This window comes from Quercus lobata, chromosome 2 (genome assembly GCF_001633185.2).
Source record: "Quercus lobata isolate SW786 chromosome 2, ValleyOak3.0 Primary Assembly, whole genome shotgun sequence".
NCBI lineage: Eukaryota > Viridiplantae > Streptophyta > Magnoliopsida > Fagales > Fagaceae > Quercus > Quercus lobata.
Window position 1 is genome coordinate 22,118,496 of NC_044905.1, and position 72,089 is coordinate 22,190,584.

Genomic DNA, 72,089 nt, shown 5'->3' on the forward strand with positions numbered 1-72,089 from the left:
AGTGAAAATAAAATATTGTTCCGTAAAGGAGAAAATGGCAGAAATAGACAAGAAAGATATGCCTAAAGTATATATTATGCAAGAAATATTGAACAAGCAATCTTAGAAATCATTCTATAGATATACATACGGATAGTGTATATATATATAGAAAAAAAAAAAAAAAAACCACGATTCTTAAATGTTTTAAAATCCAAATGGTACATTGGCACTTGCCTGCTTCTAGGGAATTTGAAATTACTCCAATTTGATCACATCCAAATGTTGAAGAAACAACAAGATAACAAACATTATGAGTGATTATTATTTATTGTTTATTTAAATGAATCACTTTTTTTTTTTTTTTTTTTTTGAAATAAAATTTAAATTGATATGAAAAGAAAAAATTGAGGTTCTCATTAGAAATTATATATAAAAAGAAGTGTCGATCAGTTTGTGCACAAGCCCTGTAAAAATGCTCGTAATGTTTTCTGAGATCTAATCAACAACTTTCAGGTAAAAATGCTCATAACATTAACTCAATGGCCGGCCTTTACAACCCAATCACAAAGACATCTAACCAACACCTCTCACACCATAAGTCCCTCATTCAAGGCCATTCAATTACCAAACAAAATTACTAATGCATAGGTGCAAACAGAATCTTAAAATCAAGATCAAATGTCGTACACTCACTCACAGAAGTCAAACAGGTTAACAAATCCAAGACAACAAGCACTATGTTGGGCTTTGTGGAGCTTAGTTGTGTTTGATCCAGATTATGACCCAACCCGAAATAAAATTGTTACGGTTTTTTAATGGGAGATTAGGGTTTGGCGTGTTGTTTTTACAGAGAAAAAAATTTTACTTCCGCATCTTGTAATTTTTCCCTATTTTTGCATCTCACAAATCTGGGAATTTCGTGTTTATTCCCTTCACACCACTCCTAAAGCTTTTTATTTTATTAATAAATTGAAGTAATACCTTGTTTTAATAACTTCCCACACAAATATTATTTAAAATAATAATTGTGGGGGATGATTTTGTTTCACGCCCCGCAAACTGTAAGTTTTGTTCTCAGTACCAAGTGTGGGGTTTGGGATTTTTGGGGTCCTTTGACCCTGTGACACCCTAGTCCCACATCGGCAAGAGATGTGCCCTACTCATGGTTTATAAGCCCTTGGAGCAACCATGAGTGTACCACATGTGTGTGAGTGGTACACCATGCCTTGGCGCCAAGAGCTTATAAGGCATGTGTGGGGCGCTTCTTCAACCGATGTGGGACTAGGGTGTCACAGGGTCAAAACACCCCAAAAATTCCAAACACCACACTCGGGGCCGAGGACAAAACCGTGCGGGCTTGGCTCCCCAAAGCGGACAAAGAGCGTGCGCGGGAAAAATCCCCCACAATAATAATAATAATAATAATAATAATACCAAACAAAGAGTCTTGGATGTTGGAAAACTATGTTTTTTGGCTAATAACTGCAAATGGTTTTAGTGTAGAGAATAGATCTGTAGTAATAAATAAGATTAAAAAATAGGATATTTTCAAAAAATTATGATTATTTAAGATGTCTGCAAGGATACATTCCAATGTCAAGGCAGGATTTTACCAACAACCTTGGAATTTAGCACATCCTTAACATGCCAAATCTTTTTGAAGGTTGTGGCTTGTCATTCCTAACATTTGTATCCAGAGGAAAATAATCAAACCCAATCACGAATGACATCCATATTTTAAGCACAAATGCTCTGATATTAGGGGCAGAAAATCCATTGTTTGCAATTTATTTGCACATTGCAACAATCATGCGATATGTTGCCATGTCCCCAAATCCTTTTCCCTTTTCTTTTTGATTTTCTTCCTTTTTGTTTGGGGGTAAGATATCCATTCTATTGTTAAGTAGATAATTTTCAGATATCCTACAGAGTCAGCAATAATGGCGTGTGATAACTGGTAACAACATGAAAATCTGGCATTATGACATATCTTGAGAAACCATTCATGTTGCTGCCACTTCTCACTCAATTCCTTCTTCGTATTCTTTTTTGGTGAATCTAAATGTATGCTTTAAAAAAAATTTGGGTGTATGCACTATCCATGCTTTTAATAGTAAGATTTTGAGAGTTGAGAAATAGCCCTGTGCTCCTAAAGTTTTATTTTTAGAAAAATTTGAAGTAATTGCTCAAAAAACTTGTCTTAGTAAATTCTCACACAAACATTAATAAAAAATAAAAAAATACTGAACAAAGTCTTGGAACACTAGGATTTTTGGCTACTGTAAGAAAGGGCTGAAGCAAAGTGTATAGAATTTTTTAAAGAGATGTAATGGATTGGCTAAAACCTGATTCAAACAGCTTGGTCTCTATGGTAAGATATGATGTAAAGAAAAAAAAAAATTACTAATCCAAACACAGCACTGAAGTGATAAGAGGAAATGATGTAAAGAAACTAAAACATCAGATTTTCAACAACCAAACATGATTTATATTTGACTAAAACAAATTAGTTGACAGAAGACTGAGGAGAGGCACTATTTTCAACACTGAGTAGACCAATACAAAACTCCATCTGTCCATCATCACATCCCACTATGCAAAATCTCAAACACCAATCAAAATTCACCACCCAAAAAATCTATATTACAACGAGGAACAAATCTAAATCACAATAAAAGGGAAAAAAAAGGTTTAAAGGAAAGAAAAGCAATCTAAATCAGCTAAAATTTTGTAAGGGATTACATAGAGAGAGAGAGATAGCACATGCTTTGTGCTCCTAAAGTTTTATTTTAAAAAAAATTTGAAGTAATTGCTCAAAAAACTTGTCTTAGTAAATTCTCACACAAACATTAATAAAAAATAAAAAATACTGAACAAAGTCTTGGAACACTAGGATTTTTGGCTACTGTAAGAAAGGGCCGAAGCAAAGCATATAGAATTTTTTAAAGAGCTGTAACGGATTGGCTAAAACCTGATTCAAACAGCTTGGTCTCTTTGGTAAGATATGATGTAAAGAAAAAAAAAAATACTAATCCAAACACAGCACTGAAGTGATAAGAGGAAATGATGTAAAGAAACTAAAACATCAGATTTTCAACAACCAAACATGATTTATATTTGACTAAAACAAATTATTTGACAGAAGACTGAGGAGAGGCACTATTTTCAACACTGAGCAGACCAATACAAAACTCCATCTGTCCATCATCACATCCCACTATGCAAAATCTCAAACACCAATCAAAATTCACCACCCAAAAAATCTATATTACAACGAGGAACAAATCTAAATCACAATAAAAGGGGAAAAAAAAGGTTTAAAGGAAAGAAAAGCAATCTAAATCAGCTAAAATTTTGTAAGGGATTACATAGAGAGAGAGAGATAGTACATGCTTTGTGTTGAGCCAAAACACTGAAAGGAAAGAAAAACAACCTAACCGGAGTTGAAATCTTGTAAGGGATGAAACAAATTAGGAAGAAAAAAAAAATAGAGGGAGAAGATTACCTGTTGTGCTGAGCCAAAATACCAATGAACCACAGAGAATCCTCTTTTATCATCTACTCCCACTTTCACTCTCTCAATGTCGAAAAAACCACAAACAACCCCATAACAAGTAGGTAGAAACCCATCTTGCACTCTCTGCTCCCATCATTTCAATCCTCTGCCTCACCAACTCACTGTCCTTTCTCTTGCTCTCCTAGACAGATCAGGAGAAGGTGCATGATTTCTTCTCATCCTCTCAGTCCTTTTTCTCTCTCTCAAGTCTCAGCGCCTCCGGCCCTCTGCAGCTCAACCTGTCTGTAGCAGAAAACCCGCACAAGGCACAATGCAATAGATAATATATGTGGAAAGACAAAAATCCCCTGCTTAACTCTCAATCTCCACAACACAAAAAACTTTCAGCCTGTCCATTATGCTTTCCAAAGTCGTTTTATTACATCATAAACAAATGCCCAAACTCCCACTTTTTATATATAGTAGGATAAGATTAGCAAGTTTGATCTTATTTTGACAAAGCCATACGGATACTGAGGACTGTTTTACCAACACCAAACCTCCATACAAAGTATAAGTCACAGTGGAAGCATAGCTGGGTATAAAATAATGAATTCAGGCCAAATGCCCACCTTGAATTGCACACTATATACATTGAATCAGATATTCCTCTGAAAGATGATCTTTCAGCTACTATCTTGAAATATCAGGTTGAGTTAAACTTTGTGGAATATATCTGTCCAGTTAAATGATTTGTTACAATTTCTAGCTGGATCAAACTTTGCACCAGTTTGGTGATTTACTAAATGATCATGACAAAATTTGAGCATGATCTATTGCTCTATCATTTTCAGAGAGTCAGGACAGCCCATCAGCCAACCCAACAATGGTTTCCATTTCAAAAGTTGATAATCATAATATTCTAGGTAGTTTTCACCAGAAATCTCCACATGAGCACAACCCTTCCTTGAAATAGTGAAACCGGTTCCGGTCCCTAACCACTATTTCTCGATTATAAATCTTAGAGATAAATTTAGTAGCAGAATGACAATCACTACAGACTCGTAAATTCTTCACTATCCGAATAGGAGTTCCTGGTTGTGTGTTGAGAAGGGCAAATGCAATTGCCAGCTTTTCACTGTGCCTATTTAAAGCATCTTCCTTATCTTCTTCATCAATATCTTGTAATACCTCTGATGTAGTAGGAGCATATCCAGCCCTCTTCAACTCCCTCCCCATTTCATCCACCATCTCATAAATTTCCTTGGACTGACCATGTGATTTATCTCCAGCTACAAATTCATAAATTTTGTTATCTAGCTCAATCATAGTGCTCCCAGGGATCTTTTTCATCCCCCTCTTGTCCATTAACTCTCTAATTTTGGTTTTCTTCTCCCAATGGGACATTTTTGCATAAATGTTAGAAAGTAATACATAATTTGATTCATGCATAGGCTCATTTCTGATTAGCTGTTTAGTAATGCTCTCTCCAAGCTTAAGCTCACCATGAGCACGACAAGCACTTATCAAGGTTCGCAAAACTATTGGGTTTGGCTTGATGTGCATATTTTGAACAAACTCCAGTGCCTCTTTGACAAGTCCAGCCCTGCAAAACATATCCACCATACATCCATAGTGTTCTATCTTAGGTACAATTTTAAATCTTTTGATCATCAGGTCAAAATATTTTCTGCCATTTTCAACTAATCCAGAGTGACTACAAGCAGAAAGCAACCCAATAAAGGCCACATCATCAGGAGCCACCCCAGTTCCTATCATCTCTTCAAATAAGGAAACAGCTTCTAGACCACGACCATGCATCGCCAGACCAACAATCACAGAAGTCCAAGTAACAATTGTTCTCCCACCCATGTCTCTAAACAATTTCAGAGCTTTATCCACATCACCGCACTTCGCAAACATATCAATGAGTGCATTACAAAGCTCCACATTCTTTTGAACCCCTTCTTTTTCAATATATGACTCCACCCACTTCCCAAGCTCAAATGCACCTAAATCTGTACACGCAGAGAGCACCAACACCATCGTGATCTCATCCGGGCGAACTCCCGCCATCTGCATTTTCCTAAACAAACCAATCGCATCTGAGGACCACCCCAATCGGACATACCCTCCAATCATCGCACTCCAAGAAACAGAGTCTAATTTTGGCATTTCATCAAACACCTTCCGAGCATAATTAATCCCACCATTGCAACAACAGTACATGTGAACCATAGTATTCTGAACATGAACATCATCATCAAATCCAAATTTCACAACAGACCCATGAACTGATTTACCTAAATTCAAGCTCCCAAGGCCAGCACAGGCCTTGAGTACAAATGGGTACGTGAACTTGTTAGGCAAAACTCCATAACCAAGCATGACACGGTAAAAACACAAAGCTCTGTCCCGTGAATGAGTAGTTTGAGCATAAGCTCTAACGACGGTATTGAAGAGAAACGTATCGTAAAGCCGGGTATCAGAACGAGGTGAGAATATAAAGGATGAGGCATAGTCAATGGCTTCAAGATCAGAGGATGTGGAGGCGAACTTGGTGAGGACTAGAGGGTTATTTTGGAGACCCAATTTGAGAATGTAGTTGTGGGTCTGGAAAAGCTTTGGGAGTGTGTTGCAGGAGTGAAGGAGGGCCAAGCAGCTCTGCTCTGCTTCTCTATTGCCTGTGGTGGTGGAGTTGGGTGGGTTATGGAGTGAAGTGGTGACTGTTGCTGTAGTGATTGTGCGGAACAGCTTTGGTGTTCTTGTGGCTGGGGATTGCATCTAGTCTTATGAATTAGGAATAGGATTAGATTGTTATCTGGGGAGGGCGGGAGAGGTGACCGTTTAACGGCTTTTGCACACATGTTATGGTGCTGCTATCCTCCAAAATCCAAATATCAAGGTTATTGATTATGGTTTGTTTGTGTTTGTTTTTGTTTTTGCTTTTGCTTTGTTTTATTTGGTTTGGTTTTGTTTTGTTTTTTCCTTGTTTTTTTTTTTTGCCTCAATCTCTTTTTTTTTTTTTTTTGAAGAGTTGCCTCAATCTCTTTTATCTTTCTATATAAGTTTTGATAAATCATCTTCTATCTTTTTTCCTTGTTTTGTTGATAAATCATTTTCTTCTTCTATTTTTAATGCTTCTAGGAAATCAAACATCAATAAATATGTTATCAATTAAATGTAAAGTCTTTTTGTATAATGCTCGCTCCATAAGTATAAGTTCTTGTGGGTTGGGAGAGGGTTAAGGTTCAAGTTTTTAGAAAGAAGTTTCATACACATACATTTAAATTAGGTTAGAGTATAATTTTTATCTCAAACAAAATTAAAATTAAAATTTTTGTAGTTTAAAATTATGCATAAAAAATAAGTTAATGAATCTAATAGTAAATAAAATCTAATTGATACAAAATTTAACATGCATGTTAAAAAAAAAAAAAAATCATGCTTTCCATTTATTTTCAAAATATATAGTCATGTTAATTTTTTGAGTAAAAGTTATAATCATTGGCTATAACCAAAATTTGTTCTTTTTTAAAAGGGTGTCTAATGGTTTTTTGAAGGGTAATTCCAAAATATTGATTAAAGGTTTGTCATTAGAACTTTGAAAATGATTTTTTTTTTTTTTTTTTTTTTGCATTTAACATTATTTTTGAAATATTTTAGTTAGTTGTCATGTTTGCAAAACTATGTAGCAAACTAATATCTCGAGTCTTAGAAACTCGACTTTCACCTTTGAACTCGAGTTTCTAAAACTCAAGTTGCATGTAATGGTAGTCTAATGTGGAAAAAAATCCACGTGAAAATCGAGTTTTAAAACTCGATTTCCGTTCTTCTTCATTTTCTTCTCCCGGTCCATTCTTCTTCTCTGTTTTTCTTGGTTCTTCTTTTGCGGGTTCCTTTCTTTTTTGTGCTTGGGTTCTTCGTGTTCTTCCATGGGTTTCTTTCTTCTTCGTGTTCTTTCTATTCCCATGGGGACTGTTCTTCTTCTTCCTCCGTGGGTCTCTTCGTCTTCTTTTCTTCTTCAATTTCAGATCTTCTTCAGATTCTTCTTCTTCTTATTCTATGGAACTCGAGTTCCATGTGGCAAAAACATCTCCATATCAGCAATCAGAACTCGAGGTTTTAAGGCTCGATTTCTTTACTAAACTCAAGCCTTAAAGGCTCGAGATGCTATTCTCCTCAATTCTTTTCAATGCCTGCTAACTAATGATATAATGTGGCAAACTCATGCTACTCTGCAAATTACCCCTTTGAAAATGAGTGGTCCCAAGGTGTGTAGTCTATTATCTCATAAGCACTAGATACTTACATAAATGAATATTTCAATCATCTCTTTATGATCAGTGAGTCGGTGACACATTAGTTTGTAAGTTCAAAGTAAATCTTATGTACCCCTAGCAGTGGAGATCGTTATACTTATACACAGTGTGTACAAGTCACGCATTGCCATACGATTACTATCGTGTGGTGGTAATTGTTTTAGTACAATAATAATAAAAAATTAGATAAATTGTAAATTACATCCCTAAAATTTGAGGATATTTAAATTTTATATCATAAAGTTTCAGAATTTATATTTTACTTTGACTTTTTAGAATTTGAACTTTACCTCCTAAATTTTATGAGTGTTTGAATCTTATTTCCTTAAAATTTGGGGGTGTTTGAATTTTTGAAACTTAGAAGTGTAAAATTCAAACACACCTAAAATTTAAGAGGGTAAAATTCAAATTTTAAAAGTTTAAGAAGTAAAATCTAAACACGCCCAATTTTAGAAATGTAATTTACAATTTACTCATAAAAATTCTATTTTGAAAACATATTTTTATAGGGGTTGTGTACAAATAGAAGATGTGTAAAAAGATTTAGCGTTAATGAATGATTTTCCATACATACACGTCAATACCTGTCAGCGTCCTAATTTATTTTTCGACGTGGCTGGTCTTATTTTGGGCACGTCACCAGCCAGCCATTACCTTTTCCACTTTGTTAGTTACAAAGAAGCGACAACAGCGTCGCTCCAATTTGATTTGGGATGTCTTCTTCTACTCTGATTCTGAATTAGAAATTTTTGGAATTTTGGATCAAACTGAAAAAATAAAATAAAAAATATGAGAACTCGAGCTTCTTCGATCGCTTCGTCGTTTTTCTCTACAACGCTTTCTCGCCGAACCTTCATTCACCACCGCATCAATGTCCTTCGCTTCTACTCCCATACCCGTCCAGGTCTCTCTCTCTCTTACGTATCTAATGCATGAGAAATGAATTTCATTTTTAGCATTTTCAATTTCATCACTTTTTTTTTTTGATTAGTTGAGGTAGTTAATTCTGTTTCATAAAGTAGAGAAGAGCAATTTCATGAAGAGAAAGAGAATGGAATTCTTCTATGTATTTAGTACTGGTGTTGAGTTTCTTCATGAGGCATAGTTTGATGGATGAATTGGTATATGGTTGACCTTCACTTGCTACTGTGTTTGATTGAATTCTTTGCCAGAATGCCTTTTACTGCATGGTAATGCTGATTAATTACACAAACTTGAGTGCTTCACTGCTCTCTCTCAAACTTGTGGCTTGTTCTTGATGACTAATGTCTACGGTATTATCTATCCAGAAAATGAAAGGAAAATAAAAAAGAGAGAGAATTGTTTATGATCATAGATGCCAAAATCTGAGTATTACTCGCAAGAATGAAAGAAAATTGCACATTGAAAGGGCAAAACTTAGGTTCCCCAATTTAATTCAAACACCTGATTGTATTGACCGATAGAGCACAAGAAGTGCTATCTTTTTCAAGGACAAATGAATTCAATGCAGCTATGTTTTTGAATTTGATTGGAGAGCCTAATGTATTACACCTAAGGTACTGTATCTAAGATTTATCCATGTTAAATTTTTTTTTTTTTTAAATAATAAAATTATAAAAAGTTCTTGTAGATAAGCCGGAGTATTTTAAATTTCTCCCAATTAGAAATTGCCAACTACAATTACTATATATGACTTATCGATCTTAAAAGTGTACTTAGAATTAATTTTTTCATTGTGTAAATATACACATTAAGATTATGACATGAAAGTTTCTCCCTTCAGGGCCACTTACACAGTACAAGAATCTTGTTGAGCAAGGGAAGCTACAACATGATCCTTACCAGGAAAGGGTCGCTTCAGAATTACAGAAGTTACTTGGGAGGTTGGAGGAGTATGAGAAAGATATGGAGGAATATCATGTATGATATTTTCTGATATTATAATACATTGGATGATAGTCTCAGTTGTCATTTTTCCAGAAACAACAGACTGTTTACACTGAGTTTTGAATGATTGTGCATCTTCTTTTTGAACTTTATAGGTAAACCTAGCTAACTGGGAAAAGAGTAGGGAGAATGAGCGGCGAAGGCTTTTGATGGAGGAAGCCAAGGTAAAGCAGCAGGGGGGCGAGGGGGGCATATGGACGTCAATAAACAAGCATCGAATTGAACTTCTTCAAAGATGGACATTCCGGTGAGGCACACTACTCATTAAAATTCTTATCCAGACATGGCTTGGACTAATTACCACTTTGGTGATTGCTATTTCCCATGAGCTTCTCTCTCTCAGTTGAATCCCATGAACGTCTCCTTGGACCTAAATTGAACAGGCACATTAGAATGAATAACAATGAAATGCTGTGATCTAGAACTAGTAGTCGAACATTTTTGAGTAAATTAAGGTCACATAGCACAACTTTGTTCATCCCAAAATTGTTTAGGTTAGACTCTATTTTATTTTCTAATGGAGCATCTACAAGGCCCATTAGATGAATCTGTTTTTTGAACATAATGCAGTATAGTAGTACTTAACAAATTAGATAAGGGCTATCAACATTATTGACAAATCAGATGATATCAGAACATAGATGAGATCAGTTATTGAAAGTTTAAATGAACTCATTGATGACTAGTGTTGCAAAGGCTGGAAGACTTGTATAAAAAAGAAACTGCGAAGTGGCATGTCAATAAAACTATGTAGCCTTCTTAAGTCCCTCTAAATTTATTAAAAAGATGGAAGCCCAAACATCATAATAATTTTTCTAACTGAGTATATTGAAAGGTCAAAGCAAAAGATGGAAAAAGAAAGAAAAAAAATTTGTGGATTAAGTATTGCAGGTGGTTGCATGTGTGACTATGATGATAAATTTTATTTTCTTCAGTAGTATTAATATAAAAACTTTTGATGGGAGTAGTAGTGCCTAACAGGCATATTTGGTGTCATTTTTTTTTTTAAATGCTATTTTTTTACAGTGGCAACAGTAGATTTTTAGATTGTTGCAATCTGATATTGATAGCTTTATGAAACAGCATTTTCCAATTGTTATCAAAGAAATTTGTAAATGTTGTCATATTCCTGTAGGATCATTTAAAGTTAACTAGTTAAGTTAGATACCTCTTATGAAACATGGCATAATTACTACAGCTACCAGAATCACAATACCACCCATCCCTCTATTGCCACAAACTGATTCCTGCTATCAGCTGTACCACGATACTACCATCTTTAAAACCACCTTCACCCCCTCCCCAGTCATCAAAACTCCTATTTCACTATACTGCATTCTCAATTTTCCACCATAGTTGTATCCACCATTCTACAACCCATTTTGAACGATCCCTACCTGTCCACCACCATTACTATCTTGCTGCCAAGATTGCCACAAGTGGTGTCACTCTCCCCCATCAGGCAATCACCACTACTATTCCACAGGCTCTCATCACTCGCATTGCACCAACAAGCTTGTTTTTATCATCATTGCCACTACTGCTTTACTGTCACCTTTTGACCTCTTCTTTATGTGACTCCAACCTCATACCATGCACATACAACATTCATTAAAAAAAGTTCTGAAATTTATTAAGTCCACAAGATTAAATGGCCGTATATAAATCTATATGAAAAGTCTTATTTTTATGGGCTAGGAAGTCAGTTTTTTAAGTACCAGTAACTTTATAGGAATTTTCTGTTATGGGGTTGTTTGAATTTGGCTTTAGATTTTGAGTTCATTAAATTTTATTGGGTAAATTACACCAACCTTCTTTGAGGTTGCACGAAATGACATTCCTCTCTCTGTATAAAGGAGACAAATAAGTCCATGCTCTCTTGAATCCTTGATGCAGAAACAAGTAGGGTAGAAATAGAAAATAATGGGGAAATAGGGGAATGAGACACAAACCCAAGGCATTACCACCAAGCTATAGAGAAATCTCTAATTCATTAAATTTTCATTTAAATTGCTTTCCCTGCCGTGCTGCACATGATTGGGAAGTAGACTCTATTGCCTAGTTAGTGGACAATTTGTATGAGATAAAGTTCCGGCAAGGGGAGGAAGATAGATTGACATGGATCCCTTCACAGTAACAAGTATGAAGAATTATTACAATGTGTTAAGGGGCAAGACAGGGATTTTCTGTGGAAAAGCATTTGGAAATCATGTACCACTGAAGGTGGCTTTCTTTTCATGGTCTGTGGTGCTAGTGTGGATTCTGACGGCTGATGATATAAGTAAGCGGGGTGTAATTATTTTTGAGTGGTGCTTCATATATAAAACTCATGGAGAGAGTGTGAATAATCTATTTCTACACTGTGCCATGGCTAGGGAGTTGCGGTCTATGATGTTTTGCTTGTTTGGTGTTTCCTAGCTCACGCCTAACTCTGTGCAGTAGATGTTGTCTTGTTGTATCGGGAGGTTTGGTAGAAGTAATGGGGGGTACTGGGAAAGTCGACCCTTTGTGACCCATGTGGTGTTTATGGTGAGAAAGGAATCCTTGTTCCTTTGATGGGCAGGAGTTAAGTGTGGTGAAGTTGAAATATTTATTGCTGAAGTATTTATATGAACAGAATTTGCTGTATCCCATGTCCTCTATCGTAGGTATTTCATAGTGCTTGGATTCTTTGAGTCTTCACTAATCCTGTAGTACATTTTGTTTCTTATTTTTAAAACTTTTTTTCACCGTTTGTAGCTATGCCATGCCCTATGTACACATCCCGTGTACTGGGTAGTGTAACTAGCATGTGTCTGTGTCCCCTTTTAATTTTGTAACTACTACCTTTTCTATAATTGAGAGAGAGAGAGAGAGAGAGAAAGAGAGGAGAGTATATTCAGTCAGTTAAGTATAAAGTACAGAGTTAACCATAGCTAAGAAAAAATAAAAAAATTTGAGCAAAAATATTTTTTGTTTTATTTTTTTTATTAGAGAAGTTATAGTGTGAGAGGGCATGAACTTATGTATCACCTTTATGCAAACGTCAAGGGGTGAGTCATTTCTTCCATATTTTGAGGACTGTTATTTTGTGAATTTTAAAGAAAATTCTTAAGGGTGGTTGGCCGTTGGTGTAATTTAAACCAATTTTATTTTACAGTTTATGCAGGCAAATGATGCAATTGGTGAGGTCTGCTCACCTCCCTTTCATTGTTTTTTTTGTTTAAAGAGGGTTGGGGGGTGGGGTGATTTAATATCAGTTGTATTGAAATTATGGTTTAAACTGGCATATGAAAATTTATTTAGCTATTTTTCTTTTTCAATAAATATATTTCTTTCTCTTCTCTATGCTTTCTCTATATGTGTGCACGCACGTGTGTGTGTGTGTGTTTAAGGTAATTATCTTCATATTAATGGAGTTTCACTTGACTCAGGAGAAAAATTGAAAATGTCGAACCAGGAGTGGGGAAATGGGTTTCGTACCTTAATCGAGAGAGAAAATTAGACTCATTCACTGGTCGCCGCCCGACTCCTCCTCCGGCTCCTAAAGGACTATATATATATGGCAATGTTGGAAGTGGTATTTTTCTAAATCTTATTATGTTTAACTCTAAAGAAAATATTTTCCAACAAAAAATGGTATTGATTTCTCATTTGACTGCATCATCCAACACGTTGTTTCTATCATTTAGAGAATAATAGATTTCAGTGCATACAGTCTTCTCCTTTACGATCATTTTTTAGCTTCTTAGTACATTTATCTTGTTTGAAATCTAGTTTGCTCATAAGAATACAATTGACTGAAGAAACTATTGTGGACACTATAGGGAAGACAATGCTTATGGATATGTTTTATAGTACCACTGAGGGAATTGTGAAAAATCGAAGAAGGCATCACTTTAATGAGGTGAGCTCTTGGTTGTGTTTTGACAACATTTGGTCATAGTTTTATGGTTCTTATTTTTCTGATTGCTTAGTTAAAAATGCACCCTGTAGACAATGGCAGAGGGAGGTGGTCAATGCCCCCTGGATTTTCAAATTCCTCGCTCCTATTTTTAAAAATTATCAAATTAGATGTTAATTTACTTAATGGCCTCTCTAGGATTTTTAAAAACAATACTGTCGCTCATTTAAAGGTATAATAGGCTATTTAGTCACCTTTTGATATTCTTTTGTATTATATGTACATAACTAAAATAAGGTGCTTATAACATATGCCTCTACAAATTGATTACTAAACCCCTTTAAAAAACCCTCTATTTTCAAAAAGCAAAAGCCTCCACTTTTGAAGAACATTAATTATGATGAAGGTAATTTAAAAGTGGATTATGCTTAACAAATTCTTTAAGTTGGCTATATAATTAGTTATAAAATTTAATATTCAGGATTCAAGCTATAAGTAAATTATGGGAAAACCATACCCCATTAATATGTACTTTAAGGGGGAAAAAATCTGTTTAAGATCCAAAAGTTACTCTCCAATCATTTATCCCAAATGTTGAAATTTAGATTCTGAACCCCTAGAAAGGCCCAAAGATTTGAACATAAGGAAATGGATATTGCCTCTTTATAATGAGATCTTAGATTGAGATGACATATTTTTAATGTCAAAACAAAAGTTCAAAATAAGATTGAAAAAGAAGAAGAATTGTTAATGTATTATAACTGTGTACAGAGAAAAAGAGATTGCTAGGAAATTTAGTACAAGAACGGGATCAATTATATATTTCTTTAGTACCTTAAAATAACAATAAAACATAACTTTGTTAAGTTAAAGCTATCTATGAGAGAAAATATTTTTTTTGAGTCATAGAAAGAATAGATATAAATTTTACTAAACGAAACAATGTTAAAAGATAGCTTGACACGCACATGCACGCACACACACACATATATAGTTTTTTTACTTAGAATTTTCTGTTATCTTTAGCTTAGCCCCATTATGCGAATTTTTTTCTTTCACTCCCATTGCCAGTGGGTCTTGAACCCACCACCTCACCTTCTATCCCATTATCCCATTATTAACGGAGGGAAAAAGTGTCTTTTGAGTTAAAGTATCACTTTTTAGTTAAAGTACCACTTTCTATGTTGGCCTTTGGAAGATATGACGCCTATTCTGTTTGAATCTTGTAAACATGAACACACAGACTTATGTTTTATTGTCTTCATCCTCAGGCTATGCTTAAAATTAATGAACATATGCATAAGATATGGAAGAATCAGGTGGAGGAGAAGTCTTTGCAGTCTAGCTTTTCTGGTTGGATTATGAATCTTCCCTTTGATACAAAAGTTAAGGAGTGGTTGGCTGCAGAAGAAAGATACAAGCAAGAGGTACAGATGAAAAATATTCTTCCTGCTGTAGCAGATGAATTTCTTGTTGATCGACAATTGGATCAAAGAGGAGCTAGCATTCTTTGCTTTGATGAGATCCAGGTATAATGAAATAAGCATTAAGAGAGTTTGTTCCTATTGATATTTTGGCATCACAACTCTCAGTTTCACCCTTCATTATTACTTTTATCTCTTGTAATAAAAAAGGCTAAACGAATGTGTTTGATTCTGAGAGACAAGTCACTGCAAACTTTACCTTAAAGCTGAATTGTTTCTTGTACATTTGGTTTTATATGGTGAATGTGAATGTGATCCATTGTTTGAATTCTGTATGAAAATGAGAAGTGAGCTTGACTTGGTTATAATTAAAAAATTGGAGGTCCAAACTATTGAGCTTGAGTTGTGAAAATGATTCCCATGACATGAAGATAACCTTGATGGATGGATTAAAATTTTTGAAATGACAACTTCCTAGAATGTAGGGCAAAAATTTGGAGTTGAACTTATTCATTGGCATGCTTGAAGAACTTAACCTAGTGAATGCCTTGACCAAAGCTCGTGTGTTTGCGTACTTATGTTACATGTTAATGCCAGTTGTTAATTGCACGTTAACTAAATATTTGAACAGTCAATAAACTTGTTTTTAAAGTGTTAAGTGTATTTTTATATTTCTCTTTGGAGCTTTGGTTTTGAGATCCTTATGGATTAGACTTGTACTGCAAATTTAAACTGATTTTATTATCCTTTCCTCAGCTAAATGGGTGCCATTGGGGGGGCTTCATAACATGGTCAGTAGTGAGATAGGCAACTTTACTTGTACAAATTTCGATATAGAATTTTCATCTTTAACATTTGACAAGGGTCAACTAGTATAGGTGGCAAATGTCTGCATTTTTTCCCTTAAGAAGTAGAGCGAAACTGTTATTTGAGAGAGGTCATAAAAAGCGAAGATGGAATTGGGTGTGATACAGCAAAAGGGATTCTCGTAGGAGAACCTGTGTGGGGTAAACTAAAAGGGAAAAAAAAGAAGATAAAACTTAGAAGTAAGCACCCAGGATTTCTTTGAATAAGCACCACGCTGTTGGAAGAAAAATTCCAATCAAAATTTTATTAATAAAATGTACAAATAGTTGGGGCCTCTTAAGTAGGGTTCCAGATTACATCAAATATGGAAAGGAAATAACTTGAAATCAATTAAATTAAATAAATCAATCAAATCAAATTAAATTAAATATTAAAAATCAAATAAATAAATAGGAAACAGTCAATTGGGCCTGCTTGGTGATAGGCCTCCATCGTCCTGCCATTCTTTGGGTGGGCTGTTTCTGTATTGACATCCATAAACCTGTGTGATCCAGGCCTGCATCTAGTGTCTACACTAGGGTGGGGTGAGGTCTGTCTGTTTCTCAGAGAAAGCAAGGGGCAAATTGATAATCTTTTGTCATTTTATTTAGGCGGAAATTGTTACTCCTTGATCAGTAAAAGTTATTACCACATTACTGCTGATCACATATGTAGAAGATGATCTCTAAGAGAGAGTCAACAAAGGACCTGTTATTGACTAGAATGAATTTTATTCTAATGACTGAGAACTCCAAGAAATTTTTATATGATACAATAGATGCTATTTGAGTTATTCAATTACTAGTCATTAACATGTGGAATTTTTAACTTTTAAATGGGAGGTAGAGTGGAGAAAGGATTTAAATATATGACCATTTGCTCTGATACCATGATAAATTATCACTTGTCCAGAAGATGAAGCTAATAGGAAATGGTGAATTTAATCACGAAATTGATTTACTATTCCATTTTATTTATTGTAAGTTGGACATTGAACTAGTAAGGTTGCATCTTCATTAGGTTGAGTGCCAATGAGTTTTGACATAAATGGCATTTCCTCCTCACACAAGAATGGGTGAAAAGTAAGATTCTGGGTTCAAAACCCACCGGGTGCGAGTGTAACTTACCAATAAAAAATCTTCATAAAGTTGAGTTGCATCTATTTTCAGCCGCTATTTAAACTTTAGCATTTTGCTCTCATTTGCTCCAAGTTTCTTTCATAAATGGCAAGTACATGTTGCTAAATGAACTGGCTTATTGACTTCACAACTCAAATGTGACTTATATTTCTTATTTCTGTTACAGACTGTTGATGTATTTGCTATTGTGGCCTTATCTGGAATTCTAAGCAGACTGTTGAGCACTGGAACTGTTCTTGTAGCCACTAGCAATCGAGCACCAAATGAGTTAAATCAGGTTTGATTCTAATTAAAATCATAAAAAAAAATTTGAAAACATTTTTTTTGGTAGTAATATGTCTTGGCATTTGTTGGTACTCACACATAAGTATATTTTTCCTTTCTTTTTTTCTTTTTCAAAGAATTTTGCTGGAGGTGGTTATTACTAAGAAGTTTAATTAGTTCCAGCAATTTTGTTCATACAGGATGGTATGCAGCGGGAGATCTTCCTAAAATTTATTGCCAAGTTGAAGAACCATTGTGAGATTGTTCTAATCGGAAGTGAGATTGATTATCGCCGTCTTATAGCGCAAAGTTCAATAGATCAAGTGAGTGAGTTATCAGTTCTAATTACTCTCTCTCTCTCTCTCTTCCCAATATTTCTTGTGATAATGCTGGAAGAAGCAAATCAACTAATGTTGCATTTGGATTTAGGAATTAGCAATACATTGCGCTTCCCACATCTGCGTTTTGCGCGTTTTCAGCCTTTTTTTTTTTTTTTTTAGACCTGTGCTGGTGCACTGTTCATGTCCCATGAACAGTGCAATCAGGCCAATGAACAGTAAATTCATTAATGAATAGTAATCAAAATATATATTTTTATTGTTTTCAGTTTTCAGCAAAATAAGCCATATCCAAACGGACTTATGTTCAGTTTTGACTTTTGAGGATTTTGCTCTAACAAAAATTTTGCTGATGGTATATGTATTTAAAATATTATCTTATATCTAATCATTTCAAATCCACAGCTGTATTTGTAAATTTCAATTAATAAAAATAATTTTCTCTTTCATACTTTATTTAAGTCATTTACACTAAAAACTGAAATCCAAATCCTTCTCTTCATATATTTCCATCTAAGTGAAAACTTGCTCTCTCCTTCGAGGTACATATAAATATTTCATAATTCCATGTCTACATTTGATAAACTTGACAAAATTATTATCAACCAATGAATTGTAAAATTATTATCAAAGCCAACAGAGGTTGGCTTTGATGTTTCAATTAATAAATGAAGATGTGTTCTCAAAGTTATCCAAAACCAGGGTCTCTCTCTCTCACTCTAACAGATTCCTTATAATTGGTTTTTAAATTAGTGATCTGGACTCTATAAGTTTATGAAGCACTTTTCTGATTACTCTTACCTGCTATTTAAATTCTATTTCTGTCTGTAGGTAGCTTTATCATTAAGATGCCAAACTGTTGAACTATAGAGTGAGAGAAACCTCAATAAGTGCAACTTGTCTTCCATTTTTGAAAATTTGGATCAAATTCATATCTATTACGTTCTATTTCATTTTTAAAAGTGTACTTGCTTAGTTATACTTGAGATAGATGATAGGTAGTTAATAGCTATTTGCTTACTATAAAAAAAAAATTTAATTCAAGGTAGATTTTTAGGTCACGAGGTAAGAAATCTTACTTAACAGATAGATCTTTGAAGTGGGTGTTTACTTTTACCATTTGAACCTAAAACCTACCTTCACCCTATCCTTGTACCACTTGAGTCAAGCCCCCAGGCAAGTGCATAATTGTTGTTAATCTTTGGGAAGTGTTTAGGGTTAAAGTTAATTACCCTAACGCATCACATTATTTTTATAATTTTTTCTAATACATTTTTACTAATTTGTCCCTCACATATATTTTACTCATAAAACTTCCTCCCAAGCTAGGAAATACATATCCTATAATTTTTTTTGATAAGTAAATAGTAGAGATAATGCATATTATATAATCCCAGTTTGTTACTTAACAAATCAAACCTAGTCTTACACAAAGATAGTAACTGTATCATTAGTTTGAGCTCCTATTTTATAGAAACATATGGGGTAGCAATAATGCCACTTTCCATTCTTTCTCAAACAAGATGGCAGTTTACCTATAGATGCTTACTCTGCACATGAAACACAAGATTTGGAGCAATATGGATCATTGCTTGGTTATTGCAATACATAGTCATGCACATACCTTAATTCCTCAAAAAGGTGTTTGATCCACATAAGCTCACATAATGTATTAGCCTTGGCTCTGTACTCAACTTCTGCACTAGATCAAGTGATCAAGTGTTCCCCTTGATAGGTGTAATATCCAGTAGACGATCTTCTGTCTAAGGGTGATCCTACCCATTCTAAATCTGTAAATACTTCTACTTTTAGGTGACCATTAGCTCTATACAGAATTCCATGACTTGGATGTGCTTTAAGGTAAACAATTTGGAGAGTTGGCTCCTAATGTGGAAGGTGAGGAGTTTCCATATTCTGGCTCACAACACTCACTGCAAAAAATATATTTGGACATGCAATGATGCGATATTTTAATTTTCCAAACAAGTGACAATATCTCTCAGGGTTGGACAATAACTCTCATTGATCCACATATAGTTTGACATTAGGATTTATAGGAGTCTCTATAGGTTTGAACCTGACAAGCCTCATTGGTACAGACACCACATCTGAGGGGATCATTTTATCTTTATCTTTATGTATTAGGATTAGTAGTTGAGTTCAGCTGGGATTAGTTGTCATGGATTTTGTCTTTATCTTTATCTCCTAGAAGCTCTATAAAAAGGCTCCAGATGATTTATTTGTTTTTTAGACTATTATTCATTGATAAAAGTTCCTTTATGAAAGTGCTTTTCTTGCTTGGTTGTGAATCCAAGCAACCCTTAGGTGGTGAAGCCTAAGGTTACATGGCTGTTCTAGGTGTTGAAGCCTAGGCTGTCCTGCATCACTCTTTCTTCCATAAATATCTAACAAACACTTCCTTTGTGACAAATGAATTCCTTTTTTAGATCATGCTACTTCAACACCCAAGAAATAACATATCTTTCTCAAATCCTTAGATTGAAACAAGCTTTGGAGGAATGACTTTAACTTATCAATTCCTTCCTTGTTATCACTAGTGATAATTATATCATCAACATAAACAATCAATAAGATTTTCCCTCGCTCAGTGTGTGTAAGAGAAAACAGAGTGATTAGACCAAAAACAGTGTAATCCAAACCTGATTATTGCACCACTGAATTTACGAAACCATGCTATGTTAGGTTGCTTAAGGGCCTCACATAATCCACACACCTTACTAGACTCCCCCTTGAAACAAACCCAAGTGTTTGCTCTATTTAGACCTCCTATAAATAACCATGGGAAAGACATTTTTGACATCCAATTGAAACCTTGGCCAACCGGGTTAACAACCAAGGATATTAAAATCCGAACATTGGAAATTTTAGCAATATGAGAAAAAGTCTTAAGAGTAATCTACACCAAGTCTGAGTACACCCTTTAGCAACCACACAAGCTTTCAAATGCTCAATAGTTACATCCATCAAGTACTTCACAGTATAGGCTTATTGGCAAGTACTTCACAGTATAGACCCATCAAAAAGAACTTCAGTCTCATTTCAGCTCATTTATTTTTTACCATGTTGGTCTGTGTTATGGACCATATATTATTGCCTTTGTTTGAGTTGTAATTTTTTCCTGAATTTGACTATCAAAACTTTTGGTAGACTTTATAGCGCACATATTCTTGTTTCTTTCCAGTAGTTGAAATTTGACTTGCATAAACATTCAGGTTCATTACTTCTGGCCTTTAAATAGCATTGCTGCAAAGGAGTTTGAAAAGTTATGGTGTGAATTGACCAACCAATTGGGAGGAGAAATCACCACGGATAATGTCCCTGTGATGTTTGGCAGGTACTTATTAATGCAATGTTACTAATTGAATACATGCACTTTTTTCCAATTTAAAGACATACATATTTTTTAGATCAGAACATTGGAAGTTCCTAAAAGCTGTGAGGGAGTGGCAAGGTTCACATTCGAGTATCTTTGTGGTCGGCCGGTATTATGCTTGCCTTTGTATGAGCTTAATTTTGAGTTTTATTTTTATCTATATGCTTTTTTTATTTATATGATATTTCTTTTTCTGCACTCAAGTATTCAATGAAGCTCCGTATTCTTTAATCTTTATTTTTTGGATTAAGTAGTTATTCATCTAAACTTATTGTTCCACCTCTTGTGAACTAGATTGTTGTAAGGATATGACTGCTTTAACCCATTAATGTGCATAAATGTAGTCACGACCCAAACCCAAATCATGGTCAAGGTGCATGATGGGATAGTAAGGCTATCAATCTGTTCATTTTGCTGCACTTCTTGACCTAAACAATTTATCCATTTTCCTCACTTTAAGGCGTACCATAAGGATATAATTAACATTTTTATCATCTACTAAAAATAAATCATAATGTCAGAGCACTTAAATTAAGTGGTCAAGATAACTTTCTCAATTAACATATAATCAAGAAATTTTCTAATAATGAAAATTCTTTTAGATAATAAATGCCATCATAATCATCTAAAGTTCCAATGATTTTATTATAGCAATTCTCCAAGAGCAAAAATAAATCTCAATAAATAGGTTTGACCTCCATGTTACTGCTTATCTCTCAAGTCTTTTCAGTCCTGTTATGATAAATACGATCTATCAGTTTTCATCAAGTCAGCTTGTAAGGTAGATTGTTTGTTGCTTTCTTGAATAAATATTGAAGTTTAAAAAAGAAAAAAAAAAAAAAAAAAAAAAGGCAGTTGAAGTCCACCAATACTACGAGCCTCTAATTTAACTGGACCTCAAGGATCTGGAAAATTTTAAATCAAACTTTAATGAGATAACTCAGTAAGCAGAATTTGTGAATTCAATATCAAATGCATCTATTGATTGGGTTATATTGTGAAAGGAATGACTCAATATCATGTATTGGAATGGAAATAACATCTAGCCAACAGTTCCAGTATTGTTTTTAGCTATTGTTTTTTGTTCCCAGAAAACCATTTTTTAATTTTAGCTTATCAAATGTGTTCTTTACAAAAAGAAAAAAACAATCTGCGATTTTTTTTGTTTGTTTGTTTTGATTTTCATAAACAAATCTTAAAAATAAAACTCAGAGAATGTATCCAAATTGGGCATGATGTCCCCCACATTCTATCAACACCATTTGATGGTTATAAAGACAAACTCTTTGACAATTACTGTCTACAACTTGGCTTCAGTTCTTTTGTTCTTTTTGTAAGTTGTGTTTTTTCTTTGGGTGTGTGTCTGGGGGGAGGGGGCTATATCTGCGTTTTTCATTTGACCTCATTGTCAATTCTCTTCAGGTAGGTGCAGCAGATTATATTGCAGTTGCAGAAAATTATCATACTGTCTTCATATCTGACATTCCGATGATGAGTATGCGCATCCGTGACAAGGTACAGTTGCTACTTATAGGATTACTTGTGCATGTCATAGGTTCGCCTATGTTGTTTGAGCTTCAACCAACAGAGAGTTATTTAAAATTCTTTTTGACATAGTGCAAAAGGGAATGAAATTGAACCAGATTTTTTTGTGGAGAGCTAGGGTTTTGAAGAATTAGGGTTAGTGTTTGGTGATGGGAAAAGGGCTGGAAAATAGTAGGCAATATAGAGTTTCTAATGGTGAAAAGAAATAGTAAGATTTGTGGATGAAGTAAAGGGGAAACCTAGGGTTTGGGTTGCTGTTCCAAGGTTGTGGACAATTTCACGAGAATAGTAATTTAGCTTTTGTGGATTATTTGTAGTTTTTTGATGGATAGGTGCTTTGGGGTTGTAAAGTTTTGGATTTTAGCATTTTAAAGATAAATCAATGTGTGATTGTAATTCCTTCAAAAAGTAAAAATAAAAATGTGTGATTGTAATGTTTCAAGTTGCTGGAAATTTAAGGATAGAGAAGAAAAAAATGAAAAGGTTCTAGGCATCACACCTCAAAGAAGGTTGCATCACACAAACCTTGAACAATACTACATAGCTTTAGAAAATTTAGAAAACATATTCTCTCCCTTATTGAATTGAAAGCGTTGCTTCCATATAAAGAGATGGTTAATACCTAACCCTAATAGAGCTTAAACTCCTTGGGTTTTGATAACTAAGCCCAAACTAACTGAACTCACAAATAAGCATTCTTGTTGGGACTAAAACTCATAGGGAAGAAAATAGATTTATGAATGGAATCAAATATGCAGTATTTATTGACAAAAGTATTCAGTTATAGGTAAAAATCAATATACTTCTAATGTTGAATCGAGATCAACTACGACAGAAATAAAGCATTGGGTTGAACTCTTCTTTGGTGTCAAGGTAATAGGTATGAATAGTCATCGACTCCCCCAATAAAGTAATCAAAATCCCCAAATAAGACCCAATAGACCAATAGTAGAACCATGTCCAGAAATAAGAAAATTATAGAGTTGTCCCTGATACTTAAAAAATAATTAAAATGCAATTGTCTTCTAGTTGCCTTTCGTCACTTTTGTTATAGGCCTAGCACAGAAATCTGCATTTGTGTACTGAGTCAGGATAAGATGAAACTAAACAAAGAATATGGGGATCAATACAATAACTACTTGCTATCATTTTAATCTTTCAGTTGTAGTTACCTAAGCATTTTATTAAAAAATTTTATATTAATGAACTGTCAAACAGGATTGGGAAAAGCATGTAAAGGGGAAGGGTAGAGGGAGAAAGCTTTTGACTAAACTGTTCCTGTTAGAATCAAAGCTTAGTGGCCATTATGAGTCACTATCCATTACATGTACAGTCACATGTGCATGGTGGAGTTGTTATATAAATGCTTTCTGCACATCCTTTTTCTTGTCTTAAGCAAAATTGTGTTTGCACTTCTCAGGCACGGCGGTTTATCACCCTTATCGATGAGTTGTACAATCATCACTGCCGCCTATGTTGTTTATCAGCCTCTTCAATTGATGAATTATTTCAAGGGACTGAAGAGGGTACACTTTTTGATTTGGAGAGGTAAGCATTTTACTTGAATGATGATCCTACATTGAATAATTATAGGTTCAAGAGATCTTAAGATTGAGAAGTTTTGATGTTCTAGGCCCATACTTGAATCTGATGATTGCTCCTTTAGGTGTTTGTTCAGGTTCAATTATTTTTCTAATACCTACTGCAAGGTAGTTGAACAGTAAACTTTTTTGCTACAAATCAAATTTCTGTGACAGTGTAGTGAAAATTATACTTGAGTTGCAATCATGGAGTCTTGTTAATAAATTGATTGCAGAGTGTAGATTCCACATAGTATCCCATATCCACTAGAAAAGATTCTGTTTCTGAATGAGCCATTGCACACGAAAAGATCCTGATGCTTTTATATAGGTCCTTATTGAAAGTGCCAAATGGCCAAGAGCCTTCTAGCTTAGTGTCATTGCTTGGTCTCCTTTATAAGGAGAAAGAAGATTCAAATCCCCCCTCCCCCACTTGTAACAATTGATTTTTTTTTTAATTAAATAAAAAGTGTCAAAGCTTAAACAGTTGATTCTGTGTAATTATATTTTGTTCTTATGGCGGTTTTTTTATTTTGTCCTTTTTATTGGAGAGAGCAAGGGGGCACAGTGGAATCTCTACTGAAAGCCTTTACATCAAACACCATCAAAATGACCTCTCTATATTGAGGCAAACTTGTGTTCACTAATAATTCTGTCTCCTTGCTCCTGGGCATGAGCATAAACTGCTTAGTCCATCAGGGTTGAATGCCATTGGATTATCTAGCAACTAATTCTGGCAGTTAGAGATAGTTGTCTATAAGTTTTACTAGCTAGAAGCGAGTCCAAAGGGCTCTTCTTTAGAAAGGTTCCCTACATTATATATATATATTTTGTCTCCTTGATAACTGTATATTATTAGTCCAAAATTATTCTGTTCCTGAAGATGACTTTGACATGATGCTCTGATAGTGGTGGCAATGCCGAATATAACCTTGTTCCTTTCCAGAGTACTTGAGGGACATTTCTGATTTCTCCATTCATTTGGCATGATTTTAAGTCTTGTTGAACAGTTCAGTCAACCAAATTATCAACTGTTAGCACTAGACTTCCATGCCTCAAACAAAATACCGTGGAGTCCTGGATTTCTATTTCAGATGTTTTTCAAGTAGTTTTTGTCTTTGATCTCTTCTAGAATTGAGTACTGTGTCTTCCAAAAGTCCCTTGCATGTAAAAGTGATTTTTTATGAGTTGAAGTACTTTATGAAATTTATTTGTAAGAATTTTGTCTTCAATATTTTAATGACAAGCAAATGTGACAGCCTAAAAGTGCATTACAGGATACTGACTTATGATAGTACAGCCACAAAAGTCTTACTATATATACGACATGTACATGGAAGGACAGCTTAGGCAAGCAGCAAGGCCCTAGTTTAGCTAGAATTTTGACTTTTATGCTGTGTCCGAATCCTTAAAAATCACCTCCTATTGTTTGAAACAACATCGCAGAAGTAGTTTCTATTTCTAAGGCCCATTGTACTTTAATGTTGAACATACACATTGCGTAACTTGAAAATTAACTTCTAGCTGGGAGAAGGGAAGATGTTGATAAACACGAGACCGATAGTCACTCAAAACAGCAAATGTGGGAGTCATCCACTCATACTGTAATTTAAGCCCATGACATATGCTTCAGTTTGTGCTCCTAAAGCCCAAGTAGACTCATTGATATTATTTTACCCCTTTTAACTTGACAAATGAGTTTGTCATAATTGGTAATTAGATTGTCTGAGTAAAAACGTGTCTGTTAACTGACAATGTCTACTTTAATGCTTCCAGTTTCCAGTTTGAAACAGAGACAGAAGGTGCTAAACTACGGACCAATGTCTTAGCAGAAGGCAATGTTGGCTCAGGAGGTGCCCCAACGGGTATTATATCTATGCTATCAGGTCAAGAAGAGATGTTTGCTTTCCGCCGAGCAGTAAGTGCCTGTTTGGTACAGTTTATTTTTTCAGCTTTTTCATAATGGGTTATTTGAAAAGTTGTTCCTAGAAAAAAGGAAAAAGAAAAAGAAAGTAGGATTTAAAAAAGCTATACATTGAAAAAAGTTCAGTTTCAAAACAGAATGCCTTGTCATAACTTATTGCTATGACCTTGGACCTTTTTAATGCACATTTAGAGTGCACTAGAGACAATGGGTTGTAGTTAGCTCAATTGATTAAACCTTTTGTTCTCGAATAAGAGATCTTTGGATCAATTATTGCATACACTAAAAACTAATTGATTTCTGGGCCTAATGATAAAGAGCACTAATCATTATGGAGCGGACACCATAGGTTCCTTGAGTAACATTATATTTCTCAACTCAAACACTGAGAATGGAAACTATTACAGATGTTATGTTTAACAAATGAGCTGTCTATGTAGGTCTCCCGCTTGATTGAAATGCAGACGCCTTTATACTTGGAGGGAGTCCATATTCTTCATCCATATTTCCGGAGACAACACCAAGAATTTCAAAATAATTGTGTAAGCACCTTACAATCTCTTTCATCATCATGAGAAGTGATTATTTCAAGGAACAGGGACTTCCCTATTCTGTAATAATGAATTTAACAATGGAAAAGTATGTTGAAATATCAAATTAATAAAAATTGATATTTTATTCTTTACAACAATATCCATGGTACAATCTGACATGATTCATAATGCCCAGCATTACAAAAAGAGTAATGCTACATTCACAACGTTTTCACAACAAATCCTGAGAATCTTAAAACATGTCTTATTGGATCTTGCAACTGGTGCTTGGATGCACCCCAATTAAATCCTAAAATTATAACAATATGAGTATATCAGCACTATAATTCATGTCTTTTTGGGGGTTAGTAAGATGATAGTTCCTACAAATAAAAAATATAACACATGACATAAGGCGATTACTGTGCATATTCAACGTTGATCCTGACACCATATCTTGGGATTGAGATGGCTGCAAAGGCTTTGAATGGCAAGACCATTGTTGCTCTGCAGGGCAGTATCGACAAAAATCAACTACCTCCACGACTATGGATCGATTCCTACACGGTCGCCGTGGCCCACTGATGCATCACATCCTGTATCTCCGACCACATGCTGCTCCATTGTCCCATATGCCATTGCTGACCGCAGCGAAATGTCCATCTGAAGGGAATTGATACTGGTCGTCACCATAGCATTTCGTTGCTTCATAAACAAAGCAAATGAAATAAGATGGAGGAGGGTAAAGATAATAGAAGGGATCATCAGAGTGCACGTTTAGGACCTTTAATCGGTCTAGAAAAATGGTTTGACAATTAAGGGTGGAAAATTTTCTCTTGCTCAATTTGTCCAAATCCATCATGTCAACATTGTGACTTCCATAATCATGGAGGATCCTTTTCAAAGACAAACACAGAAGGAACTTAAAAAAAATAAGAAAGTCACAATAAACTTTTTGTAAAAAAATTTGTCATGTCTATCTTGATTAACTCCTAATTTGTTTTTGTTTTTTTTCATTGATAAGCGTAAATAAGGGATTTGATCAGAAATTAAACCCACAAAGAGGTAGATGCCACTACTCCATAAAAGGTCGCTAATATCTCTTAATTGCTTTTCACACTAAAGAACTCTTAAATTAAAAGCAAGTTTACAATGGAGATTGTTTATTTTCTACTTACGCAAGTATGGAGGACCATAATACCTGGCCGTCCCAACATCGCCAAGAGCTCCTCCAAGAATATCAAAGCACGAGAAAAGCAGAAGCAGTGTTGTTAAGAATGACTGCATTTTGTTCTTCTATATTCAAAACCATGTGGAAGCACTTATATATATATATATATATATATGCCTTTAAAGCTTTTCGTTCCTGAGCATTTCTATGCTTGCAAGTTGCATCATTATTTATTCTGGGAAATTGGTGACAAAAATCATGATTTTTCTTATCAACTTTTTCTTATCAAATCTCTTTACCTAGCATTATTGTTGGTGCAATGTCATTATTATCTTCCTTGATATATGGAAGTCAAAGCATGTATGTCTTACCACTCACATGAGCGTACTGCATATAAACTGGTTTACAGCTTTTGAAAGAGATCAATTATTACAGGAGGATTTCTATGGAGGTGGTCCCGTGCAAGATGTTGGCGAGAGGTTTCGAATCTAAGATCTCATGGATATCATAAGACCTTAGAAACCACTAAACTAACCCCTTTGGACTAATAAAAAACTACTATAACTATAATGAGATGGAGAGAGTTTTCTAAAAATTAAAATAATTAAATTAAACTCAGGGGTTGGCCGAGTTGGTTAGGCTCTCGGTCTTAAAGTGCTTGTACTGGGCTTGATTGGGTGTGCTCCCCAGTTCGAGTCCTGCTACCTGCACTTTGAAAAAAATTTCTTGAGTTAGCGCTTTACCCCTTCGTGAGCTCACCCGGTGTGAACAGTGATTAATTTTTGGTTGAAAGTTTTGAGGATACATGGTGGGAAACCAAAAAAAAAATTTTAAAAAAAAATAAATTATATAATTGGCAGTATCATATCTCCCCTTGTTGATTTGCATGAAGTTAGAACCTTTAATTTAGGTTATTTGTAGGCCGTAGCCATGATTATTTTAAAGAGTTCTTTTTAGGTAAACTATTTTATTTGTTTTTTTTTTTTGGTTACGTAAGATCCATTTAGCTAGGTTACCTACAGTTATGATTATTTTACTATTATTATTTTTTTTAAGAGTGATTGAATTATGGCTCAAATTCCATTGAAGGGACAAAATGGCATTAGATCAGTAGCGATTTTGTGTTGTACTCAATTTTTAAGGTTTCATTTTGGCTTAAAAGTTAAAACTAGCTTGATAAAACATTTTGATGGAGATACACACGCATGACTCACATGCAAAAAACTTGACATCTGTCATTGATTTCTTCCAGCAAGGAAACCATTACTGACAGTGATTTCATGCCACTGATTAGCACAAAACTTTTTATATCTTAATTTCTTTTTCTTTTTTTTCTTTTTCTTTTTTTGGTTAAAATCTTAATTTCTTTAATTAACACACCTACACACTCAGCAGTTGTAGAATATTTTATAAAATTTTTTGCTTTTTTTTTTTTTTTTTTGAGGGATAAATTTTTTGCTACTTTAGACTCATGGTTGATCTCTAATGGACCGACTGCCAGAAACGTGGCATTAGGTTCAGCATGAGTTAGGGGTGATGGCTATCAAATTCGCCTTGCACTCTAGCTACTTTGAAAAAATGGGTCTGTTATTAATTTTGTCTTTTCTTATATGGGCCATGCTAACGAGTGCCCTTAGAGCATTGATTAAAAATCCAATTAAAAAAATTTTTTATGAGAAAAGAGAAAAAAACAATTAATATTTTGATAGCTTTTTTCATTTTCCATAAAAATGATGTTAAAACTTTCTTTAATTGAATTATTAACCAGTGCCCTAAGGGCACTCATTAGCATTCCTCTTCTTATATGTAGGTAATGGACCTTCCTTGTCATTGATTCTAAATTCTAATAATTAAGAAATGCTTAGTGCTCAGGAAAGATCATTACATTGGGAGTACTCATTTGTGAACTCGTGCCAGTGCTTCTAGATATTTATTCTGTCACTATGTGATAAGATTACTCAGAATATTTCAATGAGATATAGTCACGTGCTACAAAGTATTGGTGTAATTGTCAGATTAATCGATTCCTACCCACTTGCGAGTAGGGGTGTGCATGGATCGGGTTGGGTCGGGTTGAGGGGATTTTTTGACCCAACCCACCATGGTGGGTCAAAAAAAATTCAATCCAACCCAACCCATCACATAAGGCCAACCCAACCCAACCCAATCCACGTGGGTCGGGTTAGGTTGGGTTGAACCCATGGGTTTGACAAATTTTTATTATTATTATTATTATTAAATTGAGTAAAAAAATATAAATATTAATATATTAAAAAAACTTAAAGATTATAATCAATGTAACTCCTTAAAGGCTCAACACTAATGACTAAACAACAATAGTAATTTATTAGGATTTATGTGAACTAATTGACTTTTATATAGGATAAGAAGAATTGGATATTTAAAAAAAAATTATTAATTATATAATATATTTTATATATATATTAAATTAGTATTAGTAGGAGAAACTGAGGAAATGTTGCTCTACAGCTGGTTTTTTTTTTTAAATTATTAAATATATAATATATATTTAAATATATATAAGTGCCCTACAATTGATTTTTTTTTTAATTTATTAAATATAAAATATATTTTAAATATATATTAAATATGGTGGGTCGGGTCGGGTTTGGCGGGTTTGTAATTTTATGACCCAAACCCAACCCGACCCGCTATAAATTTTTTTTTTTTTTTTTATAACCCAACCCAACCCACCAAGCCTTAAAAACCGACCCAACCCGGTGGGTCGGGTTAGGTTGGGTCTGGTTTGGCGGGTCGGTGGGTTTTCTGCACACCCCTACTTGCGAGACTCGTATATGATCTACCACAAACGTCAATTTTAAATTTTTACGCCCTCGAGATATATATATATATATAATTAAAATGCAATTATAATAATAAAATAGCATATTCTATGTATAAAATTGGCAATTATCTCATGAGTTACAAAAAGTTATGTTATATGTAATTTTTTTCAATAATACTATAACACCTAATAATTTTTTATTTAGTTAATATTTTGAAAATCTTAACTTTAAATTACGTATTCGGTATGTTCGTATCACGTGTATTAAATTTCTAATTAATTAGATATTATGCAATGTTCGACCAATAAAATCATTTTTATGCACAATTTACAACATAAACAAGTATAAGAATTAAAATTTTATAGATAAAATAGTTATTAGTATCTAATTGTCTTAAAATTTTGCAAGTATTGGATAGATTTTTCAAATTTTTTTCATTAAATTAGGTGATTGTGGGGATTCAAATTATTCCAAGTCTTTATTAAAAAAAAAAAAAATCAAATCAAATCATTCAAAATCTGTATGTATATATAGAATTGGAACAAGGATTGTCTCTCAATTGTCTAAACTATGGAGTATGGACACCCCCAACAAACTTGTGTTGCATAGAGGAGAAATAGGACTCTTTTAAAAAGTAGTGAATTACTCTACTTTACCTATTTCTTTTTGGGATATGCCCTAGAAACAATATACCTTTTGAACCTATCAAAGTATACTCTCAAGGTACCTGTTGAAGTGTGGATTGGGCGAAAGCCTAAAATGAGAAACCTTCACATTTGGAGATGTTCAACACATGTGCCGAAAGGAAAGACACTTAGTGGGAGGATGATCAAGCCAATTTATACATCATAGTGGGAGGATGATCAAGACAATTCATAGATTCATGTTTTTAAGAGAAACTTATGAAGTCCCCAAAAAGAACTAAAATTTTTCATTGGCATACAAAGTATATAGATGATGATCACTAGATCAAGGCTATGAAAAATTAATTGGATTCTATTTATTCCAATTATGTTTGGGAACTTGTAGAGGTGCCTATTGAAATTAAATTGATTGGTTGTAAATTGATTTACAAGTAGAAGAGAGTGATAGATAGAAAGGTTGAAACCATTTAAGCAAGACTGAAAGGGTTTACTCAGAAAGAAGTGATCAACTATGAGGAAATTGTTTGCTAGTAGCCATGTTTAAGTCTATCAAAATTCTCTTTTATATTGCTGACTGTTGAGGGCCATTTGTGGAAGCCCAGGCAGACAGAAAAGCCCAATAATGAGGGCCACAAAGAATTGACAAGATAAATAGCAAAAAACCCATTAGGCCCAAGCGGCAGGAATAATGGATCACAGGCCCAACAAATAAATAAATGGGTCTTGAAGAGGCGGGCGGGCTCAAAGAAGTCAGGAAAGAAAGAAATAGCATCCCATGGGCAGAGTATGAGGTAGAAAAGTGAGAAAGGGCCGCCGCAAGTCCAAGATAATGCAAACTAAGAGAGTAAGGGGTTTATGGCAAGCCCATGAACCCCAAAGATAAGGATAAGGTTATTGGGCCGGGGAAGCCCAATGAAATTAGCAAAAAGCCCATGGGAGTGTGGAATTAGCAAACGGGCCGAGGAAGCCCAAAGAAAGCAATCGGGCCATGAATGCCCAAAGGAAAAACCCAAAGGGACATAGGAGCCCATGAGTAAAAGCAAAATAGTGCCCATAACAGGCCACTGAGAAAAAGGATAAACGGCTGGCCTAAAAGGAGGTCCAGCAGGATTAAGTTATTATGGCAGTAATAACAATTCAACGTGGCAGGCAGTAAAGAAAATCAAAAGTGGGCCAAAGAAGTGTAAAGCCCATCATCATACGAAGCCCAGCTCCTGAATGGAGCGAAAAACCAAAGGAAAACCCACATGAAAGGCCAGGAAACGCAGACGGAGAGTCTCCAGGTCGCGGCAGACGCATGAGCAGCAGGCAGACTCTTGGACGAATTTGAAAGGGAAGCACGCATAAGGCCCAGGCACCACCAGCCTGTACCCAGCCAATATAGGACATGGTGGGGCCATGGATCAGAGGTAAGAGGTAAAGGGGGTATGGTTTGGTGGTGGGGAGAGGGGAAAAGATCTATTTACAGCTCCTGCTTAAGCCTCTTTTGGGAGGTACGTCCTGCTGGGATGATAGACCACCCAAAAGAGGCAAGTTTGAGGGGGAACCGTTGGGTGCATGCTCTGAGAGTAGAGAGAGAAAGCATTAATATCGTGGCAGGAAGAAATGTTACGGTATACAGAGGAACAAAACAAACCTACCTCTGTCTGGTAAGGGTGGATGCCGCGCAGTCCTAGTGGTCGGCCAGTACGCCCAGACCAGACAAAGGCGGTTAAAGGGTAAGACGGTAAAACACTAGCCATGACAAACGCTATAAAAAGGCTCTTGCCGTGCCTTGTAGGGGGGATCGAAAAACAGAGTATATTTTCGGAGTGAAAGGAAAAAAACAGAGCAAAAAGAAAAGAAAAAAGATAAGAAAGAAAACAGAAAAGAAAAGAAAGGAAAACTAAGAAAAAGGGGAGTTAGTTCAATAGGGCATGCACCCATAGATCGGTTTCTCTCTCTCCCCCCCAAATCTTACCTTCTTCCAAAATGCAAACAAGGACTCTTTCTTTTGGGCAACAACCATCCAGGTCCGACTCCCTCAAAGCCATTAATCCCCACGGCAAGATCCTTTTCCTGGGGGGTTATTTGCATTGAGAAGAGGCGTTCTCTCCTCTTTGGCTTTGCTGTGGTAGACTAAGTTTAAAACTTAATTTATGCCCATTTAAATTAGCCAGTATTATTTTCTCCATTTTTCTCTGTGATTGATATCATTATGACTGTAATCATGCTTTATTTGCAGGGAATACATAGCCGTTTATTTAAATAAGTTAAAGTACTTTGTTTTAGTTATTATTATATCTGCCTGCCGTAACTCGTCTGCAACAGTTCTGCTTGCTGTAAATTTGCTCCTGGCAGACAAGGCATAAGTTTGTGCGCAAATCGGCCTAAGTTGAGTTACAATTGGACCGGCCCCAGCTCCCTTACTTAGAAACACTAGGGCCCATCACCGCAGGAGGCAACCCAGCCCATTACCGCAGGAGGCAGCCTAATATACCATATCATACAAAAAAGGCTCCTACATTAAATTGGCGACTCCACTGAGGAGTTGGGAAGCAGACAGGGGTAAAGGAAAAGAAAACAGAGCCCTTCGCAAACAATGCCACCCAAGTCCAGGACAACACGGAATATGAGTGCTGTACCCTCACAAGCAAAATCCAGGCCAACGACGCCTCACCAAGAGCAACTTAACCAAACGGAAGGTGCCAACAGAACAGGGGCTGATCCTCAGCCTCAGACAAGAGTCCCTGTGGACAATGTCAACACCTTTGTCGAAGTATTGCAATCATTGCAGCACTCGTAGCAACAAATGATGGAAGAGATCCGTCAACTGAAAGCAGACAAAACAAAAGAGAAAGGCAGCCAGCATGACCCGGATCATGTGGCAGACAAGAAAGAGACATTGGCAGGAGGTGTCCCTCGGAACGCAGGACAGCGTTTCATCACCATGGCTGAGGTAGCGGCTCTCTTGGAGTAAGAGAGAGCCAGAACACTAAAGGAGAGGTTTTACGCAAGGAGACCTCCCTATCCTCTAAAAGTACTCAGCAAGCTGTACCTCGAGAGATATGAATCAAGGGCCTTTGCCCGGTACGATGGCAGGAGGGGAAGTGCAGTAGAGCACGTGAGCAAATTTATTGACACCCTTGGCCCTTATGCAGCAGACGAAGACTTATGTCTATGGGAGTTTTTAAAGTCATTGTGCGAACCGGGCATACACTTGGTACATTGGCTTAAAACTAGGATCAATCCCAACCTGGGATGACATGGTGGACGTATTTTGCACTAAATACTTTCACGGGGAAGAAACGGTGACGCTCGCAACTCTGCAAGCAACCAAGCAAAGGAATGGAGAGGATCTGATGGAGTACATCAAACGGGTCAAGGACATAGCACTTGATTGCTATGACCACTGTGAAGAATGGACGTTGGTGGAAATGTGCATGGCCAACATGATTCGGGAGTTCAGAGCTGTCCTGGAGAATCTGGAGATTTCCCAGTTTGCACAACTATTGCAGAAAGCTAGAAAGACGGCTTAGTCCGTGAAACCCAGTTCAGACAAGAGGAACGCACTGCAGGCTTATGGCGGTGTCCACTAGAAACCAGAGAAGGAAGACAGAGGGGAGGGAGTATGATACACCCCCACCCCTACCATGCACTCCTAAGGAGCTAGATGTACTACTTGACAAATGGATAGCGGACGGTATCTTTAAACCCAACCAGGTTTCTAGAGAGTCTACGGAGGAAGAAATGAGGGATCCTCGCTTCTGTCGCTTGCACAACTATATACAACACCCCATCGCAGAATGCTGGGCGCTCCGCAGGCTGGTGCACCGCAGGATCAAAGAAGACACATTAGAGCTGACTCAGTAGGAGGTCCAAAGAAACCCACTCCCAAACCACAAGGGAAAGGGTGTAGCAGCAGTAGTGATATGTGCAGACCCGAGAGAAGACGAGGAAGAAAACTTGGCCCTGCCTGTCGCGGCGATTACCACTCTTCAGCAGAGTGCCAAGTTTAAAAATCTATTTGACCAGTTGGGACTTACGGCAAAAGAAAGAAAAATAGCCACGGAGGCTTTGGTAAGCATCTCTTCCGGAGCAGGGGTGGAATGCCTGTCAGTAGAGATGCCAGAAGATAGGGCCCTCCTGTAGGAATCAACAGAAATCACATTTAGCAGTGAAGATATGGAAGTGGGGCACCCAGATCATAAGAGGCATCTCTATTTAGCAGCATCTATAAATCAAATCCCCATCAAGAGGGCTTTGGTAGATACGGGTGGTTCCATAAACTTCATTCCATTGAGCACCCTGCAAGTCACAGGAATTTCAGAAAAAAAGATCCAAGGGTGCCCGATGGAAGTAACGGGATTCGGTGGAAGAGGAGAGTACACCGCAGGCCACATTCAGTTATGGTTGAAAGTAGGTCCTATAGCCTCTTTAGCTCGTTTCCATGTGGTCAGAACGGAAGTATCCTACCATGTGCTTTTGGGAAGACCTTGGTTACACAAACACCGACTAGTCCCGTCCACCTACCACCAATGTGTGAAGGGAAGATTGAATGGTAGGATGATACGCATAGCTGCGAACCCCTCGCCGTTCGAGCAAGCAGAAGCCCACTTGGTGGAAACCATGTTTTATGATCAATGAGCTCCATCTGGAGAAAATGTGGTTGCAAAGCCACGAGGCACCTTTGTGCCTAGGTGGGAAGATGTTTAAGATGACCCAGAACCTGATTTAAGAGAGCTACTGGCGCGAAAGAAGAAAAGGAAAGAAGCACCTGCCGCAGAGCCAGATGAAGTACCTCAGTGCATTAGGGTCCGAGGCCTTGATGGCAAGATTGTCTATAAATTATAAAGGTTCGTGGGGCCCACGGGTGAGATGCAAGTGGGTCCCACCCAAAAGGGCAACACAAGAGTTTGGCGTGTTGCATTGCTGAAGGAAGTTTGGGAAAAGAAGAAGAAAAGGATGAGGTAGTTATGGCAAAAATGGACATCTAGGTTATGGCAGAAGAAGAATTGAAAGAGGTTGACTTAGGATCTGACTCGCAAGAACCAAGGCCCATCTCAATTAGTGCAAGCCTGACAGAAAAGGAGAAGTCAGAACTCATACTACTGTTGAAAGAATTCAAAGACGTCTTTGCTTGGGATTACAATGAAATGCCAGGGCTCGATCCCGGGCTTGTTGCGCATACGTTGAATGTGGACCCAGAGGCCAAGCCGGTGGCCCAGCCTGCCAGGATATTTCACATAGAAATAGAAGCGCAAATAGTCAAAGAAGTACAGAAGTTGCTAGCCGCAGAATTCATCAAGCCTATCCAGCATCCCCACTGGCTATCCAACATAGTACCAGTAAAGAAGAAGAACGGGCAGATAAGATGCTGTGTAGATTTCAAGAATCTCAACAAAACTTGTCCAAAAGACGAATTCCCACTGCTAAACATGGATTTACTGATAGATTCTGCGGCAGGAAATGCCATGTTCTCATTCATGGACGGTTTTAGTGGGTATAATCAGATTAAGATAGCGCCAAAGGATGCAGAGAAAACTGCCTTCAAAACACCCATGGGCAATTGCTACTATACTGTGATGCCCTTCGAGTTAAAAAATGCGGGTGCAACTTATCAACGAGCAATGACGGCCATATTTCACGACATGATGCACCAGGAGCTAGAAGACTATGTGAATGACATAGTGGTTAAGTCAAGGAGAAGGGAAGAACACTTTTAGGTGTTAAAAAGAGTATTTGAAAGATACAGAGCTTTTAAGTTAAGAATGAATCCCCTTAAGTGCGCATTCGGAGTATCCTCTGGGAAATTTTTGGGTTTCCTGGTTCACAGCAGAGGCATAGACGTGGATCCGGCCAAAGCCACGGCTATAGCAACTATGAGAACTCCTGCCACAGTAAAAGAATTGAAGAGCTTCTTAGGAAAAGTCTCATATATCCGGAGATTCATCCATGGGTTGGCATCAATCACCTCTACTTTCACCAAGTTGCTTAAGAAGGGGTAAAGTTTTGAATGGGGGGAAGCGCAGCAGACGGCCTTCAAGAGTCTGCAGCAGATAACGATGAACCTCCCCACGGTGCAGGCCCCTATTCATAAAAAACCACTGCTACTCTATCTGGCCACCAACTCGTACTGAGCAACCAATATACTATATCAGTCACGCCTTAAAAAATGCAGAAACTCATTACCCAAGGGCAAAGAGAGCGTGCCTAGCCATTGTATACGCTTCGCAGAGGTTGCGTCACTATTTCTTGGCATACGAAGTATGGATGATGACTAAGTCACATGCCATTAAAGCTCTGTTACAACAGCCGATTCTCTCCGGCAGGATATCCCAGTGGTTGCTACAATTATCACAATACGACTTGAGAATGGGGACACCTAGGGCAGTGAAAAGTCAGGCTATAGTGGATTTATTGGCGCAGTTTCCAGGAGAGGAAGAATTCCCGCTAGATGATGAAGTTCCAGAGGAAGTAGCTATGGCAGAGGAAGTCAGGGAATAGTGGGTAATGAAATTTGATGGGTCTTCTACTACCCATTCCGAAGGGGTGGGAGTAGTTCTGTATCATGAAGAAAACAAGGCAGTGGCACTGTCATTTAAGTTGGAATTCCCCTGTTCAAACAACAAGGCGGAGTACGAGGCCTATCTAACTGGGCTTGCCACAGCGCTCGAAATGGGAGTCAAACATTTGAAAGTACTGGGAGATTCGAACTTGGTCGTCTGCCAGGCCAAAGGAAGTTTCTCCTTAAAAGAGCCCAGCCTAGCTCCGTACAGAGCAATGGCTTAGAGAATGGAAGAGAAATTCTCAACCTTTGAGATAGAACATGCTCCGAGAAATGAAAATCGGTTTGCGGACGCGTTAGCCGCATTGGGTTCGCAAATAATCTTTAAAGGGAGTAGCACTAACATAGAAGTCAGCAAGAGGGAAGAATCCATCATTGAGGTGTTGAAGGAAAAGTTCCGGGAGGAACAGGGTGAAGGGGATTGGCGAATCCCCATAAAGGAAACCTTGGTGAAGGGAGACGACGCAGCAGAATTGAAGATATTAAAAGACTATGCCTTGGTAAAAGAAGAGTTGTACCGCAAGATGCCAGGTGGGATTTTATCCAGATGCATGGGCCAGGAGGAAGCCCAGGGAAAATTGAAGGAAATACACGACAAGACTTGTGGGTCCTGCGGGGAAGTCAGTCTTTACCGTAGACTTCAGAGAGCAAGCTTCTATTGGCCAAGCATGGGTAAAAACGCAGATCAAGTCTAAACCCAGTGTGGGACCTGCCAGCTTGCGGCAGACAGGGAGGAGAGTTATGCTGTGTTCATCAACGAGGATTGGAGAAGCCCTTTCATGCAGTACCTAGCAGAAGGCGTCCTGCCACAAAGGCACAGTGAAAGGTACAAGCTTAAGAGGTTGGCAACACGTTACTTCTTCCATAACATGGTCCTTTTCAAAAAGGGATATGATGGAGACCCTTTGAGGTGTTTGGGTCCTGAAGAGGCTAAAAAAATGATAAAAGAAGTACATTCTGGGGAATGTGGCAAACATCAGGGGAAGAAAAAGCTTTACAGGTGCCTGCTGCAGATGGGCTACTACTGGCCAACCATGAAGAAAGATGCGGCAGAATTTGTAAAGAAGTGTCACAGTTGTCAGGTACAAGCCAACTTAATTCATACCCATCTACAAGGCTTGCACAGCATGGTCACCCCATGACCCTTCCACACTTGGGGGCTAGATTTGGTAGGGCCAGTCAACCCGCCATCACGTGGGTATATATGGATATTAGTAGCTACAGAATATTTTACTAAGTGGGCGGAAACAGTACCACTCTGCAAGGCCACAGGGGGAGTAGTGGCAAACTTCATCAAAGAAAATATAATTGTGAGGTTTGGGGTGCCCCACAAGATCATCAGTGACAATGACACACCATTTGTCAACAGTGATGTAAGGAGAATGCTAGAATTCTACCAAGTCAAGCACCACAGGTCATCACCCTATTACCCTCAAGGGAACGGGTAGGCAGAGGCAACAAACAAAATTCTCATAAAAATCATCAGTAAGATGAGCCAAGAGTATGGGGGAGGATTGGCAATGCACCTGCCAGATGCTTTCTGGGCATACAGAAAATCACCAAAGTCAGCCACAGGCTTTTCACCATTTTCCTTAGTCTACGGAACTGAAGTAGTGAGTCCGGTAGAAATAATGATACCGTCCCTAAGGGTTATGCAGATGCGAGAAAAAGAAAAAGAGGGAGAAGTCTTCGCGGCAGAAAGGTTTGAGGACCTGGAAGAACTTGATGAAAAGAGGGAAGAAGCCCAAGAACGCAGCCGGAGATACAGGCAGAAGATGACTGAAGCCTACGGCAGGATGACCAAGGAAAGAGTGTTTGCGGAAGGACAACTAGTGTTAAGAGTGGCAGACTACGTCAGGTGAGGTCTGGCAGGACCATCCAAGTTTGCACCAAAATGGAAGGGACCCCTTGTGATAAGAGAAGCGCATCAAAGTGGGTATTATCGCCTAACTCAAATGGATGGCAGGGACTTGATGGACCCCATCAATGGAAAATGGCTGAAGCGTTATTTTGCTTAGAGAAGAAAGTTATGTGGTTGACCCCCTTTCCTTAGTTGTTTGTTTATGTTTCCTTTACTAAAATTTTTCTTTTATTTCTCCAAGTGACTATGTCACAAGAGAAATTGTAACGTGCTTTCATGAGTATGCAATGAAAAAGTACGAAGTATTAGCATCATATCATAGCAGTAGAAAAGAAAAAGTAGCAAAGTGTAGCATTATTACAAACCCAAACTATGGCAAACACAAGCCAAGTAACTACGGCAGGAAACATAAAAGTGTTCTGTATGACATAACAAAAACAGAGAAACAAAGAAAAGTAAAGGAAATGGTGCTATCATCAATGAAGTCCAGAAATGAGACTTTGATCACCAAAGCGACTGGGTCCACCAATGCCGGAAAGACAGCGACCCTCCAAATCAGCCACCTCTTTCTTCAAAAGCTTAATACGAGTGTCTATGGCCTCAACAGCTGGCTGGACTCTCCTCATGAAAAAGGCCCGGGCAATCTCACGTAGATGCTCAAGAATAAACTCCATAGCAAAACCCACACTGATGAGCTCCTATATCACGGCCCTTCACTGCAGGATCCTCCCGACAGAAACAGAGTCGATGAAGTTATGCTCGATGTCATTCAGCACACATCCCAGCATCTGCAAGAAATGCTCCCTAGAAGAGCGACCAAGGCGAAACTCCCGAATAAAATTGCCGTGACGACTGTAGAGCATCACTAAGTGTGAGACGCAGTCCTTAGGGACTCGAAAGCCATAAAAGTCCACGTAAGGAGGACCGGAAGCCCAGAAGTCTGCCGGACCAAGGTCGTTAACCTCCGACTGGTCAAAACGGACAAAGAAAGATGCAGCATCATTCGGGACGGCGGCAGAACTACTACCCGCCTCAAACTGAGAAGGGATAGTAGAGAGTGGGCCTACAACAGAAAAAAAGAGGGGGAGGGGAATGCAAGGCAAAATGAAAAAAAATGACACGGGAAGAAAAGACTTGCAAAAAAAAAAAAAAAGGATGAAATAGGAAGAGAAAGAAAGAGTGCCAAAATTACCAGGAATGGGGGCTACGGGTGTAGCAGAAACAGGTACTGCAGGCACAGAAGAAACAGGGGTAGTAGGTACGGCTGAAACAGGTACTGAAGGTGCGGCAGGAATAGGCGCTACGGGTGCAGTAGGAGCAGTCATTCCCACGCCTGCTGTAATTTCTTGCCACTCAGAAGTTTCTACAAGTGGGGAGATAAGTATGCAAATGAAACGTAAATGCAGAAAGGAGATAAGGGGAAAGGAAGATACATACCCATGAAGTGAGGATCGGGCGAAACACTCCCCTCTTCATCAGAGTCGAAAATTCTCTTTTTCAGCACGGGTGCATCATCAGGATCCTCAAAAATGTCATCAGATCCCTCTGAAGATAAGTCCGGATCAGGACCACAGGTAGCAAAGCCGAGAATGGAGGAAGGAGTAACAACAAGTGAAGCACTACCCTTTGCAGCCTGGGAAATAGTTGCAAAAGGGTCACTAGTCGAAATCACTAGCGGTAGAACGGGAGAAGTAGTTTTGGTTTGAACAGCGGCAGAAGGAATGGCTCCCTCTGGAGGAGTGGGTCTCTCAGCAGGCAAGGGTGTAGTCTCACCAACCCCTTTGACATGAGTACCCTCTCTAGGTACCGGCTCGGCAGAAGGGGTGGGAGTTTTGGCAGGAGTCTTGTATGCAGTAGGAGGAACAGGTGTTGCTAATACCACCTCGGCCCCATCAAAAAAGCCTTCCATAGGCACACCCATGGAGGCGGAAATCTCCTCGGCGATGGGGCAATATATGGACAGAGGCTCAGGCTCCTCCTAAGAAGAAAATTTTTGTTAAGTAAAAACAAAAAAAAAGGGGCAAAAGACCCGTGGCGGATGCGTGCGAAAAAGAAAGAAGAAAGAAGTGGAGAAAAGGGACTCACCTCAAATTCAGGCTCATTGAGCAAAATGGGGCGGGTAGTTGATGAGTCTTTCTTATGCTTGGACTAAAAGGAAAGAGGCAAAAGAAATTGGCGAGTTAGCTGCGAGAAAATTAAGAAATTTTATCGAAAAAGGAAAAAAGGGAGAAATAACTTACCCTCCGTTCAGTGGCAGATACGGGGTGAGGAGTAGTTTTCCTTTTGCTACCACAAGTCTTGCTAGCCAGCGGAGCACCTGCAGGAGGCAGTGGTGTGGCAGGCTTGGTTTTGCCGGCAGACTTGGGTTTGGCAGGCGCTTTCTTGCTCGGTATAGAGAGATTGATTACCTTAACTTTTTTCTCCAAACCAGGGGGATAGTCGCTAGCGTGCCAAAACCATCCTTTCTTCTCTACGTCCCATTCAAAAATGGCTGACCGGCTCTATTTTTTAGCATATGCCAAAACGGATTTAGAGGGAAGTAGCAGGCGAGGGTTAACCGAGACAACCATGCCTAACCCTTCAGGAGGAATAAGGGAGAAGCCACGACTCTCCGCTAACTCAGCCACAAATGAATCCATCACTGCATGCCAGTAACCGTGCATGGGAAAAGTGTAGACACCCTCCCTTAGTGAACTGGGAACTGTAACGGCACCAAAACGCTTCTTCCAAAAGTCAAAGACAGTGTGCCGCAAGAAAGGATGGACTGAAGTAGGAGCTCCCATGAGGGAAGAAATGTCATCGGGGATGTCTTGATCCAGTCCAAACTGCCTTCTCACCCGGTTGGCAGGGTAGTGAACAAATCTAATGCCTTCATCGACTAGGTAAGGCAGCCATCCGGCATTGGTAGCGACAAGATAGGTAATCCCAGTTTCATCAAAGCTGACCAATGGGGTAGTAGTCCCAACGGTATCAACAAACGAACCCATAACAGAATTCACACAAGTATAATCAGCACCCAAATTTCTATAGGCTCTCCAAGAGAAACCCACACCTTCATCAAAAGATTTAACCACAGAATAGCCAATCGGCTTCAAACCAGACCAACGAAAAGCGAGTGGGAAATCGGATTCAAACCTGCCACAAAAATCGGTGATCACTCTCGGACAACTCTGGTACTTCTCTCTGGTAAATCGAGCGGGTCTACATTTTGTCAAGTATTGAGCACAACGCTCAAACAACCACTGCTAAAGTATAGTGCAATGAACGGAAGAAGTGACAATGTGGCAGGACCCAGCCTGACTCTCATTATTACGAAGGATATCTAATTGAACATATAAGTGCCGCAGGAACATAGGAGCCAGTGGCAGGCTCACCCCCGCAGATATTTTGATAGCCAAATGAAAGTACAAAGGTTTTATGGCATAGTGGGGGTGGGACCCAAAAACAAACTTGCAAAGCCAAAATGCAATAAAAGCCGTACGGCGGGCAACAGCAGAAAACTTAGATGAAGAACTCACCCAGTAGGACAACTTGGCGTTTCCGGTCATCCTTTTCCTCAGTTCAACCTTAATGGCCTTTTCCTCAGGAGAAAGCTTTAAGGCGGCAGGATCGGTATCGCCGAGAATGGGCAAAAGCAACTGGTTAGCCACATTTTTGAAAGTCACGGTGAGTTCGCCGCTTGAGAAAAAGAAGGTGTGGGTCGTGGTGCACCATCGCCGGACCAAGTGACGGAGGTTATAGAGGTCCCGGAAATTTGACAAGCAGCGAGACGAGACTATAACTTTTAAAACGCCGACTCGCTGCAACAAAACCATAAAACCCGTGTCGGAAAGCTCGCTATCAACCCATTCCTTCCAACCCGAGGATGTGCCTGACCCAAATTCAAAATGGAGGGGTACCGGAAGCGAAACACCTTGGCGAATGAACAGATCAGGGATTGAAGATGCCAAAGGAGCCCAAGAAACGTCGGGGTCTCGCCGGACAAGGGTAATCAATACACGACCCGGCGGCGGCGGTACATAGTCACCAGGGATTTTTGGGAAGTGAGGATTGATTTCATACCAAGGGTCGATTAAAGGAACGCATTCACTGTCGGGGTCGCGCTCTATCTCCTCCTCAGCGAACCGCTCCGAATCGGAACGTTCCATCTCCTCGGGAACGGCAGGAGAATCGGAAGCAACCGCCTTCCCTTTGCGGCTGGAAGAGCCTTGACTTTTCACCGGCAACATGGTAAGGAGGCTTAGTCAGAGAAGATGGGTATGGGTGTTTGAAAGGAAGAAGGAGAGTAAGAGACGGAGAGTATATGTTTTGGGAAAAGAAAGAGTTTGTGATTAAAGTGCAGAAGGATTCTTCCTTAAATACCCAGGTCATTAATATCAGCACGAAAGGAGGTGACGGGTCAGCCATCAGAAGGGAATGGAATTAATGAAGCGGCGGCTTTGTTTTAAAAATAACTGCCAAACTGGGAAATTCGAAGAGACAACCCTGTTCACAGTAGGAAGGAGAATATGTGTATGTATCAGAAGGGGTCCACAGCTTAAAAAAGACCCACGAAAAAAAAAAAAGAGAAGAAGAAAATAAAATGAGAGAAGGGCTGAAACGCCTTTTTATTCACATATGAATCACAGGAACGTTTCATATGTTCAGGGGGCTAAATGTTGAGGGCCATTTGTGGAAGCCCAGGCAAACAAAAAAGCCTAATAATGAGGGCCACAAAGAATTGACAAGATAAATAGCAAAAAACCCATTAGGCCCAAGCGGCAGGAATAATAGATCACAGGCCCAACAAATAAATAAATGGGTCTTGAAGAGGCAAGCGGGCTCAAAGAAGCCAGGAAAGAAAGAAATAGCATCCCATGGGCAGAGTATGAGGTAGAAAAGTGAGAAAAGGCCGCCGCAGGCCCAAGATAATGCAAACTAAGAGAGTAAGGGGTTTATGGCAAGCTCATGAATCCCAAAGATAAGGATAAGGTTATTGGGCCGAGGAAGCCCAATAAAGTTAGTAAAAAGCCCATGGGAGTGTGGAATTAGAAAACGGGCCGAGGAAGTCCAAAGAAAGCAATCGGGCCATGGATGCCCAAAGGAAAAGCCCAAAGGGACATTGGAGCCTATGAGTAAAAGCAAAACAGTGCCCATAACAGGCCACTAAGAAAAAGGGTAAATGGCTGACCCAAAAAGAGGTCCAGCAGGATTAAGTTATTACGGCAGGAATAACAATTCAACGTGGCAAGCAGTAAAGAAAATCAAAAGTGGGCCAAAGAAGTGTAAAGCCCATCATCATACGAAGCCTAGCTCCTGAATGGAGCGAAAAACCAAAGGAAAACCCACATGAAAGGCCAGGAAACGCAGATGGAGAGTCTCCAGGTCGCGGCAGACGCATGAACAGTAGGCAAACTCTTAGACGAATTTGAAAGGGAAGCACGCGCAAGGCCCAGGCACCACCAGCCTATACCCAGCCAATATAGGACATTGTGGGGCCATGGGCCAGAGGTAAGAGGTAAAGGGGGTATGGTTTGGTGGTGAGGAGAGGGGAAAAGATCCATTTGCAGCTCCTGCCCAAGCCTCTTTTGGGAGGTACGTCCTGCTGGGATGATAGACCACCCAAAAGAGGCAAGTTTGAGGGGGAACCGTTGGGTGCATGCTCTAAGAGTAGAGAGAGAAAGCATTAATATCGTGGCAGGAAGAAATGTTACGGCATACAGAGGAACAAAACAAACTTGCCTCTGTCTGGCAAGGGTGGATGCCGCGCAATCCTGGTGGTTGGCCAGTACGCCCAGACCAGACAAAGGCGGTTAAGGGGCAAGACGGTAAAACACTAGCCATGGCAGACGCTATAAAAAGGCTCTTGCCGTGCCTTGTAGGGGGGATCGAAAAACAGAGTATATTTTCAGAGTGAAAGGAAAAAAACAGAGCAAAAAGAAAAGAAAAAAGAAAAGAAAGAAAACAGAAAAGAAAAAAGATAAAAAGAAAACAGAAAAGAAAAGAAAGGAAAACTAAGAAAAAGGGGAGTTAGTTCAATAGGGCATGCACCCATAGATTGGTTTCTCTCTCTCCCCCTCCAAATCTTACCTTCTTCCAAAATGCAAACAAGGACTCTTTCTTTTGGGCAACAACCATCCAGGTCTTACTCCCTTAAAACCATTAATCCCCACGACAGGATCCTTTTCCAGGGGGGTTATTTGCATTGAGAAGAGGCGTTCTCTCCTCTTTGGCTTTGCTGCGGCAGACTAAACTTAAAACTTAATTTATGCCCATTTAAATTAGCCAGTATTATTTTCTCCATTTTTCTCTGTGATTGATATCATTATGACTGTAATCATGCTTTATTTGCAGGGAATACATAGCCGTTTATTTAAATAAGTCAAAGTACTCTGTTTTAGTTATTATTATATCTGCCTGCCGTAACTCGTCTGCAACAGTTCTGCTTGCCGTAAATTTGCTCCTGGCAGACAAGGTATAAGTTTGTGCACAAACCGGCCCAAGTTGAATTACAATTGGACCGGCCCCTGCTCCCTTACTCAGAAACACTAGGGCCCATCACCGCAGGAGGCAGCCCAGCCCATTACCGTAGGAGGCAGCCCAATATACCATATCATACAAAAAAGGCCCCTACACTGACTTATCTTGGTTGTAAGATATGGCAAGTGGATATCAAGACTACCTTTTTTAATGGCAATTGTAGCGGTGATATTCCAATAACACTGGTCTTGTTGGGCCTATATTACTAATTAATTTGTATTATGTTCTGAGTTTAGCCCATAATGGGAGGTCCCAAGAGAGTTTTGGGCTCGATGGTGGTGATTTGGGTAGATTACTAGTTGATTTCATACAAAAATATGATTGCCCGATGAGGATCTTAAGTAGCCAAGGTGGCCTTTTGGTCTCTCTCTCTCTCTCTCATACAAAAATATGACTGCCCGATGAGGATCTTAAGTAGCCAAGGTGGCCTTTTGGTCTCTCTCTCTCTCTCTCTCTCTCTCTCTCTCTCAATTTTCCAATCCACAACCCTCACCTCCCACCTTTGGTTTATACCATTTTCTTAGTGGACCTGTCACGATAGGGGAATATCCTGCATGTATGTGGGTTCCTCCACTCATGAGGTTTGGGTGGTTTTCTAAGTCTTGGTTATTGTTCTAGCATATCTAATCACGTGTCAGAGATGAGACTCATAACCTTACCATTGAAACGATTTTCTTAATTGAATGAAATGAGAGATATTATTATAGGATCTCACTAGAACAGTAGTGCACCTACTCACAATAGATTTCCTACTTTATATCTTAGTATTAAGACTCTTGAAGCTCGAGAAGAAGGGTTTTTTTTTTTTTTGCTGAATAAAACTCGAGAAGAAGTTGTTGCATGTGGTAGCACCTTACACATGTCATTAATACAAGCCATGGGTGTGAGAGAGGAATGTCATGGACTGTGCGAGGTTTCTCTACGCAGCAATAGGCTATGCAGCCTCATTTGGGTGCATGACTACACAAGTTGGTTTAGAGGTAGTTTGATGATGGCTTTGCAAAGGTGTTTGTTACACTGCATTCCATGCATTTCAAACATTTATTGCAATGAGGTGACACATATAGGAACCTTGCGTCAGCTTGGCCATGCATTTCTTGTTGTGCAGTGGGTTGGCTGTGTGAGTGCAAGGAAGGGTTAAGCTGCTTGAGTGTGTAGCATATGAAATTGGGTTGTGGCTTTGCGTGACCAATTGTTGTTAAGCCTACATATATGGGTGGAGATGTGCTGGTAGGATTTGTGGGTTATGTTGGACAGACTTGGAGGTGGCATTGGCACGAACCAGGCCCTCCACATGGTGGTGCATGGACAAGGATGCACGTAGGGCAATATATTTTGGGCTGCTAGGTTGCTCGATCTGCAAGGCTTGTGGCGGATAAAAACATGTGCAACAGGCTGTGCACATGTATCCAATAGGTGGCAGCAACTTGGTGTGACAGTTACTAAACAATTCTTGCCGTGACAGCCTGTTGCACATGTATCCAATAGGTGGCAGCAACTTGGTGTGACAGTTACTACACAATTCTTGCCGTGACAGACTTTGTGGAAATGCTGGCCAAGACAACATGTAAAGGCTCCAAGGCAACAAGGCTGTTTGTCCTTTAGGCAGTTCCCATGTGACAGCAAGACGGGGCAATTACTTGATAGTTATTTCTTGCAAATTATAAACCTAAGTTTTTGGGGATGTCAACAAGATATGTGGGTCTACATGTTAGGCAAAAACAAAGTGTGCATTGTGTGGGAAAACATTGTAACTCTGTGGTGTTTAAAGCCTTGGTGGCTATGTGTTTAGACTAACGTAGATTTTGGTGGGGAAAAGCCTTGGTTTTTACTTTGTTCTTTGAGGCAAAGTAACTTAAGTTTAGGAGTTTTCCCACAAGCTTTGTGTTTCTTGTGCATGTTTGCATTGTGATGTGTTTATTGGATTCACACAAACTGTTTTGAGTGTTTACTTCGTGTGTGTTGGTTTAATGGCTGAGACTATGTGGATAATTTTTTTTTTTTTGTTTTGAGTGTTTACTTCGTGTGTGTTGGTTTAATGGCTGAGACTAAGTGGATATTTTTTTTTTTTTTTGAGAAAAACTAAGTGGATAACTTAATGAATGAAAATGATTCTATAGAAGGTTGCGTCAGTTCCTAGATTTACAACTCTTCCAAGAATGTATAACTCTTCATATAAGGATACAAGAATGTCTATATGTAGACGCCAAGTTTTCGGGCCATTTTGTCATTGCTCCGCTCATTTCTAGAAAAACTCAATGCCTATGATTTCTACCTCATGGGATTTTCATCTTATCTGGAGCCAATAAATTCAAATTATTTCAAATCATTGTAAACCTAGAAATTATAGAGTTGTACAGACATCAATGAAAACACTAGAGAGTAGAGAATTATTAATAAAAAATATCTTTTTAGTGGGAAGATTCGATTTTTTTTTTTTGAGAGTTATTAAAAAAAAAAGAAAAAAAAAAGACAATTATATGGACAATAAAGTGTAGACAGTTAAAAACAATTAAATGTGAGGTAGTGAAAATGAAGTGTGAGATAATGGGGAATGAAGACATTTTTTTTTTTTTTTTTCCATACAAGATTGAATCCCGACCCTTTCCCCCACACCCTACAAGCACTTATACTTGTGGAGTGACCATCACACCAAATGTGTGCGGTGGTAAGACTTTTTTTTTAATGATTGCATTGTTGTGTAGAATTTTTAATAGAGTAATGTAAAAAGTAAAACAAAAAATTTTCTTGATGAATTACAAAGGCTAAAAAGTTGTTAAAGTTGAGTTGAATTGTTAAATAAAAAAATTGAAAATAGTAAAGGCAAAAACTAATAAACAATAAATTTAAGTGTTCTAAGCAATAATAATTAAAGTTCACTTAACAATAATAATTTATATTAACAACAATAATTAATAACTTTATCATAGTAAGAGACATTTGATAATTTCCAATATTTAATTTTATCAACATCAATTAGTATTTTCAAAGAAATAATATGCCCCATAAACTTATAGTTTATCCTTTATTCCCTTGCTAGTATATTTCTAATAAGGAAATCGGGAGTACCGCAAGATTCATCTTTTAAGAGAACTTATGTTAACTTGAAAATTTTTCTTTGGAAAAAAGAACCCTTCTTAGCATCCTAATTAATGATCGAGATAAAATAAGACTTAAAATATATTTTACAAAGAGGACATTATCAACCTCTGTATTTGCTCAACTCACTAATACATTACACACAGTCTGAGTATTTATACACGTATTGGGAATCAATAAAACATCTTAAGGAAAATATCTAGATGTATTGCCTGGCAAGAATCTGTTGCAACGGAATCCAATGGTTATAACAGATATTTGGAGCTGATGAAGGAGGGGAAGAGTCTGAAGACTAAAATGTTGTCGTTGGCTTTAAGTGAACACACGTGAGGCTTAGAACTAAGACTGTCACACTTGTTTTCCTTTGAGACAAAACACACAGCTTATAACAATATGTTCATTCTAAATTTCTAATACTCTGTCCAGAACGTAAAGCAGTTTCTGTACAGTACATCAATTATTATATCCTGCATGTAATACAGAACAAGTTAGATAAAATAGAATATAAGTAACGAGAAGAAGCTAGGACAAGACGAACAGAAAGATGAGGAACAACATATGCTTACTGTATATATTCGACGTTAATTTTTGCTGTGGGAGAGTTAGAGATGGCTGCAAAAGCATTAGTCGACATGAGAAGGGTGGAAGGGCACGGCGATCGTGGGCAGTAATCCACCACCTTAACATCAATGGTGCCGTCCTTACATGGTTTGTTATTTCCACTTAAGCACCTCAGCCTATAACGCCTCCCGCAGGCAGCACCATTATCCCACAATCCCTCACTCACTGCCACAAAAAGATTTCCTGGAGGGAACTGATCTTGTCGGTTTCCATTGCAACGTGTGGCTGCATTAAGAGATTCTAATTAATTAATGAGCATTTTAATTAGCTTATCAAAAACTAACTAGGCATATTACATATATGCTTATACTATACTATACTTTTTTTTTACCTGAAGGAAAAGCAAAATTGCCTATTCAATATGCTTGCGAGTTGTCAAAAGGAATAATTTTAAAGTTATGGAATCTGTCTAATTACTGCGCTTGAGATGTATCTAGCACCAAGAACCTAGTAATTCAGTGACATTTTATTTGCTCTTCTTTATTGAGATATCTTTAGTATTTTAACAAAGGGAGTTAATCTTGTAACGGAGGTTGTATCGGTTTGGATGGCAGAATGATATATTTAGGTACTCGTCAATACCAGTGTACTGTTTCGCGTTTTCTACTATTTTTTATATTTATAGATATATATATATATATATATATAAAAATAAAATTTTACCATAAAACATTACCTCAGTTTAGAACAAATTATTCATGATTTTAGTCTTTAACATCAACTAAAAGAAAAAAAAATCACACACACACACAATATAAAAAATGAAAAGCTTAATTGTTCATTGCATACTAAGGGTCTATTTGGGATCCGCTTATTTTGCTAAAATTGAAAATTTTTTGCTGAAAGTATTGTAAATAAAAGTAAAAGTTAACTGAAATAGTACAGTGAGATTCATGAATAGTAATAAAAATAAGTTAAATAGTAAAATAAGTTGACAAAAATAATATTTATCAAACACATACTAAGAAAACAAATAATACAAATAAGTTAACATTCTACCTTTACAAAAATTTGAAAATTACAAAACTTAAAAAAAAAAAAAAAAAAGCTTTTTTTTTTTTTTTTTTTTTTGTGCCGGCCTTTACGGCCCAGTACATGGCCAGTATTTAAACTGGTACAAAATAACTGCGTTTTGGTACCCATGCATGTATCGGAACAGTATATAATAACTATTCTGGCCAGTACGGTGCAGTATCGACCATCTTGGTTTGAACTATTAAATAATAATAATAATTTATGGATCAAACGGTGCATAGTGTACTCACGTATATATGGAGGACCATAAGAAGCAGCTGTGCATATGTCCCCAAGAACTAGGCCTATCAAGCCTAACACTACAATTGCCAAGATCACTAAGAACCTCATTTCATATATATAATTAAGAAAGGAAAACACGAAATAAGTTTTGCTTTACAATACATTTGTTTCGTGTCAAATTTATATAGTTGGGAACCAAGCTTATTGGAGTTCCCGTGAAGGAAAAAAAAAGGTTCACGAATATTTTACTCCATTTAAATGTCTAAAGTTGCTTTTTTTTTTTTTTTTTTGATAGGTATAAAGTTGCTTCAAGTTCTAGATAAGCATTGATAAGGTCACGGGGTTCATACAAGCTTTGCTAAAACGTGTGGATTCTATCTGACTTTACAAATTAAATCACAAAAAAGTAATGAATGAGAGACATAAAACCACTTTTTTGATAGACACGCAAGAAAAACTTTGATGTTCGAATGCACTATACCACTTAGTTTCTAGGAATTTTTTTAAAAAAGACATATGCTTATAGCCTTATCAGAGCATCTCCAATAGTTTAGGAAAAAGCACAATAATCTCTATAATAGAGAATAAGACCCAAAAAATGGTCTCTAATGGATTCTCTAAATCATGACTTTTTTTTTTGGCTCATGAACAGTAGTTCATCAAATCTAATGAGCTACAGTATATTAGTAAAAAGATAAAACTAAATAAAAAATTAGCAAAGAAAGAAGTGGGGATGGGGTATGGGAATATGTGTGTTAATAAATGAAGAAATAATATTTAAATGAGATAGAGAAATAATAGAGAATCTGTTGGAAGATGTATTTGAAAAAGTAGGTAGATAAAAGATAAATATCACTATTTATTATCTAAATAGTATAAAAATATAAAGAAACTGTGGAGATGCTCTTTTACATGTAACGTGTATAAGCATTTGCCGTACCCGTAAGGCTCTATTCTTATCCAATGCCTTTATAAGATGCCTCCATGCCCTGCATATATTATATATTCTAGTCTCAGTTGTGGCGTTTTATATGAAAAATTTGTCAGATAGGTAGGAATATTAGGATAATAACTAATGCGCACACTATTGCACTATAAATCGTGACATCAAATTATGAGTTCAGGGCAAAATTATGTGTGTATACTTTGTATTCAATAGTTTATTTAAAATAAACACCACTTTATATATTATTTATTGATTGTTATCCTTTCCTTAGGAGATAACATTGCCGCAAAATGTTAAATTATTGATCACGAGTTGGATATGATTATTTAGCTTTTCGAAGCCACGGGTTTCCCATGTAATTTAATTTTTTTTTTTTTTCCTTTGTTTTTCCTCTCAATAAGCTCAGCTTAATTGTTCCACCAAATGTGCCACTCAAGTCAATGGGTTCCCTTGTAATTAACTACTAGCCACAATTACAAGATCCCAAGTATGCCATTAGTCTAAATTGTTGGAGCCTGCGGCCTCTGTTACGAATTAATTAGGAGATCGGTTTGCGATTATTTTTTGGGCTTTGTAGATATATGGGTGATTAATAAGCTCATGATAATCATCTTCAGCTTCAGTGGTCTTATCTGTGTGGATCTAAAGTAGACACTAATGGCGTCAAAGATATCTCTTGGTGATTGTAGAGCAGTTTCATCTTCCGAACCTAATTTTAAAGTGCAATTAACAGTGGGCCTGTCACTTAATGCTAATGGTCCTCTAAAGTTGAATATCGACATTGCTTAATTTGGGCCTATAAAGGCTGTAAGTATAAGATATACTAGCCCAGTCAGATCTCTCTTTGACTGTCTCTGTCAGGCTGTGTGTAAGATAATTTATTTTTTTGATAATTTGATTTATTTTAGAAGAGATAATTTGATGGTTAGAGATTTAAATTATGGATGTCTTCCTAGAAAACAGTAGAAAATACTAACTAGTTGAGCTATTATACTTTTATAAATGTCATTTTAGGGCTTACACGATTTTTTATTTTTTATTTTTTATTTTTTTATTTTTGTTAATAGATACTGTAGGGACTGGGTTTGAACGCTCCTCTTATTGGACGAAGGGTCTCAAGCTCAACTAGCCTAATATAATGAATTTTTAGAGAAGTGGGTTTAAGAACTAGGTTTTAGTTTGAACCACAATCACTAGACACAATTAGGTGTGGGCTGAGTAACAAGGAAATGGATTAAAGTGTGGAATTTTGTCCTCGGGCATTTCGTCCGGAGAACTCAGTATTCTTCTTCTTCTTCTTCTTTCAATACTAGGTTATAGGGGTTTTCAAGATCATGTAGACTGCCACAGCTTCCTCCTTTTTCTCTCTTTCTGCTCTTTTTCCGTGATCCCCCATTCTTAGAGGGTCTCTCACATTATATACTTTTTTCTAGTCGATCTTGGCCCTCCACCTGTTGATTATACAGGTTACTACTCGAGTGCTCGTCCCATCAGCCACCTTCCCAAACCCTCTGTGAGTTGCGGCAATTAAGACTGCACTGTTTAGGGGTCATTTCCTCATTAATGCAGCCAGAACATTAGTTGGGTGCATTCAATACGGAGGTAATAGTTTCCCCTTGAATTGCTCCTACACCATACGCCTATGGATATCCTACTGTACTTATCCTTCTCCTAGGGACGCCTTGGGAGGCTGCCTTTGCCAGTGTGCTGTTCTCTCTTCTTGGGATTTGGGATACCGAGGGCAGGATCGTCCTCGACGATGTTTCTAGGCCCTTTGGGCTTTCTTTATCCGTCCTCGGCTATTTCTCCCCCCTCGACACGGGCCTTGGGCCCAGTACAAAGTAGGCTGGGGTTGTCAGATTCCTTGGCCCCACAGATACAATAGAATTTAAAATTATGGGTCCGCTTAATGATGTTACTTTTTATCATTTGTCAAGCTACCAATTGGTTTTTTATGTAGGCGAGATTTGAACCCCTCTCTTATTCGATAACAAAATACTTTACTAGTTGAATTAATATGAATCTATCTTACACCACTTTGATGTAAGGGTAATTTTGATCTCTATATTTTATTTATTTATTTAAGATTAGATAAGATAAGAGAAATGTGTATTGGCTAGTGATTTTGAGATTCCCAATTCTTGACTAGAAGGGACGTAAGAGGCCTCTGCCCTTCCATCCCTGATATGCTACATTAAAAATAAATAAATAAATAAATAATTAATGCTTATCATAAAATTCTACCATAACTTTATATATTGTAAATAGTATTTTTTTTATTTGTAATTTTTTTAATTTTAAATATCTAATAAAAATGATCAATCTGAATATAAAAACTTTATTTACGAGAAAAAGAAGAATGGATGAATTAAGTGAATCTCAAACAGGATCTCTTAATAAATTTATTATTAGCAATATAAAAATATAACAACAAATACAAAATGAACAAGAATTTCATAAGAATTTTTTTTTTAAAGATAATAAAATGATACCACTTAAAGATAACAATGAAAATTATCATAATGATTAACATGTAAAATAACAATTCTTGCTTATATAAAATATATTACTGCTTCTATCCCATTTGTTAGGCACTTTTAGCAAATTCATATTTTTAAGTGTTAGGTCCATATTTTTTAGCATTGGCAAACCATAACAAATGTGTCAAATTGGGAGTCAAATGATGAGTTTTTATGTATTCTAAAATGGTAATTGAGTATTTAGTTGAAGACCCAAAGACTACTTAAGAAAATGTGAGGTTTTTGTTTACTCGACTCCACCTTAATTCTTCTCATCTCCACCTCAACTCTTGCTCAACTCCTCTCAATTTATTGAGACATAGAATTCAACAAAAAATCAACAACGTAAAAAAACTTATAACTTGTTCATTTCAAACCCAATTTGAGATTCGTTTGTTGCATTATTTAGAGGACGTTATAAGCCATCACTAAAAAGGCTTTATAGAGAAGGGGAAAAAGCCATTTGTGTTGCTAGGATTTGTGTGATCAAGTATCCCTCATTTTCACCATACCAAAGACTTTCAAAGAGATTTAACCATCACTTAGTGAAGAAACTGAAGTCATAACAACCATCACAAACTTGCTGCTATGAAGCAAACTTTTAAGAAATTCTTGGAGTCGATTAGAGGTTTTAGTCATGATCATGAGTGTGTCATCAATGGAGGCAATTTATATGAGGCATGAATACCATTTTTGTCCCTATATTTTCTACCTATTTCCATTTTGGTCGATACATTTTTTTTCTTTTCCAATTTTGGTCCCAAAAATGCAAAATCATTCTCATTTTAGTCCTTACCGTCATCTCATTAAAGAAAATTACACTCAGTGAATAACTGGCACATCAAACACTAATGTGACTAATAAAATAATAATAATAAATGTCACATCAAAATCCACATCATCATCTAATTAAAAAAATTATTTTATAATTTTAACCCAAAAAAAAAAACAGAATTAAAAACTAAAAAACACATAAATTCAAATATGAGTTCATCTTGAACATGAACGTACAAATCTAGAAATGTCAAAAACAAGAACTATAATTCGATAGTTACAAGTTCTTATAATGGGAGAAAGAGGTGGATTTGAATCTTAAGCGTCTCTATTGAATATACCAAAAAGTGTTAAGCAATTGAACTATAAAACTCATGGAAAATAGTAGATAATTATATAACTCCAATGAGGCCTTTTATTTTTTATTTTTTTTGGTATAGTGTCATAATTTTCCTTTTTTTTAAAAAAAAAATTTGGAGAAGTTTGTTTTGAAGACATGGATTAGTAGGAGAGTATCCTATTTTGTAAAAGTAGAGTTAGAGGTATATTTTTACTGGATTGTCCTCAAATTTTTTTCCTATTAAGAACCTAAGATTTAGGAATATTTTTAAACTATATAAAAGTTCAGTATAAAAAGAGAAATCTTTTTATAAATAATTTTTTTTTTAACATCTTCTTATAAATAGTATGGATACTATTAGACTACTAATAATAAAAGTCAGTCTTGCCATCTGTTAAACCTATTTCCAAGGAGTACATTTAATTATTTATATTTTTATCTTCTTCTTCTTCCGCTTTTTTTTTTTTTTTTTTTCAAAAAGACAGCACTATCGTCACTCATGTCTTTATCAATAGATATTGAAAGTTTAAAATAAAATTTTTAAAGTATTGGCCTGATATACTTTTTATATTTATTAGTTTCTCAAGGAAAAAATATAACCTTTTATATCTATTATGTTTCAGCCTTAACACGATTTTTATTATAGTTTTATATATAATTTTTTCTTTAAAAAGGCCTATATATGTTTTAAGTAAGAAACGTTTATTTTAATTAATTAATTTTAGATTTGCCTTTGAATTAATTTTAAATATGTTTTCAAACATTATATTGTTGTTATTCAATTTTAAAATAAACATAAATTATGTCCAAAAATATATAAATTATACTGTAAAATAAATATTAATTAAAATGTCGTATCTCTGAATAGCCTTTTCAGTACCAGTGCAACGTAGATATTTTCCATGGCCATCTCTTTCTTGATCGGCTATGTTTATTTAGCAGTCAAGCTCTGAGATTCGATGTGTCTGCCACCTTATGAATTCTTTGTCCTCACCTACCTTACCTTTGACAATTACTTGGCCATTTCTCTGTATTTTTCCTTTACTTGGCGCCGTGTTAATTTCTGGGTGGAAGTCTTTTCGTTTACATTGAAGGTAGTGGGACCTTACGAGTTACGACTTGCGCAGGGGAAGAACTTAAAACCACAAATATATAGAAGAGTGAACAATTCTTTACGCAATTGAAATTTGGAACACCAACCTTATTGATCTTATTGATGAATTTGTTTTCTTGTTTGACATTATTGCCACCAACCATCCACTAAGTCACCAAAATAGACAGGAGATTATGACAAATAAATCTCATTGTCCATTGGGCAAGCTTAGGGTGCAAGGAATAACCTCCATAATTTCACGCCAATAATGCTTAGAATTCCGTTTAGTAATCGTAAAAAGATTTTTATGTTTATAGACTTAGTCATAGAACCCATTTATCATTCATGATTATCCCACATCTATCTCTTGTTTTTTTTCAAGAAGGCCACAGTGTGACTACTGTCAAGCATCCAAAATGATTTTGTTATGAAAGCTGAGAAAAAGGCAGGACCATCCAGTTCCAACCCCATACTCCAAAGAGCCTTCTGTGCACGCTCATGATGCTTATACAAAGGCCATCCATTCTCTTGCTCTTGGCTTTTCTTTTAGTGCAGCCATGCATACTTCAGTTGTCCCAGTCTTCCAACAACTTTACCGATCAGTCGGCTCTCATTGCCTTCAAATCTAGTATCAGTTTTGGTCCAAACGATACTGTATTCGCAGCTAGTAACTGGTCCATCACAACAAACTTCTGTGACTGGTTTGGGGTCTCTTGCAGCCGACGCAGACAAAGAGTCACAGCGTTGAACCTTTCCAACGTGGGTCTCCAAGGCATCATTTCCCCTCATATAGCGAACCTCTCCTTCCTAGTCTCACTTGATCTCACTAACAACAGCTTCTATGGTGTTCTACCACATGAGATAAGTCATCTACACCGCTTGAGGGAACTTCGTTTGTCATACAACCTATTGGAAGGTAGTATCCCTCCAACTATACATAATTGCCACAAGCTTGAATATTTATTTCTTGTAGAAAACAATTTCAGCGGTTTCATACCAAAAGATTTGGGCATGTTACCAAAGCTTCGTGAATTACATCTTAGTGATAATCGTCTTATGGGTACAATTCCATCGTCTCTCAGCAATATTTCATCACTAGAGATGTTGAATCTGCAGTCCAATAGCCTCACTGGTCCATTTCCTCTCATTATTTTTAACTTCTCTTTTCTAACGGTTCTTGCTACCACAGATAATCACTTCTCAGGAACCCTTCCAATGGATCTTTGCACCCAGCATTGTCCTAATCTTAAAGGACTCTATATTTCCTACAACGAATTCAGCGGTAAGCTCCCCTCACAGTTTAATAACTGCAGAGAGCTTTCAATCTTATCTCTGTCAGACAATAAGTTTGATGGAAGTATTACAGAAGGTTTTGGGAGTTTAGAAAAGCTTGAAGTGCTATTTCTTGGAAGTAATGACTTAACTGGAAATATACCCCCTATCATAAGCAACTTGTCAATGTTACAAAAGTTTTCCATTGAAAATAACCACATCAGTGGAAGCATTCCAAGTGATATATGGAGTCTCCAAAATCTGATTAGATTGAATTTTGCTGTGAATAATCTCACAGGGACAATACCCCAAAATATTTTCAATGTTACATCTCTAAAACATCTCTTGTTGACCATAAATTCCTTCTCTGGAAATCTTCCATTAGATACTAGGATCTCTTGCCCTAATCTTGAAACTCTGTTTCTTAATACTAACAATATTAGTGGTCCTCTCCCATCATATCTTTCAAATTGTTCCAACCTCATTGACATAGATTTTACTACAAACTTACTCTCTGGACCTATTCCCACAAGTCTTGGAAATTTAAAATATCTCAAAACACTATTTATGAGTGAGAATCAGCTACTAGAGAAGCCTGGAGATCAAGAACATAGTTTCCTTTCATCTTTGACTAATTGCAGATTTTTGGAGGAGCTATATATAGCTGTCAATCCCTTGAATGTTACAATTCCAGATGTCATTGGAAATTTTTCAGTTTCACTTACAACTATTGTTGCATTTCAAAGCCAAATAAAGGGTCAAATTCCTATAGGAATTGGTTCCTTGAAAAACTTGAACTTTCTTGATTTGAGCTATAACAATTTGTCTGGAAATATACCGTCAACATTAGGGGAATTGGAGGGGTTGCAAAGATTGTATCTTAGAGACAACAATATTGGCGGAAACATTCCACAAGAGCTTTGTCAGCTGAGGAAGTTGGGAGATTTACTTCTCTCAAATAACAAAATTTCTGGATCCATCCCAGATTGCATTGGAAACCTTACTGTTTTGCAGAAACTAAATCTAAGTCATAACGGATTAACATCTTCAATCCCATTGAATGTGTTGAGCCTTGAGAATTTATTGTTCTTAGATTTATCATCAAATTCCCTTGTTGGATCTTTGTCTCCAAATATGAAAAAATTGGCTGCTATTGTATTTGTGGACTTGTCTCAAAACCAAATTATTGGAAATATTCCAAGTGTCATTGGTTCCTTCGAAAGCCTAAGTTATCTAAACATGTCAAAGAACAAATTCCAAGGAGACATTCCACAATCTTTTGGACACTTGAAAGGATTGGATCAGCTGGACCTCTCAAACAATTATCTATTCGGTACAATTCCTAAATCATTTGAGGAACTTCGATATCTCAAGTTTTTGAATCTTTCCTTCAATAATTTATCAGGAGAGATTCCATTTGGTGGACCTTTTGCAAACTTCACAGCAGAATCATTTTTAGGTAATGTAGCACTTTGCGGGAATTCAACTTTTGGAGTTCCACCTTGCACAAGTCTAAGTTCTCAAGGATCAAGGGTGAAACAACTTTTGCTCAAATATATTGTTCCTACCATTGGATCAATAATAATTATTGTAGCATTGGTCATTGTGCTAAGAAGGCATCCACAATCTAACATGGAGATTCCAGGTTTACCTATCACATTGTGTCAATTGAATCACAGAATGATATCTTATCAAGAGATTTATCGTGGGACAAACAACTTTTCTGAAAGCAACTTGCTTGGAATTGGAGGTTTTGGTTCTGTGTACAAAGGAATACTATCTGATGGGATCACTGTTGCTATCAAAGTTCTAAACCTACAATTAGAGGGTGCTTTCAAAAGTTTTGATGTTGAATGCAAGGTGTTAAGAGCAATCCGACACAGGAATCTAGTTAAAATTATTAGTACATGCTCCAACCCCGAGTTTAGAGCTTTAGTGCTACAATACATGCCAAATGGTAGCCTTGAAAAGTGGTTATACTCTCACAACTACTACTTGAATCTTGTTCAGAGAGTAAGCATTATGGTTGATATTGCATCAGCATTGGATTATCTACACAATGGACAATCGGAATCTGTGGTGCATTGTGATTTGAAGCCAAGTAATATCCTTTTAGACGAGGAATTCGTTGCACATGTTGGTGACTTTGGCATTGCAAAGATTTTAGTTGAAAACAAGGATGCAACCCAAACCAAAACCATTGGAACAATTGGCTACATCGCACCAGGTACACATGAATTCATCTATATTTTTTTAATTAATAGGTTAATTTCGTGAATAATATTAATAATGGCTAATTTTTTTAATGATTAGTGTTTTCATTAGTTTAGTTTTATAGCTGCATTTTATTCATATGAATATACACTGTGTTCAATTCATTTAAACTAGCATTTGTTCGGTTCAATTAATAACTAATTAATTGTCTATTTGTTTCTCTTATGTGCTCGCTAGGAATAATTATTCTACAATTTTTTTTTTCTTTTAAAAAAAAAAAAAGGTATATCAACTGTAGGGACACGATTATTTAACGACCCAAAAATGGCATTGGGCTCGTAAGTAAAGGGCCCTAACAATATGATTTGTAGAGAGTGGGCTTGAAAGGCAGGACTTTGGTCACCGGTTAGCGGTTTAGTCATGGTTTTTATGGAAGTTTATATATGGGAGGACTTTGGCTTGACTAGCTAAGCATTCCATTGGTATGGATTGTAGGATTTAAGTCCTCAGATTACGTCCGAGAAGCACAGTATCCTTCCCATTTTTGGAGTGGATTTACACTTCGGTGCCATAGACATGACTAACGTAAACTAACAGAGAGGGAGAGAAAGAATGACAATCAGAAAAATCCCAAACATTTTCAAATATATCAAATATATTGAAAAGAAGTACGTATGCATGGGAAATGCATGAACATGTGACATGCAAAGGAAATTGCATCATGGGCTCAGCCCAATCCAAACCTATCAGCACACAAACATATAGCACACATCTAAATGCATGGTAATACCATTATAATGCTAATGTGATGCAATGTATGAGGTTTTAAACACATTTAAGTGAAAACCTAACCCAAAATTTCAATGAAATCTCATCAATTTTGAAAAACCCCAAAAATTTCCAAAAACCCCAAATCCTATGTTTCAAAACATGAAATGCACGAATGAGAAAAGATTAGAAGCTTACCAAGTGAAGAAAAAACTTGAAAAACCTTGTAAAATCCTTGAGAACCAAGATAGGAGTGAGATTGGAGTGTTTTTGGGAGAGAAACAGAGAAGTATCGAGAGAGAGATCGATGGAAATGAGATCCGGATCGCGCAGGGGCTTTATATAGGAAAGCCAGTAAATCTCGACAGACACAAGTATCAAGAGTTATCGAGCGATCTGTCGAGGAGGTGTCAAGGAAATACTCGTCGACAACTGAGGTGTCGAGGATCAACACACCAGAATTGAGAACAGAAGCTCGATCGATCCACTAGGTATCTAGAAGCTATCGAGCATACAAACCCAATCTCGATAGATCCACCAGGTATTGAGGAGCAGGCAAGATTGCGATAAGAAAAAGTCTAAGGAAGCTCGACAAATAGCCAACTATGGAGGAGGTGTCGAGCTAGCTTTTAAAAATAGTTTTTTGAGATGTGAAAAACACAGTCATGAATGCAATTCAACATGCAACTCACCCAACGATCCAATCAACATATTTAGCTCTCAAAAACATCTCTCAAAGGAAAAAATTAAGCACATGGATCTTCAAAAACACACACACACACTTAACATGTCTAACCAATTTTATATTTCAAAATAAGTCCAGACAATTTAGTGAGCATACATCAACACATGTAAAACCTTATGATGGCCAAATCACATTGTACCTGTACATGTATCAGGAATAGAAAAGAATATTGCGTGTTGTATGTGAAAAACTTCACAAGATTGCATAAGTGTATGCATGTTATGACGATTTGAGATATGAGAAAATCATTTTAACTCACACATAATCATAACTGCTTGATGAGGACTATCACCTTTGAGGTACATCCTATAACTCCCACATCTCCTAGAATACATGTTTGCAATCATTTTTAAAGCATTTTTTTATCTTTTTGCTTTTGATTTTTCTTTGCATATTTTTCTTTTAAACATATCATGCATGGGCTTATTAGAGAAAGAAAAGAAATACCCAATGATATTTGACATTCTAATTTTGCTATTCCTAAGCACACAAATGTCATTGACACTGCATTTTTGCTATGTCGAAGCATACATGTATCTTATTATGATTGGTGGGTAACAGTGGTGAGATGGTTATTTATGCCTTTCTCTCAAGATTTTTTAGTCCTTCCCGTCAAAAAGAGTGATATGCGTGTTAAGTTTAAGAGACAACTTAATTGTACTCATCACAAACACGAACCACAAAGCTCACTTGCTTAGTTGTGCATAGAGATGCTCATCTAAGTTACAAAAGATACAAAATTTAGAAGACTTTGTTTCAATTGCCATCCAAGGTACACAAGTACCAAAGTACACAAAACACACACTGTTTTTGTATTTTTCTGATTTTTCAAATTTTTTTTATATGAAAAACAAAACAAAGCAAAACTGAAAAATAACCAAACAAAAAACATGTTAAACAAATAAAGCATAAAAACTAGACTGACTCAAAACATGAAAGCAAAACACATATGTAATGCACACACAAAAACAAGAAAAGAGAGAGAAAAGTGACAGAATCACTTGGAGCCATTTTCCTTCCACACCTTGGAAGAACTTTTCCGTCTAGCAAACCCTTGAACCGGCAGTGAAATGGTAGAATTAAAACCGTTCAAGTTTGAAAGGAACATGAGGGTTTTGAAAAGATCACCAAGGGGAGCGAGAAAGGATTGAAGCTGATTCTGGTTCTCAGATGCTATCATGTCGTTGCTCTGTTGAGTGGCAAGCCACTTGTAGCAATTTAGTCGAGTATGACCGACAGCTCCACAATGATGACAGAGATGCTACTTCTTTTGTTTAGGCTTTTGAGAATTAGCCTTCTTAGCTCTGGGATTTTTAACATCTTTCTTCTCAAACTTAGGGGGTGCTCCTAAGATAGATTTACCCTTTTCTAAATTCTCACTAGCTAAAATCAGTTTTAATCTCATTGTTCTCAGTTTTAACATTATTAGCAAGAGGAATAAAAACAGTAGTACTAGAAGAAGCAATATTAGAATAAGAAAGTCTATACCCTATACCTGTTCGATCTAAAGTAGATTTCTGAATGCTCAACATCTCATCTAGCTTTGTGCTTGAAGTCCTCTCCAATTGAGCTTTGACTTGAAACAGTTCAGCTTCAAGCTTCTTGGTCTTCTCAGCCAAGAAATTGTTCTCGCATCTCAGTACTCCAATAATCTGATTGGTCTCATCAAACTTTGTGGAAAGCTCCTCATGGTTAAGTTCCACATCACTGAGCTTCTTGGTGCTTAGCCTATATAATTTCTCATGCTTCTTAGAAAGCTTATACATCTTCTCATAGGCAGTATGGATGTCATTTTGATTATCCATCTTCTCAAACTTAGATTCCACCAGTTCCTCTTCTTCAACCACATCTTCAACAATCCCATTAGTAGGATTGACCATGGCCATGAAGGCATTTAAGATTCCGTCATCCTCATTGTCAGAATCATCCTCAGGCTTAGTATTGCTCAAGGTAACAGCAAGTGCCTTACTCTTCCCAATGCTCTTGAGGTATGTAGGACACTCATACTTCATGTGACCGAAGCCTTGACACCTAAAGCACTTAGGTCCTGAGGGAACAGTGTACTGACCACCTTCCTTAGCATCCTTTTTCCCTTTATCTTGGCCTTTAAACTGAGAAGAAGTGGATTTCCTGCGATCCCTATCGAAACCCTTTCCATTGGCATTCTTCACAAACTTCTTGAATTGCCTGGTGATGTAGGACTTCATCTTGGAATCTTCATCATCAGAAGATTCATCTGTTTCACTGCTCTTGGCCTTCAGTGCCATACTCTTGCTTTTACCCGACTTGCCTATTCTTGTCAACCCTAACTCGTAGGTTTGTAAGTTTCCAACCAGCTCAGCCAGAGGAATCTTGTCAATATCTTTTGATTCCTCTATTACCGTAATCTTGGCATGAAATCTCTCGGGTAGAGATCTGAGCACTTTCCTCACAATCTTGAGTTCAGGAATGGTTTCCCCAAGATTGAAGGTTGAGTTCACTATGCCTTTTAGCTTGGCATAGAACTTGTTAGTTTTTAGACCCCTTAAAACACAATTGGATTAACCTAGTTCATTAGCCCAGTTGTTACTTAGTCCAAATTCCAAGTCTAGGTTATCACAATCATATCAATTATATCATGCATAGCAGCGGAAAATAAATAAGATAATGATATGATCACCCAGGAAAACCAAATCAGTAAAAAACCTAGGAAGGATTTAACCTAGCTATCCTCAAAGTAAAAAGCAAATCCACTAGAAAGAATTGAAGTGAAGTTCATACAATAAGACTTACAAGCCCCCACGCTCGACTTCTTCTTGCTACCAACTAGTAGAACTTACTGACACGACCACGTGCGAGCTCCGAATCCACGGATTCCTTCTTTCTTTAGCCTTTACAAAACACAAACACCCCCGTTTGTGACTTTGAGATCCCACTCAAAGGTTTAGCAATACAAACTCTCCTGTTTGTGACTCTAAGACCACCCTTGAAGGTTTAGATCATCAACACCTTTGATGACAAGAGAAGGCAGCAACTTCTACAATACCGGATCTTGAGATTCTTCAAGGAATAGCACCGGTAGAAGACATAAGAGAGTTTTTTAGGAACAAAACTCTAAATAAAAAAGAGGCACACTCTTTTCTCTCTGAAAAGCCTTATAAAAACGTGCTTAGGGTTTCCTTTATATACTGGGAGAAGTAGATTAGAAACCCTAATCCTAAATGGGCTTGAACTGCTATTTGGGCTTAATTAAAATTCTACAGATACGACTTTCGATCGATCGAGCTTGTCTTTCGATCGATCGAACCAGACAGATTATGAAATCTTCTTCCTGCAGCTTGTATGTTCTTGAATCTTGACTTGAATCACATTGAGCATTGTCTAATAAAACCTATAGACTCTAAGATCTATATCTAGACAAGTTTGTGTTCACGATTTGCCAATTGTTCTAAACATTTAGAACCTAACAGAACTCATCGAAAGACTCATCCTCCTCCATCTTTATCTCTTCAAAGCTTGTAGTGAGCCTCTGAAGCTTTGAGTTCTTGATAGCCTTCATACCCTCATAGGTTGTCTGGAGAATGGTCCAAGCCTCCTTGGCAGTTTCAGTGGAGGATATCTTCTTGAACTCTTCATTGGTGATAGCACTAAACAATGCATTCAAAACTCTGCTGTTGAAGTTTGCCGCCTTAATCTTGGCATCATCCCAATCAGCTGGCGCTTCTGTAGGCTTAGTCCAGCCTATCTCCACAACTTGCCACACTTTCTCATCTAAAGACTGCAAGAAAGCTCTCATGCATACTTTCCAGTATGCATAGTTAGTGCCATCAAATAAAAGAGGTATGATTAATGACTGTCCTCTATCCATGACAAATAGGGGTCAATGGATCAACATAACAAAGATTAAACCCTAATCAAAGTGTGCTCACTCTAATACCACTTGATAGGCCACAAACTGAATGACCCCTTGTGATAGAAATTAATTAATTAGCCAAGTTATTAATTAATCAATTTATCATGAAAACGCGTGATAGTACAAACAAATCACCAATAAACTAAATATGCAGCGGAAAATAAATAATACGGTGATTTGTTTACGAATGGGAAAAATCTAACGGTAAAAACCCCACCGAGTGATTTTCAGGTCACCACTCCTGAAACTCTACTATTATCACAACAAGCGGTTACAAGTAAAGGAATCTCAGTACCTTATCAACCTACAGTTGAACCCTTACCCCAATACCCAATTGGACTTGTTCTGTAGTGACAGTTCCCCTTTTAGATGCACGACTCCCAGTATATGACTAAGCAATTGCACGGATCCCAGTATGCTACTTCAATCACCAACTAAGAAGGTTGTTGGTTGCAAAATTCTTCAGTTCATCCAAACGATGAAGATTAAGAAGATGCTTGGTCATAAAATCCTACGGTGCACATACACAGCAACTTCTTCAAGAGAAAGAGATGAACTAGGGCAAGAACTTCGTCTCCGATCACAATTTGCTTGAACAGAATTTGCTCAAAGCTTGTGCAACTTGTGAACACTTTGACGGCCCTTAAACTGATCCTTTTATATGTCTAGGTTTAGGGGAAAAGAAGGCTCAAAGACACATTCACGGATTTCAAGAAAATCATATTAGAATTCTGAAAATCTTAAACCTCGACAGATAGCAGCTGTCGAGCACACCGAATGAAGAACAGCTTCCTTAAACTTGATAGATGCAGCTGTTGAGCTTTAATGATTTTGCACTCTGAACTTGTTTTCTTGAACAGACTGGAAAGCTTTAATACTTGATCTTGAAATAAGGTTTCTTGAAATATTTAAAACATCCTAAATCTACCCAAATACAAGTAAAGTGCGTTTTGTCAAAGGATAAGCCAATTACATAAAATTATGACATATGGTCTTAACAAGTGAAACACATATGTCCTAACAATGGTTTCATATTCAAAGCTTTTTTATTTCAAAATTCCCTCCTTCTCCCCTACCCCACCCCCCACCCCCCCAAAAAAAAAAATGCTTTTGTTGTGTGTTAAACCTGATAATCACTTCCATAACAAAGGTAAATATAAGGGCATAATAGTAAATGAACACAACAAAAGTTGTAATTGCAAGCATGGAGGGAATTGATCCAACAATAAAGGAGACTTGTCAAAACGTAATTCCATGGCAGATTTTTCAACATATATATTTATTTAAAAAATATTAAGTGATATAATATTACTAAACTTACATTAGGTGTAATTTAAACCCAATCTATAATAAAAATATATTTTCGAAAAGTGTTTTTTTTTTTTTTTACAAGCATGTGGATCACTAACTTCATGACTTCTTGACAAATGTGAGTGTGGCAGAGTATGGTTCTGAAGGGATAGTGTCCACCAAAGGTGACATCTATAGCTATGGGATAATATTGATGGAGATGATAGCGAGAAAGAAACCCACTGATGAAATGTTTGTTGGAGAACTAGGTATGAGACAATGGATTGCATCACGTCTTGACAAAATGGAAGTCGTGGACCACAATTTACTTAGGAGAGAAGATGGACGAGATGTGACAGTCACGCAAACTATTCTTTCATCTATCTTAGAATTAGGCTTGAGGTGCTCTGAAGGATTGCCAGATGCAAGACCCAACATCAAAGAGGTGGTGGCCAAGGTTAACAAAATAAAATTGGCACTTCTTGGAGATAGAAATAAGCGTGTCTAACATTTGTGTTATTGCTCAAGTTCTGTAGGTGCACACTTGCAGCTACATTGTTAAAACTTGCTATCTTGTCTGTCTTCTCTCTCTTTCCCTCTCTTCTATGACCCTGGTTTAGTATGTCCTATTGTTCATGTTGATTTTAATTAATACCAACATGCAATCCATTCTTATAATCTTTTCCCATAGAGAAGCAGTATTGGGTTGTAAAGGATAATTTTTCCTTTAATTGTCTTTTTTAATGAATTGTACTATTTTAAAAATTATTTGGTAAAGTATTTTAAACTTATTTTACAAAATAACAATTTTTCTTTACTTATTTTTTTGAGTTGAAGCACTTTATATGCTAACATGGATAATGAGTTCAAGCACTCGTCTTCTTTCTCAAAGATGATTTTTTTATTTATTTAAATAATCCTTTCTCAAAGATGATTACACTTGAGTCACATGTTATCAGTATATTGACTTATTTTACATGTGACGCGCGCACTAAAAACCTATTTTACAAAAATAGTTTTACAACTTTAATATTTTCGCAAATACTTTTTAAAATGTATTATTTAACAAAATGGATTTACATGGCTACTTAGACCAAAATTAGTTAAAACTATCCCAAGTTACTAGTTTTTGAATTTAATAAATAGGGCTTTTAATTTTTGTATATAAAGATGATTCAGTTTGACATTCTAAACCATTGGAGTATAAATTAATGTATCCGAGATTGTATGAATATGAGAAATATACTCTTAGTAATCTTAATTTCTTGATTTTGTAATTCTATTGGACGTCTTTAAATTTTCAATAAATTAAAAACAAACACACGTATACTTCAAAAAAAAATATTATCAACCAATTTTCTTTTAAGTCCTCATCGAATATTTTCAATTGATTACACTATCTCTTTTAGAGGAAAAAGAGGCCTATCGATTCTGCATCAAGCAATTATGATTTACCTAGTCTATTCATACACACAATCCAATATATCCGTATATAATCCTTAATTGATCAACACCAGCTAACATAATCAAAATTATATGCAATAGGCAGAAATTCAATTTAGTCCTTTATATGATGCTAAAAAAAATCTTTTGGTTGACTTACTAATATATTTTACTATATCAATTTTTGTAGCCTTGTTAATACCATATTTTGTTCATCGTTATTTTAAGTGTAAAAAACCTGATTCTACTTTAAAAGTTTACCCAAAAATAAAAATTATAGCCAATTGGACGTCAAATTGACAATGGTCAAATAAATTCAAAATTTCAACCAACCACCAAATTGCATTATTTTACATCAAAAATACATATTTTCAAACACTCTCCACTAGTTTAATCAAGTTTGACCACAGTTAACCTGGTCAAACCTCATTTTGATTGAAATATTGGCCATTCGATCATAATAAGTCCAAGCCCACATTTTAGATGTCAACACAAAATTTGGTGCACTCTCAATTTACGTGCTAAATCCCAAAATTTTCAAAAATTCATATTTTGATCTTGAAATCATGGGAATATAAAATAATTTAATTTGACCAAAATGACCAAAATGCTTCCGATTGACCAAATTTTGACCGAGTCGACCAATTGTCAAATATTCTCAATTTCCACTAATTAAACATCTAAAGAAACTCTTTGCATATGATTTCTACTCTCACAGGATTTTCTTCTTCTCAGGAACCAATAGATTCAAATTATTTCAAATCTTCATAAACCTCTATATGTAAAGTTGTATAGACATCAAAATAATATAACATGGAATTATCAAAACAATTTTATTATTATTATTTTTTTCTGTGAGAAGATTCGAATTAGTGACTCTTGTTTTATGAGGCTACTTTGGAGTTTAGTAGTAATCATGTTGATCGCATCAATATCAAATTACATCCAATGCCTGATCATTACCACAAATTTATGTATTACAAGATATATAGACCAATGTTATGGATTTTGTTCTGTTCTAACTGGAATGAATGGAATTTCTCGTACCAATATTTAATCTAGAATTGGAATACCCATTATTTCACCTCGGATCGAATTTCGGCCTGTTTTAGGGTGAGTTGGGTTCAGCTTTTTGTAAAAGTGTATAATGAAAAAGTAGAGTTTTCAAAAAGTACATTTTTAAAAAAATTAAGTGTTTGGTAAAAGCTGTTAAAAAATTAAGTGTTTGGTCAGCACTTATAAAAGTGGCAGTTTAAGGGATAAATTACCAAAAATGACAATGTATATATAAGAGCATCTCCAGCAGGTTAGACAAATTTTTGTACTGTTTTGATAATCAACAGTGATATTTATCTTTTGCCTACCCACTTTTTTAATCTTTATTTTTTAATCAAATTTATTCTTTTTTAATATTTATTTTTTCTTTTTTATTCATTCTCAACAATTATATTCTTCAACAAAAAGTGTTACATCCACAATATTTTTTGCAATACTTTCACAAGAATCATAACAAAATCTTATATGGAAAGTTATTATTAGTTCTAATTTGAACCCACCACTAAAATTACATTTTTACTCACCAATATTAGCTAATTACTTAAAATTTATTGTGAAAATATTGTTGTAGTATTTTTAAATTGCGATTTCTAATTCTTTGCCTTTCTTTCATCCATACATTTCCTTTTTCTTTTTTCTTTTTTTCTCTTGCATTTTGTCCACCACACACGTGTACCATTAGTACATCCTCTCCTTTTTCTTTTTCTTTACTTCCACTTGATTCCAGAAGCTCCCTCATTCTTTTTTTTTTTTTTTTCTTTACTTCCACTTGATTCCAAAAGCTCTCCGGCTCTCTCATTTTCTTCTCTCTCTTTTTTTTTTTTTTTTTTTTTCCTACTTGATTCCATAAATTCTCTAGCTCTCTTTGTGATACTTGATTCCATAATCTTGCTTGCCTTTTGGTGTCATTATCTTCAAAGTTCAAACACATATAGACACGCATGGAGAGAGGAGAAATCGTCTTTGCTCCACCATACCGCCACCGCTACTCCTCCTCCTCACTACGGAGTGCATGCAACCAGGGGTCATATCGGCTTTTTTTTTTTTTTTTTTTTCTTGATCATTTATTGTTGGTCTAATTTTTTTTTTTTTTTCTGTTCTTGATCTGCTATTATTGTTGTTTTGATTTTAGATTTGTTGTTTAAATTATATAAGTTTTATGAGAGCAAGAATTTTTTTGCTTTTATTGTTGTGGTTTGATTAATTTTAAGATTATGTTTTTGAGTTTGTATTTTGATTATGCTTGAGATGAGAGGCGTGAGAGTAAGCTTCAGGGCAAAGGGAGAGCAGAGAGATGAGATGAGAGGCGTGAGAACTGAGAACTTTTATCAAGGGTAATTTGGTAATTGAAGGAAGAGCCAACGGATAGTTACAAACGCGCATTGGAATTTTTGTTTTATGGACCTCCTCAGCTCCATAAGGCTTGCGTGTTCTCAGTGCGTTATTAGCTTTGGCCCAAAACGCAACTTTTTCTAAAAAGTTGCGTTTTTGGCTGAACCAAATGCACAAGTTGCTCCAACTTTTTGCAAAACGTGCTTTTTAGGCTCAAAACGCCCAAACAAACGGGCACTTAGGGTGTTTCGACCGTTCTAGTGAATTTCGGCCAATACCCAAAGTCGGCCCTAGGCCTAGGCCAATTAGGCCATTGCCTAGAGCGCCCTCCCCCCCTCTACTAAAGAAAGGCCCCAAATTTGGGGGGCAAAATTTTTTTTTTTAATAATTATTTTTTGGAGATATTAAAAGAATTTTAGCTTACATTTTTTTTCACTATTAAGAAAGCTCAAAGAATTAAGTAATGCTAGAGATAGAGATAAGACAAATTTAAATATATTGGTCTTACAAATAGGCATTGTAAGGACTCAATTTGTAACGATCCCAAAACCAATCTTGGGTTCGTACGTTAAAAGGCTCAAACAATATAATTTGTAGAGCGTGGGTATTCAAAAACTAGATTAACCTCCGCAAAATAAAAAGATTCAACCTCACGTTTATTGATGGATCAGAGCTGATACAACAATCGGTTTTTCTTTCAAACAAATACAGTTCTTTTCTTTCCAAATTTCTTTCTGAATCTTCTCTTTGTTTTTCTCTCTCTGTTCCGATCCCCCTTTTCTGCATGCCCTCCTTTCATGTTATATACCACCCTCTTTATTCCATCTTCACCACACACGTGTAGGTTGGGTTCAGGGGATCTCTTTTTGTCTCATCTAACACCTTCTGGAACCTCTTTCTAGTAGCTATAAGGCTACTTCATCACTGTTTAGGTATCACTTTCACATTAATGCGGTCAGAGAGTTGGTTAAGAGGTAATTAATGTGAAGGCAGCTATTACCATAGATATTTGTTGGCTTTCTCTCTCTCTCCCACCTTTGGCTCCTTATCCCACCTTGAGTGGTGACGTAGCTCCGAGGTATGTTTGTAACCAGACGGCGTCCTGATCGTCCTCGGACTCGTATTGCCGAGAAGGGTTTTGTTCTCGGACGAATACTAAACTCACCTTTCATGATATTCCCTCTTCCCTTCGTTTGGTTAACCCTTTAATAACTTTAGTGACTGATCGGCCGCCATAGGCATGTTACAAATCACATGTAATTCAAATAGGAAAATGTTAA

The 72,089-nt window shown here is 36.8% G+C and overlaps 4 protein-coding genes across 5 annotated transcripts; 2 read left to right on the forward strand and 2 right to left on the reverse strand.

The window, feature by feature from the left end:
• Positions 1–403: 403 nt before the first annotated feature.
• LOC115974971 (pentatricopeptide repeat-containing protein At4g21065-like) lies at positions 404–6,384 on the reverse strand. The gene is made up of 2 exons (XM_031095571.1): positions 3,488–6,384; positions 404–3,394 (listed from the first exon to the last, which is right to left on the reverse strand). The coding sequence occupies exon 1, from the start codon at positions 6,260–6,262 to the stop codon at positions 4,412–4,414; it is 1,851 nt and encodes a 616-aa protein (XP_030951431.1). The 5' UTR covers positions 6,263–6,384; the 3' UTR covers positions 404–3,394; positions 3,488–4,411.
• Positions 6,385–8,484: 2,100 nt separating this feature from the next.
• LOC115974973 (putative ATPase N2B) lies at positions 8,485–26,751 on the forward strand. The gene is made up of 14 exons (XM_031095572.1): positions 8,485–8,704; positions 9,566–9,702; positions 9,825–9,976; positions 13,143–13,288; positions 13,536–13,615; positions 14,884–15,141; positions 17,188–17,298; positions 17,486–17,608; positions 20,857–20,978; positions 21,057–21,126; positions 22,440–22,532; positions 23,983–24,110; positions 25,919–26,060; positions 26,507–26,751. Exons 1-14 carry the CDS (start codon positions 8,590–8,592, stop codon positions 26,639–26,641), a joined length of 1,812 nt encoding a protein of 603 aa, XP_030951432.1. The 5' UTR covers positions 8,485–8,589; the 3' UTR covers positions 26,642–26,751.
• A 22,550-nt stretch (positions 26,752–49,301) lies between these two features.
• On the reverse strand, positions 49,302–51,509 carry LOC115977954 (EG45-like domain containing protein). The gene is made up of 3 exons (XM_031099990.1): positions 51,134–51,509; positions 49,814–50,093; positions 49,302–49,714 (listed from the first exon to the last, which is right to left on the reverse strand). Exons 1-3 carry the CDS (start codon positions 51,231–51,233, stop codon positions 49,708–49,710), a joined length of 387 nt encoding a protein of 128 aa, XP_030955850.1. The 5' UTR covers positions 51,234–51,509; the 3' UTR covers positions 49,302–49,707.
• Positions 51,510–57,081: 5,572 nt separating this feature from the next.
• Positions 57,082–67,717, forward strand: LOC115974976 (receptor kinase-like protein Xa21). 2 transcript variants are annotated; one of them, XM_031095578.1, is made up of 3 exons: positions 57,082–57,713; positions 57,987–60,296; positions 67,131–67,717. In XM_031095578.1, the coding sequence occupies exons 1-3, from the start codon at positions 57,296–57,298 to the stop codon at positions 67,484–67,486; spliced, it is 3,084 nt and encodes a 1,027-aa protein (XP_030951438.1). In that variant the 5' UTR covers positions 57,082–57,295; the 3' UTR covers positions 67,487–67,717. The 2 variants fall into 2 exon arrangements, with proteins under 2 accessions (XP_030951438.1, XP_030951437.1); XM_031095577.1 differs by having other exon boundaries at positions 57,082–60,296.
• The last annotated feature ends 4,372 nt before the right edge of the window (positions 67,718–72,089 follow it).

Coding starts and splice junctions, on each gene's coding strand:
- LOC115974971 (XM_031095571.1), bottom strand. CDS start 6,262: ATGCAATCCCCAGCCACAAGAACACCAAAGCTGTTCCGCACAATCACT.
- LOC115974973 (XM_031095572.1), top strand. CDS start 8,590: ATGAGAACTCGAGCTTCTTCGATCGCTTCGTCGTTTTTCTCTACAACG. Junction 13,616..14,883: donor GAAGGCATCACTTTAATGAG/GTGAGCTCTTGG, acceptor CTTCATCCTCAG/GCTATGCTTAAAATTAATGA. Junction 26,061..26,506: donor TGTTTGCTTTCCGCCGAGCA/GTAAGTGCCTGT, acceptor CTGTCTATGTAG/GTCTCCCGCTTGATTGAAAT.
- LOC115974976 (XM_031095577.1), top strand. CDS start 57,296: ATGATGCTTATACAAAGGCCATCCATTCTCTTGCTCTTGGCTTTTCTT. Junction 60,297..67,130: donor AATTGGCTACATCGCACCAG/GTACACATGAAT, acceptor TGAGTGTGGCAG/AGTATGGTTCTGAAGGGATA.
- LOC115977954 (XM_031099990.1), bottom strand. CDS start 51,233: ATGAGGTTCTTAGTGATCTTGGCAATTGTAGTGTTAGGCTTGATAGGC. Junction 50,094..51,133: donor TTATGGTCCTCCATATATAC/GTGAGTACACTA, acceptor CTCTTAATGCAG/CCACACGTTGCAATGGAAAC.